At 46.7% G+C, this 72,089-nt stretch overlaps 1 protein-coding gene across 1 annotated transcript; it reads right to left on the reverse strand.

Annotated features, from left to right (window-relative positions):
• Nucleotides 1-34,314: 34,314 nt before the first annotated feature.
• LOC124706612 (ABC transporter G family member 48-like) lies at nt 34,315-40,196 on the reverse strand. Its single transcript, XM_047238291.1, has 18 exons — nt 40,129-40,196; nt 39,774-39,858; nt 39,384-39,674; nt 39,217-39,307; nt 38,204-39,104; nt 37,946-38,106; nt 37,730-37,833; nt 37,441-37,606; nt 37,260-37,349; nt 37,022-37,137; nt 36,528-36,887; nt 36,156-36,446; nt 35,961-36,044; nt 35,670-35,803; nt 35,286-35,513; nt 35,012-35,183; nt 34,664-34,918; nt 34,315-34,584 (listed from the first exon to the last, which is right to left on the reverse strand). Exons 2-18 carry the CDS (start codon nt 39,855-39,857, stop codon nt 34,315-34,317), a joined length of 3,798 nt encoding a protein of 1,265 aa, XP_047094247.1. The 5' UTR covers nt 39,858; nt 40,129-40,196.
• Nucleotides 40,197-72,089: the final 31,893 nt, after the last annotated feature.

Here is a 72,089-nt window from a genome sequence, read left to right on the forward strand (position 1 = left end):
CACGTAATCTTAATGCAGTGGGTCAGTATCCCTACAAAAAAAGTAGTTAGTACAAATGTCCACGAATATTTGTACTTTAAGAATCTCAAACTGGTATAGGTACATGCATGTTTGAACTCATTCTTTATATATGTGAAAGTGACTGGCCAATACTGAATTTTGTTTTCATTCTCCTGATGCTCTGATGTCACTTGAGATCAATTGCTTTCTAAGGATATGTACTTATGCAATCGAAATTGGGATTCTCATTTGGGTAAAAGAATTACTATCAGTTCTTTTTCGTTTATATTCTATATTTTCTCATTGTACAGCTCAGTCATGTTTTCTCGGTTAGTTTTGTTCTGTAGTAAATTTAAGTTGATATTGTTTTATGACTTTCTAAATTGAATATTGCATAAATGGGAAAACATCTTACTTCAGCGCAACCAAGCATTGTTGATTGCTGAATTAGCAAGAGACGTTGTTCTGTGATATCTCCCTTGTTTAACTCTAGAAATGGATGGCTCTTTATTCAAGTGAGGAATATGGATGCTTCCATATTTGCTTAGAGACAATTTTGATTCGTAAAGCAATACTACCTCCGTTGCAGAGCAATAGAGGAGGCACATGTCAGAGCATCCCCACTCGTCTCCCCGACGAGGCCTCCGAGCGACGTTTTTTCCATCCGGACGGCAAAATTCGGTCCAGTCGCGCCCCCGATTCCTCGTTTTCGTCCGGATTTGGCCCTTCATCCATCCGGCGAGCCCACGCCAACCCCGGTCCCCCGGGGATCTATCGGGGAGTCCGGACGAGTGAAAAGCGGGGAAGGGCCCGCTCTGTCGGCGACTAGACACACGAATCCCACCGCCACCTCGCTCAAAAATCTCCCCACCCCTCGTATCTCTCTCGCTGCCGTCACCACCCCGCCGGCTTGTTGCCCAGATTCAGCCGCCCCTCCTTCCCCACCTGCCTCTATTCCGCCGTCTTTCGACGACGGCCTATCTGGCTGCTCCTCCGCCGGCCTGTTTTCCGACGACGGCCTACTCCTCGTCGTTTGCGGCTCGGGTTGCCTCGACCACGCCCGTCAGGTGTTCGTCCATTTGCCTCGCCGGCCATGGACTCGGACGAAGAGGAGGAGCAGATGTTCGTCGAGCTTATGCGAGAAGAGATGGCAGCCGCTGCCCAAGACGAGGAGCACATGCTGATCCTCAGTTGCTTATCAAGCCTGTACACCGGGGTGGCAACTGGTCGACGTGGTGGGTCGGCACCAGGTCGCCGGAAGTGTAAGCCGAGACAGCGAATGGAGGGCTACTACATGTTGTACGCCGAATACTTCGCCGACAATCCATTGCACGGTGAGACTGTTTTCATGCGTCGTTTCAGGATGAGCAGAAAGCTATTTCTGCAAATTGTGTATGCCATCCGAGACTTTGACCCCTACTTCAGATGCAAAGCGGATTGCACTGGCTTGGTTGAATTTTCGTCACTGCTGAAGTGCACAGTGGCTATGAGGATGCTGGCGCATGGAGCTCCCGGTGATGGTGCAGATGACTATCTTCGGATGGCGGAGTCCACCGCCCTTGATTGTTTCTGCCGGTTCTGCAGGGCCGTCATAGCAGTGTTCGGGGACTTTTACTTGAGATCACCCACTGTCGAAGACACTTAGAGGATCCTTGCAACAAATGAAGCTAGGGGTTTTCCAGGGATGCTTGGAAGAATTGACTGCATGCATTGGAAATGGAAGAACTGTCCGTTTGCGTGGCAGGGAATGTACAAGGGTCACAAAAACAGCTGCACTATGATACTTGAAGCAGTGGCTACCCATGATCTCTGGATTTGGCACTCTTTCTTTGGTATGCCTGGATCCAACAATGACATCAACATCCTAAACTGCTCCCCGATCTTTTCCAAGCTTGTTGAGGGTCATGCTCCCCGGTGAACTATGTGATCAATGGTCGGCACTACAACAAAGGATACTACCTTTATCTATCCAAAGTGGACAATATTTGTGAAGACTATCTCGAAACCTAGCACCCCCAAACTTTGCGAGTTTGTCAAGAAACAAGAAGCTTGCCGAAAAGACGTCGAGCGTGTATTTGGTGTCCTCCAGCAGAGATTTGTTGTCGTCCGGTTCCCCGCTATGACTTGGTCCAAAGATCAGATGTGGGAGGTGATGAATTGTTGTGTTTGATTACACAATATGATTATTGAAAATGAGCGAAAACATCCGGTTCCTCTGGCTGAGCAACAAGCACCATATGAGAGAGAGGGTCCTCTTGCACAGCCTAATCACCAGGTGCCGACATCATGGGCCGCCTTCATTGCTATGCGCCAGGAGATTCGAGACTCTACAATGCATCAATAGCTGCAAGATGATCTGGTGGAGCACATATGGACGCTCCGAGGCAACGCCAACGCCGACGCCAACTAGTCTGTATTAATTTGTTTCAAAACTTGTGAAATTGTGTGCTTTATTTGTTTCAGCACTTGTTAAACATTGTACTGATTATCGCCGAATTTGTTTCAGCAATTTTCAGAATCTTGCTCGCCGAACTTGTTAAATTTTATGTCGAATTTGTTCAAAATATGTCAAATGGTCGAGATTAGGGGTTTCCTGCCGGGGGGACGGCTGGAACTTCGGCGCTCCCCATGCCAAATTTTCCTCCAATCCGGACGAAAATTTCGCCGGATTTGGACGTGGGGAGCGCCAACGAGTGGAGATGCTCTCATAGATAGCGGTGGATGGGAGAGACAATAGGGAGTGCTGCGGATGCTATTTGCTGATTGCCATTGCCACGATGCCGTTACAACCCAGGAGAGGCGTTGTCTTCTGCTTGTTGCTAACGCCGAGATGAATGAGAGAGTTCCCCTCTATTGCTGTGTCATTCAGGTGCATCTGCTCATTGAGGCTGATGACAACATCACCGTTCACGTCTTCTCCCTCTCACAAAGTCGCAACGTTTCAATTTTTCTTTCCCCAGATCTGTTCATGTATTGTTAGATTTTCCCTGATTTGATTGTTCCATTCATTCATTTGAACAAGTAGTTTCAGTTGGTGATTGCATTATAGTTGTAGACCTTTAATGATTATGACTACTTATATACTGCATACTTTTGAGTCTGTTATTCACATTTTGTTGGTATAGAATTATACGTTTGATCTAAGAGCATAGAGTTAAATGTTTGTTGTCCCTGATTTATCTTTGCTCGGACTGCATAAGAAGGCTGCTAGATGGAGATGATAGAGGCCATGATATCATTGACAGTGTGACGCTATAGCTAGATTTGTATAGAACATCATTGACCTGAAAACAAGGATAGCTAATAGAGAATCGATCAGGAGCAATAAATATGCAGAATTATCCAATCGGTATGCCAGCACTCAATCTAGAACTGATATTTCACAGCATAAGCATACAGATAAATACTATTAACAATTGTAGTTAAAACTCCAAGGCATTTCAGGAGTATTTCACTGGTATTGTCTCCACTCACACACAAGAATAGATGATTAAATAAACACATAATTTATATTGCACTGGTACTAACCGCCATTGCACGGCGTTTTCAGAGATTAGCTGGTAGGTTCTTTACAAAATAATTTTCCAAACATAACTGCTAATAGTGACAATGCTGAGTGTATGTTCTGCATATGGGTTAATTGTTTTCTGTTTAATACTACTGCCTCCATGCCATAATATAGTGCATATTGGTTTCCGCGAAAGTCAAACTACACTAACTTTGACCAAGTTTATTGACAAAATTATACCTATCTACAATATCTAATCTATACCATATTTAAATATATTCATGATGAATCCGATGGTATTGATTTGAGATTCTAAATGTTGATATTTTCTGTCATAAATTCGGTCAAAGTTTATCCGGTTTGACTTCAAAAAAATCTTACAGGCACTATATTTTGGCATAGAGGGAGTACTCAATGCTGGGTGAAGATAATAGATGATGCTGGGGCTTATGATGAGTTTGCAGCCAAAATAGACGACTATGATATTACACACTCCCTTATTCCAAAAATAAGTTTCTCAACTTTTAGTTAGATATGGGTGTATCTACAACTAAGATGCATCTAGATAAAACTAAGACCATTGTTTTGGGCGGATGTAGTATTACATTTTTCCAACGATACGTTGGATAAGCCAGGAGACCTTGAACTATTTATTCTTAGCGTATATTTTGTTTTAGGCTCACACAAATTTAATTATTTGTGGCTACAATTACCGGTCATTTTTACCTCCTAAGATAAGCACTTTCTAAGATTAAGACAGCGACCTATCATGTTAGCATTCACATACACACGAACTACTTTTGCCAGGTGCTTGGATGGCACTTCAGCCAAGTGCTCCGCTTCGTCCGAAGGGCAACAATGGAAGTGCAGGCTGCCTGCATATCCGCCGATGCAGCTTCCAGGTCTCTTGATCGAGTATGTAAGTGTACATACTTGCATCCAACGTGAGGAAGAAGTTGCAGAAGATTGCTCAACCTTCTTCCTGGATACTACTTGCGGGGACTCCAGAGGAGTGTCTGTTAGAGATATATTCCGTGTACGTATAAACGGATAGTCTAGGATAGAGATAGGACTCTCATGTCTTGTCTTGCACTCCAAGATGATCCCTGTACGCCTATATATACTCGCCCATGAGGCTCAATAATACATCCAACATATTCCGCCAATCTCTTCCTCTCTATCCTTCTACATGGTATCAGAGCGGCGCCGATCCTAACCTAGCCGCCGCCCAAGCTTCGCGCCGCGCCGCCCCCGGGAGGTCGATCTCCATGATCTACTCCGGGGGCCGCGCAATCCGTATGAGGGTTCGTCCGTCGATCCGTTGATCCGATGCCCTCGAGTCTTTTTTTCCAATCCGTAGATTGGTTTTTTTGCTCGCCGGTCGCTCGACCGGCGTTTTTTGGTTTTACCGATCATAGATCGGATTGAGTCGCCCATCGCCGTCGTCCACCTGCGCCTCTACTCCAACCTCGGCGTCGACTGCACCGGCCATCTTCATCAACCGCGCGACACAGCCGCACGCGTCACAGACGGGACGCCTCACTACGGGAAAGACTGGCGTTGCCGTGCGGCACTTTGCACGGCAAAGGCCGCTATACGCACGGCAAAGGCTTTGCCGTGCGCGCACGCACGGCAAAGGCTGCCCGGCAAAACAAGCGACGGCAAAGGCAACGTTGCCGTGCGCACCGCCTATCTGCACGGCAAAGACCGTTGCCGTGCGCCCTTTTTTTTGCCGTGCGTCCGGTACTTTGCCGTGCGGCAGAACGTTGCCGTGCGTGCGTGGCTTTGCCGTGCGCGGTGACATTGTCGTGCGGCTCCTCCTTTGCCGTGCGTGGCAGCGTTGCCGTGCGCTGCTTCTGTGCCGTGAAGATATCTTTGCCGTGCGGCAGAGGGCCAGCCCGCACGGCAAAGGCCTTTGCAGCAGACCCTCCAGGATCTCCCGGCGACACAGGTGACCGCCACGTGGCCCCTTTGCCGTGCGTGTGCACACGGCAAAGAGACCAAAAGTCCTTTGCCGTGTGCACACGCACGGCAAAGGCCCCTGCATTTTTCATTTTTTTGCTGTTTTTCAATTATCCCTGCATTTCAAATATTGCATTTCACAAATATAGCATATATAACATATATATCAACATATGATCACCAAACACATCAACAACACCACAAATACATCGAGCACACATAGTTCATGCATACAATCCGTTACATGGAGTCCACATCGAGCATACATAGTTCATGCATTTTTACAATTCATAACAAGTGCGAACAATGCATTACAACGACGACGAGTGCACGAAGACCATGCCATCAACCTTGTCCTCCTCCGCTTCCGCCGGCCTCATCGTCATTGCCTTGTGACATATAATCTATAAGCATGTTGATGGAATGAACATTTGCATTTGCATATTGAACACTTGAACAAGTAGCGGGTTGGGCACAAGAGGACTCACCGCGGTTCATGCTCCGGATGATGTTCATGTTGTTGACGGTGACAGTGTCCCCGGGTCCGAGTGGGCGGTGGCGGCATCCACGGCATGGAGTAAGGTGGAGGAGCAGCAATACTCCCCGGTGGAGTAGACAGAATCGTCCGGCTCATCGCCCAGCTCATTCGTGCTCGCTGCCGCCGCATCATCCGCTCGTCTGCTGTTGCATCCGATGCATCATCTCGTATCCGTCGCCGTCGGTACCCGAATCTGCTGCTCCATGTGCGCCCTTTGCTCCCGGGCCGCCTGCTCCTTCGCTGCCATCTCCTCCTACGTTGTGTTGCCGCGATGTCATTAACATTTCAATGGAAAGCATGTAAAGGAAATGTAGAGGCTCGAGGAAGAACATACCCGTAACCGCTCGACAGCCTAGATCCGAAGCCCGTGGCCGGGGCTCTACCTTAGGCTGGCCGCTCTTACGACCACGACGGATCTGGCGGAGAGAGGGAACCTTCGCTGGGTCGACGTACCCGTCACCAAACCATAGGCGGCCATGCTTCAAGCCTTCTCCCGCAAGCACCGCGACCTCAGGGTCAAAGTCCTCGGCCTCTGGGTTGGCCTCCTCGCCGTACTTCTGCTTGAACTTGGAGACATACGACGTGCACTGGGTCTCGCATTGCGGGTTAAGCCACACGGACCCCGTCTCAGGATCAGGCGTCTTCCTTTGCTTCATCTTCTTTAGCACGACAAAGACGTTAGGCTTCGCTCCTGTCCTGAGTTCCTGCAAAAGAGAACATGTAATCAAGTGAAGTGGCACACCCTTGCGGAGTACTGTATTAGGTTCTCCAGGCAATGTCTACGTATGTAACCAGGATTTGCAGTGTTTGGGCGCATTGGAAAGCTTACACATACAAATTCCAGTTGTTTTACACATCATGATACTACAGTCTGAATTTTTGCTGATGGATACCTACTGGAGCTACATTAATTTGGAGACACAAACGCCTGGAATGGCCAGAAGCTGGACAAGTCTAAAGCTAACACACATGTGTTTATGGCTACACATATACCCTAGATAATTACATTATATTTACAACACAAAAATACACACTCTCCAAAAGCCAACATCTATAGCATTACCAACGTCCAATGGCAAGACTCTCTAGTTAAAATATCATGTATCAGTTGTTCTCTATCCATAGAGCTATCATCACCGTGCAAGCCAATAGCTCAATTCCTGAAAACATTGGGATATCATTAGACACAATAGAGTTCTCATAGAAACATGTAAATCTATCAAGTGGGTATCATAGGGAAACAAATATCCTGCTTTCCTTTTAGTCGGCACTGTAGAAGGATAGAGAGGAAGAGATTGGCGGAATATGTTGGATGTATTATTGAGCCTCATGGGCGAGTATATATAGGCGTACAGGGATCATCTTGGAGTGCAAGACAAGACATGAGAGTCCTATCTCTATCCTAGACTATCCGTTTATACGTACACGGAATATATCTCTAACACTCCCCCGCAGTCGTAGCGGGAGCGTCGTGAACAACATGAACGACATGGACGGTCAGACTGGAGATAAACCGAAGTGGATCCCAGAAGGCTGACACTCCCCCGCAGTCGTAGCGGGAGCGTCGTGGACGGTGTCACGTCGCGGATGCTTGGACTGTAGAAGAAGCTGAGGTGCTCATGCGAGGTGATAGCCCTTTGTGCCGATGTTGAGGTAGCCGAGAGCGTGGGTGCTGCAACCTTGGTCGGGGTAGCCGTGCGAGGGGATGCCGTGGTCGATGTCGTGGTCGGGTGCCGGTGTCGAGGTAGCCGCACATGAAGCCGCAAGCGCATAGTGCGCGAGGAGAGTGACGGAGACGCGTCGAGGCAGTCGTGGAGGTTGTCGATGCCGAAGTCGATGCAGTCCGAGCCGTTGAGGACGAGGTGCTGCCCTAGTTTTGTCAGAACTAGGCGCACGTCGGGGACGAAGGCATACTCCGGTTTCGCCAGAACCGAGTACGCAAAGACGAAGTCGGCGACGCGGTCGAGGCAGTCGTAGAAGAGTCGATGCCGATAAAGACGTTGTCGAAGCCGATGAAGACGAGGCGCTGGCCCGAGCTTGCCAGGCTCGGGGACGCGTCGGGGACGAAGGCACGCGTCGGTGTTGCCAATACCGGGCGTGCGGGGGAAGGGACCATCATGGACCATGCGCCAGTGTCAGGAGGACCAGCAGAGGAGGCCTCCGGAGTAGTGGCGAGACGCAGAGCGGCGAAGCGGGAGAGGTGCCGATGCAGTTCGCGGTTGTCGATGACGCTAGCGACGAGGTCGTGGTGGACGGAGACGTAGAAGGCGGCGGTCGCAGCAGCGGCCTGGAGTGGTCATGCTTGACGCCTAGATGGGCGTGGAGGTGGTCGGCAGGACCCGCAACGGCCAGCAGTGGCCATGCAGGTTACCCGTGGGGCGCGGCAGCGGTACTCGAAGTAGGCGAGGAAGAACCCGGCGGTGTGACGAAGACCATGCGCGGACGGAGGCGACCCGCGCCGAAGGGGTGGCGCTGTGGTGGCCTCGGACGTCGGTGCGCGGGGGACGGCGAAGGTGACTGCGTGCGGCGACGCCACGGCCCGAGGGGGCGGCGTAGCTGTAGAGCGCGAGTCGGTGCAGCGGCGGGACACCACTAGCGACGTACACGCCTCGGAAGGCGCGTCGTTGGCTAGCGGCGTGGACCAAAGGCGGCGGCGCTGCGGCCCGAAGGGGCGACGCAGCGGCAACCCGTAGCTCGATCGATGGTAGGCGCATGCTCGGAGACGTGCTTGGCGGAGATGTGCGCGCGGTCGGTTGATCAGACCGACGGCGGTGCTGTACGCGCCATGACGTGGACGACGTGCCGCTGATTGGAGTCGTTGGCGACGTTGTCGGTGATGTCCCGGGCGTTGACGGCGAAGACGGACCAGCGATGGAGACCGCGCGGGCGAGACAGCCTGCTGCGTCGCATGTAGGCGTCCCGTCTGTGACGCGTGCGGCTGTGTCGCGCGGTTGATGAAGATGGCCGGTGCAGTCGACGCCGAGGTTGGAGTAGAGGCGCAGGTGGACGACGGCGATGGGCGACTCAATCCGATCTATGATCGGTAAAACCAAAAAAGAAAACGCCGGTCGAGCGACCGGCGAGCAAAAAGAAAACCAATCTACAGATTGGAAAAAAAAGACTCGAGGGCATCGGATCAACGGATCGACGGACGAACCCTCATACGGATTGCGCGGCCCCCGGAGTAGATCATGGAGATCGACCTCCCCGGGGGCGGCGCGACGCGGAAGCTTGGGCGGCGGCTAGGTTAGGATCGGCGCCGCTCTGATACCATGTAGAAGGATAGAGAGGAAGAGATTGGCGGAATATGTTGGATGTATTATTGAGCCTCATGGGCGAGTATATATAGGCGTACAGGGATCATCTTGGAGTGCAAGACAAGACATGAGAGTCCTATCTCTATCCTAGACTATCCGTTTATACGTACACGGAATATATCTCTAACATGTAGAAGCAATGGTAACTGGCGAAGCGCGCACATCAATTTTAGATCTGGGATGCAAGAAGTACTATACTTTATGATTGACATAGTGCTACCTGTGTGCATGCCATATAAGGAAACCTGAGTACCAGAGAATCTTGACATTTACTACAACTTCTCGGTGCGAATCTTTGAAGGTATTCTGCTCATTATCGATCAAACTTTTCTTGCTTTGATTATTGAATGGAAAACATCAAAATAAATTGTACATAGTTATCAATTTTCTACAGACCCCCAGAAAATAGTTAGCATCAAAGAATGACCAACACATAGGACTCCTCAATCGAGGAGTTTTCTTGGTATGGTTGGTTATTACAGAAGATTTTTCACTAATTATAGGATCAATTCTAGGCCACTTCATGACTATCTAAAGAAAAAATGATTCCAGTTATCAGATGCTCAAATTGAGTCTTTCACAACATAGAAGAATTGTCTGCTCGCTGCTCCTGTTATGGCTTTGCCTGATTTTGCCCTACCATTCACAGTTGAAACAAATGTATCATACGGTTACTTAACTAAACAGCATGTGCTCAAGTTGTGTACTCTGTGATAGGAGAGCATGGATGAAAAGAACCTACATTGACCTGCGAGAATTAGAAACCAAGATGGAAAGCTAACGACAAAGAGGAGGAAAGGAGCATATGAAGGACCAAAAGTTGCATAAGGCCAAGACAAACATTCTCAACGCTCTCCACGGTACACATAAATTGAGACATAGATTTTATTACATCAATATATTCATAGCTTTAAAATTTATTTGTATTTTTGTAACATACTGTTATCACCAGATTTTGGCCAAATCAGGAGATGGGCCGTAAGTGAAGATGGACTTGAAGATATACACGTGGAGCGTCTTTGAAGCGGCCTTGCACGAAGAGTTTGGGCTAGATTGCCCGTGTATCTGTAATATAGTAGATCGCATCTTAGTTTAGAATTAAAAGATAGAGTTCAACCCGTGCACGGTTAGGTGCACGCCCGAATTAGAAAGTCCCTTGGACTATAAATATGTATCTAGGGTTATCGAAAAAGGAGGACAATCACGTTCACAACAAACACAAATCAGGCGCATTGCCACCCCTACTTTCTAGGGTTATCGAAAAAAGAGGACAAACACAAATCTAGGCAGTACGCGTTTATTCGTTATCTTGTGTTGCTCGTGCTGAAGCGTTGTTGATGGCGAGTAACACTATTTATCATAGATGTTTTGGGGCTGGCATGGATGCTTTTCTTATACATGCTTGCTTAGCTATGCTGCCCCACGATATCTAGCTGCCCTTACACCTACCTAGGTGTAAGGGCAGCACCTTGCTTGTTCGTTATTTAGTAGATCCAATCTGTTATAGTTGCTCCTTGATTCTTCAAGGATTGGTTTAATATCTGTATGATTAGGCCTTGCAAACGGGTTGAACGATCCGGTAGCACGTAAGGTATGGTTTGTTAATCCTAAGAGGGATGTTCCGGGAATTGGCTTAATGTTGGTTTTTAGGCCTCTTCTAGGGTTAGTTTTCCATTATCTTTCGTGTCTATTAGGCTCAACTACGCGCAGGATGTTCCGATCATGCGGTGAAAACCCTAAACTGTCGTAGATTGGTATAGCCTTATATTGATCAGCAGGAGCCCCATGTCATCGTTAACCCGACGTAAGCCATGGGGCGATCGGCTCTTTGAGCCGATCCACGAGCAACCCGAGAGCCGATAGGGCTCGTATTTAATGTTTACGTGTCTCGCCATGCGAGAAACTAATCGAAGCAATTCAACACCTTCCCGACCAGGTATAGGTCGGTGGCACGCCCTTGCAACCGCTAGGACGTGTGCCGGAACATTTGCGGGACGACGTCGAGGGACCAGGGCCCCCGCAGTCTTGGAAGCCTCCCGGCTCTTCGTGTTGCTTAACCACGGCTCGCCGGTGGGTTTTGGCAGGCAACACATTCTGGCACGCCCGGTGGGACAATCTTCCGCAACATCCACGTCAACATCCGAGATGGCGGAAGAACCGGTCAAGTACGAAGATCTGCCTGCTGAGCACAAGAAGAAATATGATGATCTCAAGGCCATCTTCGAAGCCGATCTCATCAGCTCTTTCGAGAAGACCCGTTCGCACGGGATCAAGTTCAAAGGGTTCCAACCCGAAGGCGCGTTGGAGGGACTAGATCTATCTCTCCCTTCGGATGAACGTACCATAGCCCTGCGGCAGAAAATTAACTATGCCGTCGCTCATTCTCTACATCGGCATTCTGAGAGCCTGGTGAACACTTTGGAACGTGTTGCGCTTCACGTGGTGCAAGAAATCATGAAGCATCAGTATTCTCCTTCAGGACCTGCGCTAGGAACTCATCAGGGAGAGATACCGTTCTACACCAGGCCACCACTGCCGTACACGATGGCAGCTCCACAGCAACAAGGTTCGCCGGCGTACGTTGTCTACAAGGTTGGAGGTGATCCTGGCGATTACCAATTCCTGTATGAGCCGCCCAAGGAGATTCCACATGGATACGTGTGCACATACGTGCCGGACTGCAACAATTGGATGAGCCAGGTTACAGCAGGAGGGACTGCCACGGTAGGAAGGGTCGCCGGAACAGGAGTAGTTGCTGGAGCAGGAAACAGTTCTGGAGCAGATGCTGAGAAACAGGCGTGGCTAACTAAATATGCCACCGGAACAAGTCATGAACGCTCAACTTCTGCAGCTCCTACGGTGGATGAGATCACCGCAATCATGAGAGATCAGTTCGGCATCCTGCCGAAGAAGAGAATGATCGGCTATTCCAAGCCGTATCCCAACGAGTATGACCTAATCCCACTACCGCCTAAGTATCGGCTCCCTGACTTCACAAAATTCAGTGGATCAGAAGGAACCAGCTCAATTGAGCACGTGAGCCGATATTTGGCATAGTTGGGCATGGTCTCAGCTTCAGACGAGCTGCGTGTGAGGTTCTTCTCACAATCTCTCACGGGTCCGGCCTTTGGGTGGTACACCTCGTTGCCACCGCATTCGGTTCGGACGTGGAAGCAGCTGGAGGAACAATTCCACATACAATACCATTTAGAAGCTACTGAAGCTGGCATTGCCGATCCGACCCAGGTTCGGCAGAGGCGAGGAGAGACGGTGTCTGAATACATCCAGCGCTTCAGGACCGTCAGGAACCGATGTTATTCGGTTCGTTTATCTGAGAAGGAAGCAGTCGAGCTGGCGATAGCAGGCCTGTCAGCGCCGCTCAAAGACGTGACCTTCCAAGCGGACTACAATTCACTGGCGCATATGGTTCAGAAATTGACATCGTATGAACAGCGCCACCCGGAATTGTACCAGGACAAGTTCAAGCGCGTCGCCCTGATCGAGATGGGAGAAGATGAAGATTCTGTAGGAGATCAGGAAGTCGCTGTAGCTGAATGGACTCGAGGGGCAAAGCCCGTGTCTTGCAAGTGGGTGAAACAACCAGGGCCTGCAAAAGGGTTTGACTTTGATTTAAGCAAAACGGAGCAAATTTTTGATTTGTTGCTGAAGGAAAAACAACTGAAGTTACCCGAAGGCCACAAAATCCCCACGGTACAAGAGATAAACGGCAGGCCATACTGCAAATGGCATCACACGTTCACCCATGCCACCAATGACTGCAAAGTCTTGCGCGGACAGATTCAAATGGCGATAGAACAAGGCCGATTACTCTTCGGTCAGTTTGCCATGAGAGTTGATACGAATCCGTTTCCCGACGTCAACATGGTGGATCTCAGTCACTGCATACGCGAGCCAGGTTTCTCTTTTGATATCAACATGGCAGGGCTTGCAGATCGCCATAGCAAGGATAAGCCAGAGAGCAGTCACTCTCGTGGCAAAGATAAAGAGGAGGCCGATCCACGCGACCGGCCCCAGCATGATGACAGACGGTACTTGACTGAGGAAGAGGTGAGAAGCGTGCGGTATCAACGGCCACTTTCCGCGCACCTCCTCAACAAATATGAGCAGCAGTACGACCGACGTCGGCGCTACGACGTAGATGATGATAGATATCGTCGGTCTGATGCAGACGACAGGAAATACCGTCGATACGAAGGGTATGAGCGTCACGCTAGAGGGAGATCAAGAGAGCAAGAGGACATGGATAGGCATTGGAACTGTCCTTTCTTCAAACACTGCTGGGACTCAGGAATGAGCCGATTGCCTACAATCGAGAACTGCCCAGAATGTAAACAGAAGAGGAAGGGAACAAATGAAGTTTCAGTGTTCAAACGTCTAGTACCTCTCCCACCTCAGAAAAAACGAGCTGAGTCATCTCAAGATGAAGACTTCGAGGAGTCAGAGGAAGAAGATAGATATCACCGGCCAAGGTGGTGCCCTGATGGACTCAGCCACTCCCAAAAGCGCAGAGTGCAACGGCTACGTAACTTGGAGGAAGCCGAGGCGCAGTATCTGTACACGTTGAGGAAAGCACGGCCCGATCTGGCCGTGAAAATTCAGCAAACATTGGAGACCGAGGCACGGCCACAGAAGAAAGTGTAGCGACGCAAGCAGACAAAAGCCAATGTAGAGGCATCGGCTGATACAAACATGGTGTTCATCCTTCCGTCGGAGTTTTGTGCTCCAAGAGACGAGGAAGTGTCGGTGGCACAGTTTGATTGCGGCCCGCGGCCAGTCATCTTTGAGAAGCCACGAGAGAAGAGCTACAGGCATCTGAAAGCCCTATACCTGAAAGGTTATATCAATGGGCAACCTATCAGCAAGATGCTGGTTGACACGGGAGCAGCCGTCAACATAATGCCGTACTCCATGTTACGACGTCTGGGACGTTCCAATGAAGATCTGATCAAAACCAACGTCACGCTAAGCGATTTCAATGGCCAAGCGTCAGAAGCCAAGGGTGTTCTGAACGTGGACTTAACTGTCGGCCGAAAGACCATCCCTACGTCCTTCTTCATCGTCGACAGCAAGAGCACTTACGCTGTCCTGCTAGGAAGGGATTGGATCCACGCTAACTGTTGCATTCCATCCACAATGCATCAGTGCGTCATACAATGGGATGGAGATGAAGTGGAGGTTGTTCATGCAGACGATTCGGTCAAAATCTCTTTGGCCGCCATGAACATCTGGGAAGCAAACGACCAAGAGCCGCTCTCTGGAATCAATCTGGACGGCTGTGAGCGCATCGAAGCTTCAAAAAACGGGGTGAGGCTGGTCTTATCCACCGGCCTAACAGAGTAACAAGTTCCGAGTCTATGGACGTACGTGGCAAGGCCGATCCCTGCGATCGGCCCCAAAAATTAAAAGCAAGGATCTCACCTCAAGCATGTCACGTAGCCATAGCGGAGAACCAAAAAGTTGTGAACCCTCAGTAAACATTGCAATGAAAAAGGAGGCCGATTCTAGCAATCGGCCAAAATTAGCCTCAACATGCCTTCTGCCTGTGTTCAGCATTGATTTAGCAGGCGATGGGAAGCTGGGGAATGGGTTTACAGCATCTGATGGACATGAAGAGTAGAGACCTTTACTTAGCGATACAACTGCAAGGGAGGCCGATTCCAGCAATCGGCCAAAACACATTCTCACCACATTTGCTAGTCGCTGTGCTATTTAGCATGGTGAGTGATGTGAAAGGCTTATAGTTGGCTGAAAAGCCGATATCTTCAATCACTTGAAGGATTCGGCTCGGGGGGCATACACACGGAGAAGATACAAGACCACGAAGTATGTGTTCGATGCATTTTTGGCGTTGTTGGCAAGCTCTGAATTCCTGAATATAAGTTGAACAAGTGCCAACAAAAAAGCTGCGTACATGCATGCATGAAGATGATCATTTACTTGATCATTTCTACGTGCACATACATGAAGCCAGTGCCCATGAGTTCACGTTAGGCAGCTAACATGTGCGCACACGCGGCCAAGCAGGCTAAGTGCCGTCGATTGAAGAACTAAATCAGGGTATTTGGCAGCTGTACACGTACAAGCTGTGCGTACGTACACGCTGGCTGGTCTGCAGATGCAGCGTTTTAGGAACGCGCACACGGCACGATCAGTTGATCGGCGAGAGCTCACTGCTAACAAATTTTTTGCCTGGTTGGTATTTATCCATCTACAGCTATCAGATAAGCATCACGCGAGACGGGCTCAACGAATGGCGATATTCTCGGAAGATCAGATGGCCGCCCGGCAGCGACGAATATCACGCCTACGTCGTTATCTTCCGTCCTCCTTACTGCCTATAAAAGCTACACACCTATACGGAGGTGAAAAGGAGGAAAAGGAGAGACTCACGCAGAAGAGGAAGACGGAGGAGAGAAAAGAAGGCCATCGTACCTGACCAGACGCAGTAGCCGGAGAAACGACGGGCGACTGCGGAGGCAGCTCTCGTACCTGGAGATCAAGACGCAGGCGCAGCTCACACCTACAGCTCTCATCACCAACACTCATCCATCCATCGATATGATACCCCATAAATCCCACGCACGCACACAGCTAGCCGAGAGATCAATCAGGAGTAAGAAGGCCATGGAGGTGAAGATGACGATGACGACTCCTAATGGTGAGAATGGTTAAAATCTCTCTCAACTCTTTTCCCTGCTCTGCCCTCTCCCATACACATGCATATTACACGGCGACACTCGGAGGTGGTGCGCGACCTGCCGGGAAAAGACACGTCTCTCGAACTGCCGGTGTGCAGCCCGGCAACCTCTACAACTCCATCAACACCATGGCACCCGCGAGGCGCGACGACGACATCCGCGAGGCGAAGAGGCTGCCGGCGTGCAGCACGGCGCCATCTTCACCAGTCGTGAGGCGCGACGACGACGTCCGTGATGGGATTGCCAGCGTGCAGTGCGGCGCCATCTTCATCACCCGTGAGGCGCGACGACGACGCCCGCGACGGGGCTGCTGGCGTGCATCACAGCGCCCTCCACACCATACCCGCATGATGCAATGACGAAGCTCACGACGGGGCTGCCGGCGTGCTGCCGGATGCCATCTTCACCACCTACGAGGTGTAACGACGGCAACGTCCGTGCCAGGCTGCCGGCGTGCCGAGCGGCGCCATCTCCACCACCGCCAAGGCGCAGCGATGACATCCTCGACAAGGCTGCCATTGTGCAGCAGCGGCGCCATCTTCACCACCGGCGAGGCGCAGCGATGCATCCGTGACGAGGTTGCCGGCGGGCAGCGCGGCGCCATCTCCACGGCGCCCACGAGCTCGACGACGATGACCTTGACGAGGCTGTCGGCGTGCGGCGCGGCGCCACCTCCATGGCACCCGCGAGGAGCGACAACGCCGACCTTGACAAGGCCAACGGCGTGCGGTGCGACGCTATCTCTACGACGTCCGCGAGGATGCCGCCGGCGTGCAGCGCGACACCATCAACACCACACCCGCGTGGCGCGACGACGACGTCCGCGACGAGGCTGCCGGCGCGTAGCATGGCGCCATCGACACCACACCGGTGAGGCGCGACGACGACGTTCGCGACGAGCCTGCCGGCGCGTAGCATGGCGCCATCAACACCACACCCGCGAGGCGCGGCAACGACGTCTGCGACGAGGCTGTCGAAGTGTAGCGCGGCGCCATCAACTCCATGTCACACGCGAGGCGCGACGACGACGTCCGCGACGAGGCTCCCGGCGCGTAGCATGGCGCCATCGACACCACACCCGCGAGGCGCGACGACGACGTCCGCGACGAGGCTGCCAGCGTGTAACATGGCGCCATCAACACCACATCCGTGAAGCGCGGCGACGATGTCCGTGCCGAAGCTGCCGGCGTGTAGCGCGACGCCATCACCACCACACTTATGGGGCGTGACGACAACGCCCGGGTTTGTCGGCGTGCAGCGCGACGCCATCTTCAACTCCACACAATGCCACCGACGATGACGTCGGGGCTGCCGGCGTACAGCCCGGCGACATCCGCCATGGCGAGGACGACGACGTCCGCGACGAGGCTGCCGGCGTGCAGCGTGGCGCCATCAACACCACACTTGCGAGGCGAGGCGAGACGACACCTTCGACGCCCCTCCCCCACTAGTCCGTGCGACGGCATCCTTGTCTATGACGACATGCATTAACTTGGCGTTGGTCCAAGACGAGGCGCCGACCACATTGGCTACACCGACTGGCGTGTGCGTCGGTTTTCACACCGACGCCAATCTCCAATGACAAGTTACTCCCGCGAGACATATACCCCTTGCGCACCCCGACGAGGCTGCTGGTCGTCGAGAAGTCCCAGCTGAGAGGACCCATGCTACTCCAACCCAACCTACACCAACATCGTCAAGACCGACGAGGCACGACGACGAGGGCGGGCGTGACCGGTGCAAAGGCCACGGCACATGCGGCGCGTGTACCGACAAGGACACAGGCTCTGCCGCCGCCCACACACACCACCACATCATGCATGGAGAACGCGAAGCGAAGACGACGAAGACGACCACACGGCTTAATCGGAGGTGTCTCGCGGTGTAACCCGCGGGAGTAATTAACCGGGTGCCTTCCGAGGCCCTAGGAACCAGGTGATCGCAATCGCCATAGTCAGGCTGGCCGCGCAAGCAGGCCACGGAGCGCTTTGTATTCGGGGACTTGTACTTTGTTTCTCCAAGAGAGATTAATGAAATGCATGCTTCCCTATTTTTTCTTGTGTACTACGGTACACTGGCACGCCCGCACTTCTTTATTTTACCCCGGCGCATGAGAGAAACACGCTACCATCCTCCCCCTCAACGTAGCGCATCTGTCTTTCGCAGACGTTTTTCTCGTGTCAAACAAATTGGCACGCCCGGTGGGACCTGGTTCTCCTCCCATCTTTGCTTTAATGTGGTCGTCAAAGTCGTCTTTGCCAGTTCATCCAATCCACACATCATCCTGCATGAGAAGCCATCAGCGTGGAGCTCCGCTGATCAAGAATCCTCTTCATGCAAGGGCCAACGGCTCGGAGCCTTGGGTGATCCACTTTGGAGCCATGATGCCATCCATGGTCGTCATAACGCATGTCGCCAAGACGTACATGCACCAGGCGCGGAGCCGGCGCAGTTCCAAACTTTGCCATCCAAGAAGGCACAAAGGTGGGCATCCGCCAGGGCACAGAAGGAGCACCGCGAGCTAATGCTCGAGGCACGCGCCCTGTTGAAGGAGTCAACGAGGGCCGGCATCAACGGCAACGCGGACGCCTCCCAACGCCTCCAAGCTAAGGCCGCAAGCAAGAAGGTGGGTGCGGCGTGACTTCACGCCCCTACGACGACATGGCACACCGAAGTGGAGATCCTCAAAGGCCTGGAGGATGCTTCGCAGGATTTGCGGAGGCTTGTGACGAACGCAGTTCGTCTGATAGCCCGCATCCACTAAGCAACTATAGGAGGAAGTACCGCAAGGTACGACGACTCCACCAACGAATGAGTTCTTACATCGCTGGGAGCGTGGTGCAGGAGGAGGATTGGTCCTTTGGCGCTAAGGACCTCGCGAACAAGGTGTTCACATGTGACTTGCTCCCTGGCGATGGGGCGAGTGAGTCATCAAGAGCGAAGGAGGCGGTGAGACGAGCCGTCATGAAGGAGTTCTGGAAACGGCGCTCCCGCCAAGAGCCTGTTCTGGTAGGATATACGGTCTCCACCAGCTCCGAAGATGCTCGGAGAGGCATGTGCATGCTTCCACACTTCGGAGGTAGGCAGACGTTCCATCCGCAATGACAACAGGTTCGCCGTTCTTCGGAGCGAGGCGCCTGCGCCACGCGGAGAGGACCTGCGGCAGGAGTTCCGTCGGCTACAGGAGCATATGGACCATATCCAAAGGCGGCTCCATGAGCAAGGAGCGCCAAGTTCTTCATCAGCGGAAGCTAGGGGAAGGAACAGGCGCCATACCCCTAGCCATCGTCCTCAACATGAACGCCAAACTTTAGGTCCTCGGCGACAAGCTTCACCCACCCGATACATTCAATGGGGGCATCCTAACATGCCCCCACGTTGGAACCAGTCGTCACGTCACCAAGAGGACGGGAGGAACCCTCGTCCCACTCTACGTGGAGACCCCGGGATCCTCCACGAGCTCCACTTCTTCCTCGACCTTCATCACCTGCTAGGCGTGGGGACCAACTTCAGGTGCAACCTTTGAGGGAAGCACCCACCTCATCCATGAGGCGAACTGCACCGCCGCATCCACCTACGGCCTTGGTGCCTCCAAGAACCCATGGGGCTCCCACGCGCCGAAGAAACCGCTAAGTTCTATACAAAGAACTTGAGTACTTGGTGCTTTTGGAGCCGCAGGAACCCCGGGCATAGAAGCTCGTCCTCGACTACGCAGGAATATTACAAGCCATCCTTCCCGGTGGGGATTGGGAATTCTGCTCCAGTCTTGCTGGGGGCATGTTCTTCTACACCTACCCCGATAGCCCCATTGCTTTTGAAGGCGAGGTTCCCACCATCGATGCCAATAACGCTGAGGTGTCCCGGAAAGTCTGAAGACGTTGATCGGCAGCAGTAATGCGCCATCAACCACCATGCTACGGGTGCGCAACGCTCCAAAGGAGGAATGTGTACCCGTACAAGGTGGCGTGGTTAGAAGAAGAATCAAGGAGATAGAATATGCCGCAAGGGGAGCTCGAGACATGCAACCCCCATCCCTCTACGTATTTGTGGCTTCTCCATTGGAGAAGAGGCTTCGTCAACAATGAAGGCCGAGCCCAAGATGGCTTGCCTGCTAGAGAAGGCTGGGTTTACCCTTCGGCGAAACAACAGGATCCCTCCGCCCCCCCCCCCGCAGTGTGCGAGGCGTGGTGGAGGCAATCCGAGGATCTCATCAAGAAGAGGCACAAGGCTCGGCCCAAGTTCGGGCTCGGTTACATCGACCTTGGCGGCTCCGACGATGAAGAAGAGGGGCCATCCTACGTCCCACGAGCTACGTGCCATGCTACGTCTGTCTCTTCAGGAGATGACACCGAACCTTCACGTCGCGATCTTCATCGACGAAACTACAACGACAACGACCTAACCAAGGTGGGGGATCTTGACTCGACATCAGCCCCGCGAGAGCTAGAAGACGGTGGGCAGCCCACAATCGACGAGCTCGTGGAGGTCAACCTTGGGACAGAGGATGATCCACGCCCCACTTTCGTTAGCGCCACGCTGACGGAAGAGGAGCGCGAAGGCTATCGAAGCTTCTTGATGGAGTATTGAGATTGCTTTGCCTAGAACTACAAGGAGATGCCGGGGCTGGACCCTCGTGTGGCCACTCACAAGCTGGCGATTGATCCACATCACCGCCCGGTCAAGCAGCCTCCACGACGCTTACGACCTGAATTTGAAGACCAAGTCATCGCCGAGGTAGATAAACTTATCCTTGCAGGTTTCATCCGGGAGGCCAAATACACTCGGTGGCTCGCAAACATCGTGCCCGTAGAGAAGAAGAACGGCCAGGTGCGGGTCTGCCAGGACTTTCGCGACCTAAACCGAGCATGCCCCAAGGATGACTTTCCCTTGCCCATCACGGAGATGGTCGTCGACTCCACCACGGGTCATGGCGCACTGTCCTTCATGGATGGTTCGTCCGGCTACAACCAAATCAAGATGGACCCAGATGACGCCATCGACACCGCCTTCAGGACCCCGAAGGGCAACTTCTACTGCACCGTCATGCCGTTCGGCTTGAAGAATGCTGGTGCAACGTACCAACGGGCCATGACGTACATACTCGGAGACCTCATCCATCATTCGGTGGAATGCTACGTCGACGACATGGTGTTCAAGACCAAAGAACGCCAAGATCACAAGGAGGACCTGCGGGTTGTCTTTGAGCGGCTACGTCAACACCAGCTCAAGATGAACCCGTTGAAATGTGCCTTCGCCGTTCAATCAGGGCTCTTCCTCGGCTTTGCCGTGCACCACCGAGGCATAGAGATCGAGCCCAAGAAGATCAAGGTCATCCTCAACATGCCACCACCCTGCAATCTCAAGGAGTTGCGGGACTTGCAGGGGAAGCTAACATACATTCGCCGTTTCATCTCCAACCTCTCAGGACGCATTCAGCCCTTCTCAAGCCTTATGAAGAAAGGAGCTCCGTTCGTATGGGATGAAGCTTGTCAAAGAGGCTTCGACGACATCAAGAGGTACTTGCTTAGTCCACCCGTCTTGGCAGCTCCTGTAAAAGGGCGCCCCCTTATTCTGTACATTGCAGCGCAGCCTGCTTCGATAGGCGCTCTACTCGCTCAACACAATGATGAAGGGAAGTAGGTGGCTTGCTACTACCTAAGCCGCACCATGGTGGGTGCTGAGCGGAACTACTCTCCAATAGAGAAGTTATGCTTGGCGCTAATTTTATCTTTGAAGAAGTTGAGACACTACATGCTAGCGCTACAAATCTAGCTCGTTGCAAGAGCGGACCCTATAAGGTACGTACTAAGTCAGCCTGCGTTGATGGGGAGACTAGGAAAATGGGCACTCCTCATGATGGAGTTTGACCTGACCTTTGTCCCCCAGAAAGCGATCAAGGGGCAAGCCTTGGCAGATTTCCTTGCAGCGCACCCCATCCCCGAGGACTCTCCACTCATCACCAACCTCCCCGATGAGGAGGTGTTCACCGCTGAGCTCGAAGGTCCATGGGAGCTCTACTTCGATGGTGCTTCCCGCACGGAGGTCGACCCCAATGGAACTCCTAGGCGGAGAGCGGGGGCAGGACTGGTGTTCAAGACACCACAAGGAGGGGTGATGTACCACTCATTCTCCCTCCTCAAGGAAGAGTGCTCCAACAACAAGGCGGAGTACGAGGCGCTCATCTTCGGCCTTCTCCTAGCGCTCTCCATGGAAGTCCGTTCCTTACGGGCCTATGGAGATTCTCAACTCCTCGTTCGGCAAGTCAACGACATCTACGAGGTACGCAAGCCTGAACTGGTGCCGTACTACAACGCGGCCCGGAAGCTCATGGAGAAATTTCAACAAGTCGAAGTGCTCCATGTTCCGCGAAGCAGGAATGCACCTGCCGATGCGTTGGCGAAACTGGCATCGGCGCTGGTTCTCCCAAGTGACAAATCCACGCATGTGACGGTTGAAGAACGGTGGCTTCTTCCCGCTGTCTTGGAGCTCGTCCTGGAGAAAGGCGAAGTCAATACCATCACGACAAACGCCGTGGAGGAGGACGAGTGGCTGCAACCCTTCCTCGACTACTTCAAGCACGGCAGCCTCCCCGACGACCCCGTCAAGAGGCGCCAACTGCAACGACGACTCCCATCCTATGTCTATAAGGCCGGCGTCTTGTACAGACGGTCTCATGGGCAGGAGATTTTACTTCGGTGTGTCAACCGAGGTGAAGCTGAGAAGATCCTGCAGGAGATGCACCACGGAGTCTGCGGTGGCCACCAAGGCGGGGCCAAAATGTACCATGGCATACGCCTAGCTGGGTACTATTGGCCCGGCATCATGACCGACGAGTCTCCGGGTGGCCAAGTCATGCCACGGTTGCCAAATCCATGGCGACTTCAAGCATCAGCCGCCGGCGCCTCTACACCCCACCATTCCCGCATGGCCATTCGATGCTTGGGGCATCGACGTCATCGGCCCTATTGACCCACCATCTTCCGGGGAACATCGCTTCATCCTTGCGGCGACCGACTACTTCTCCAAGTGGGCGGAGGCTGTCCCGCTGCGGGAGGTGAAGAGCGACAACGTCATCAACTTCCTAGAGCGAAATATCATATATCGCTTTGGGATTCCACACCGCATCACCTCCGACAACGCCAAGGCCTTCAAATCCAGCAAGATGCATAGGTTCATGGCGAAGTACAAGATCAAGTGGAACTACTCCACTGGCTACTACCCTCAAGCCAATGGGGCGATTGAAGCCTTCAACAAGACTCTTGGCAAGATACTCAAGAAGACGGTGACAAGGCACCGAAGGCCCGATCGTCTCTTCGAGTCCTTATGGGCGTACCGTGTTACAGTCCGTACCCCAACTCAGGCTACACCATATTCCCTTGTCTACGGGAGTGAGGCCGTGCTTCCACTAGAAGTCCAGCTACCCTCTCTACGGGTGGCTATCCAAGACGAACTCACCAAAGACGAACAGGTACACCTGCGGTTTCAGGAGCTCGACGCCCTGGAAGAGGAGCGTCTTCATGCCCTACAAAATCTGGAGCTTTATCGCCAGAACATGGTGAGAGCTTATGACAAGCTCGTCAAGCGGCGCGTCTTCCGGAAAGGCGAGCTGGTCCTTGTGCTCAGGCGCCCCATCGTCGTCACACACAAGACGAGGGGGAAGTTCGAGCCGAAGTGGGAAGGACCATATGCCATCGAGAAAGTCTACGACGGGGGTGCATACCAGCTGGTCGATCCTCAGGGAGCCCGGCCCATGCCTCCAATCAATGGAAGGTTCCTCAAAAAATATTTTTGCTAAACATTTGCCTCTTCCATTGCCTTTTTTTTAATAATGGGGAATCCTCTGTCGGCTCGATCTATGGTGCATTCTTATATGCATAGCGTGGATATTTATTTTTCCCCATTTTAAAATGGACCATGTCCAACAACAAAAAAACTGGCTTTCCCCAACACACCACGCTTGTGATTGAAGATTTGGCTACCCTGGAGCTTATCGGAGGGTGGCACAATGTGTCAAGCTGCAAGTTGAGCGGCTCTTATACCCATAAAGCACGACACGTACCAAGTGTATGCTTCCGGAGGCAGTGGAGAAGATTACTTGGGCACTTCATCGTACCGAGGCTCCACGCCCCGTGCTTCCCGGCGTGCCACTCTCACACAGAGGCTCACGCTCCGGGGAAGACCTTAGGAGAAAGATCATGAAAGGCCTGCCCAACCCAGCACAAGTTGGACTAGGTGTGGAGCCACGTGACAACCCTGGGGCGTGCCACCATAAGCTCCAGATAAAGTGCCAGAGGGTTTCGTAGTCCACCAAAGTGAACGGTTGCCTTCCAAGTTCTCAAGATGGGTCCCCAAGCAAGCGAAGAAGAGTCCCAAAAGTTCAAGCAAAGAGAAATTACAAAGAAGCTCAAGCAAACAAAAACTCCAAAAGAAGTACAAGCAATCTCATGAAGTCTATGGTCATTCAAATGGCCCGTACAAGCAGCCCTCACAAGACGGCAAACATCCAAAAAATCCAAAAATCAAGTATAAAGGTCCCAAAGATCGAGGGAACCCATTGGAAAGAAGGCGGAAGGTAGCTGTTCACCACCCCTCAAGAAGGCATGGAAACTCCCAAGCCATTGTCCCAAAGCCATTCAGCCCCGTCCTACCATGCCCAAGCCTCTGGGTCCGTGGGGCATCATGCTGTGGGCATGCTGAGCTGTGGGGTTCCTCGGTACCATAATGGGCTAGGGTATGGCTCTCTACTGCCTCCCGGAAGCATCTCCAAATACGGCGCCTCCACACACACACTTACACGCAAGGACAAGATATAATCGTCATGGTCTTTCGATGGTTCCCAATGACAAGTCCTTCGGTGGTCTTCTCGGATATCACACATATAGCTTGTGTATGACGGGAAAGCCAACATTTTAGAAAAAATCCCAAACCAAACCCGTTCTTTTTGTTGCTCTCTACCTTGCTTCGTGTTTCCTTGCTCTTGTTTCCTCGAATCCGAGAAAGTATAGGGACACACTTTCAGAAGTTGAGTTGCGACTTGGCGCCCATGATGATGGACTCGCCATGACCTTCAAATGTCTACACCGACCTACTTCGGCAATACCGGGACGGTGTTGACGCCGATGACTTTCCGGCGGTACATCTACATCAAACATGAAGATACGGGAGCAGTGCAGCGCGCCAGTGCGGCTAGCGCGAATCTGTGAAACTCTTCAATCTAGCTGGCTGGCACCATGATGGCTACATGGTCCCGGTTGGATTGATAAGATTTCTCCACGACACGGCATGTTATTTCGCCGTGCAACGAAGATGAAGGAAGACTAGCCGGTTGGTGGGCATCGCACACGATCCCAACCGGTCTTCTTCAAAACGCGTATGCGGACGTACCTTCCCGCACAAATCTACATCAATGCTCGGCACTCGCGACACAGCCTCTACATCAACACTTGGCACTCGCGACTCTGCCTCTACATCAACACCTGGCAGCCGCGACACTTCCTCTACGTCAACGCTCGGTTCTCGTGACTCTGCCTCTACATCAACACATGGCGGCCGCAGCACTTCCTCTACGTCAACGCTCGGGACTCTTAACATTGCCTCTACATCAACGCCCGGCGCTCGCAACATTGCCTCTACATCAACACTCTACAACCACGACAATTCCTCTACATCAACTCTCGGGCCTCCGACAAGTCGCTCCAACTCGAAACATCATCTACATCATCCTAGGGTGCCTCCCAAGACGCGAAGGCACATGCTGCACATGTACTGGTTGCGCGGGTAATTTCGCCAAGCCAAGGCCGACTTGCTTCGCGCGCGACCTCGCCTTGACGAGGGGCATTTGTTCGACGCATTTTTGGCGTTGTTGGCAAGCTCTGAATTCCTGAATATAAGTTGAACAAGTGCCAACAAAAAAGCTGCGTACATGCATGCATGAAGATGATCATTTACTTGATCATTTCTACGTGCACATACATGAAGCCAGTGCCCATGAGTTCACGTTAGGCAGCTAACATGTGCGCACACGCGGCCAAGCAGGCTAAGTGCCGTCGATTGAAGAACTAAATCAGGGTATTTGGCAGCTGTACACGTACAAGCTGTGCGTACGTACACGCTGGCTGGTCTGCAGATGCAGCGTTTTAGGAACGCGCACACGGCACGATCAGTTGATCGGCGAGAGCTCACTGCTAACAAATTTTTTGCCTGGTTGGTATTTATCCATCTACAGCTATCAGATAAGCATCACGCGAGACGGGCTCAACGAATGGCGATATTCTCGGAAGATCAGATGGCCGCCCGGCAGCGACGAATATCACGCCTACGTCGTTATCTTCCGTCCTCCTTACTGCCTATAAAAGCTACACACCTATACGGAGGTGAAAAGGAGGAAAAGGAGAGACTCACGCAGAAGAGGAAGACGGAGGAGAGAAAAGAAGGCCATCGTACCTGACCAGACGCAGTAGCCGGAGAAACGACGGGCGACTGCGGAGGCAGCTCTCGTACCTGGAGATCAAGACGCAGGCGCAGCTCACACCTACAGCTCTCATCACCAACACTCATCCATCCATCGATATGATACCCCATAAATCCCACGCACGCACACAGCTAGCCGAGAGATCAATCAGGAGTAAGAAGGCCATGGAGGTGAAGATGACGATGACGACTCCTAATGGTGAGAATGGTTAAAATCTCTCTCAACTCTTTTCCCTGCTCTGCCCTCTCCCATACACATGCATATTACACGGCGACACTCGGAGGTGGTGCGCGACCTGCCGGGAAAAGACACGTCTCTCGAACTGCCGGTGTGCAGCCCGGCAACCTCTACAACTCCATCAACACCATGGCACCCGCGAGGCGCGACGACGACATCCGCGAGGCGAAGAGGCTGCCGGCGTGCAGCACGGCGCCATCTTCACCAGTCGTGAGGCGCGACGACGACGTCCGTGATGGGATTGCCAGCGTGCAGTGCGGCGCCATCTTCATCACCCGTGAGGCGCGACGACGACGCCCGCGACGGGGCTGCTGGCGTGCATCACAGCGCCCTCCACACCATACCCGCATGATGCAATGACGAAGCTCACGACGGGGCTGCCGGCGTGCTGCCGGATGCCATCTTCACCACCTACGAGGTGTAACGACGGCAACGTCCGTGCCAGGCTGCCGGCGTGCAGAGCGGCGCCATCTCCACCACCGCCAAGGCGCAGCGATGACATCCTCGACAAGGCTGCCATTGTGCAGCAGCGGCGCCATCTTCACCACCGGCGAGGCGCAGCGATGCATCCGTGACGAGGTTGCCGGCGGGCAGCGCGGCGCCATCTCCACGGCGCCCACGAGCTCGACGACGATGACCTTGACGAGGCTGTCGGCGTGCGGCGCGGCGCCACCTCCATGGCACCCGCGAGGAGCGACAACGCCGACCTTGACAAGGCCAACGGCGTGCGGTGCGACGCTATCTCTACGACGTCCGCGAGGATGCCGCCGGCGTGCAGCGCGACACCATCAACACCACACCCACGAGGCGCGACGACGACGTCCGCGACGAGGCTGCCGGCGCGTAGCATGGCGCCATCGACACCACACCGGTGAGGCGCGACGACGACGTTCGCGACGAGGCTGCCGGCGCGTAGCATGGCGCCATCAACACCACACCCGCGAGGCGCGACAACGACGTCTGCGACGAGGCTGTCGAAGTGTAGCGCGGCGCCATCAACTCCATGTCACACGCGAGGCGCGACGACGACGTCCGCGACGAGGCTCCCGGCGCGTAGCATGGCGCCATCGACACCACACCCGCGAGGCGCGACGACGACGTCCGCGACGAGGCTGCCAGCGTGTAACATGGCGCCATCAACACCACATCCGTGAAGCGCGGCGACGATGTCCGTGCCGAAGCTGCCGGCGTGTAGCGCGACGCCATCACCACCACACTTATGGGGCGTGACGACAACGCCCGGGTTTGTCGGCGTGCAGCGCGACGCCATCTTCAACTCCACACAATGCCACCGACGATGACGTCGGGGCTGCCGGCGTACAGCCCGGCGACATCCGCCATGGCGAGGACGACGACGTCCGCGACGAGGCTGCCGGCGTGCAGCGTGGCGCCATCAACACCACACTTGCGAGGCGAGGCGAGACGACACCTTCGACGCCCCCCCCCACTAGTCCGTGCGACGGCATCCTTGTCTATGACGACATGCATTAACTTGGCGTTGGTCCAAGACGAGGCGCCGACCACATTGGCTACACCGACTGGCGTGTGCGTCGGTTTTCACACCGATGCCAATCTCCAATGACAACTTACTCCCGCGAGACATATACCCCTTGCGCACCCCGACGAGGCTGCTGGTCGTCGAGAAGTCCCAGCTGAGAGGACCCATGCTACTCCAACCCAACCTACACCAACATCGTCAAGACCGACGAGGCACGACGACGAGGGCGGGCGTGACCGGTGCAAAGGTCACGCCACATGCGGCGCGTGTACCGACAAGGACACAGGCTCTGCCGCCGCCCACACACACCACCACATCATGCATGGAGAACGCGAAGCGAAGACGACGAAGACGACCACACGGCTTAATCGGAGGTGTCTCGCGGTGTAACCCGCGGGAGTAATTAACCGGGTGCCTTCCGAGGCCCTAGGAACCAGGAGATCGCAATCGCCATAGTCAGGCCGGCCGCGCAAGCAGGCCACGGAGCGCTTTGTATTCGGGGACTTGTACTTTGTTTCTCCAAGAGAGATTAATGAAATGCATGCTTCCCTATTTTTTCTTGTGTACTACGGTACACTGGCACGCCCGCACTTCTTTATTTTACCCCGGCGCATGAGAGAAACACGCTACCATGCTCCCCCTCAACGTAGCGCATCTGTCTTTCGCAGACGTTTTTCTCGTGTCAAACAGTATGTACCCAGGAGGAGCCGATTCATGAAATCGATCGGCTAATAAAAAATCGAAAATAGAAAAATTTTAAGCACAGCCGATGCTCGGACATCGACTCTAGAATTGCAGAGCTTCAACTGCCATTTTGATGAGCCAACTGCACCCTTGACCTGAAGGCATACAACGTCACGACTGGCCGGAGCTTCAACTGCAGCGTCATTGGAACGTGGGGCTGGATTTCTTCAAGGATGTTCTTCACCTCCTTAGAGTTTTCGACCGATGTCTCAATGGGGGAAGAAAGCAGAGCGTTGGGGCGTTGGAGTTGGGACTTGGTTCATCACATGCTGTGGAGGGGCCGAGCCCAACAAAGGAAGCATACCTCACCTAGGACCATGGGAACAGCCGACTATGATACAATCGGCTATGGCATTTTTGCCTGGAGTTTGGCCAAGGTAGCGACTTAGTCGATGTCACCTTTAGAGATGGTTGCGTCCAGAGGTGTGGAGGGCATCAGAACTTTATCCGTTCCCACTGGAAGTTTCATCAGTCCACGAAAAAGATGGTGAGCCGATCTGAGCAGCAAAGCACAAGAATTGAGCTAGGAGGGGTTGGCATTTGAAGCTTCTTGGTTTAAGGGAGGGGTTTGTTGTTCCTTTTGAACCCTCCTGGTACAACGACTCTGTGTGCGTGCTCATACCAACTGGGAGGAAAGCAGGGACGGATCATGATGGAATATAACTGCCGAGTGCGGTCGTCCTCGGCAAAGCTGTCTAAACCTGAAGGGGACCGGATTTTTAAAATTTTCAGACTCCTGATAAGGAAAGAGGAGAGGGTCATCCAGGCCCTGGTAAAAATTTCTGAACCGTTCGGATGCTTCCTTGGGGTTCAGTCTGATGCCTGGGAGACTATACAAGGCCTTGCCCTAGTGATTTGGAGCGGTTAAGAATCACCTTCAGGCCAAAGACCGTGACATTGGCGCTGGACGATTTCGCCATTGGGCTCGCTGCGGAGATTTTGCGTGTCTAAGATCTAGGGTTCGCACAGCTGCAAGTTGTTCGATTGAAACTGACGCGTTGCCATCGGCTCATTGAGCATTGACCAAGTTGACAAACGGCAAAATTAGCATAAAGGAAATCGGCAAAATCAAAGGGAGTTCTTCATTAATCATATGATTTCTTACAAAGAGAAGCCGATTGCTCGACAAAAGGGGAACAGATTTCTACTGCTAATCCTATGCTAGTAGTCCCTATTCTAAGGGTTGTTGCTGCCGTCGCTAGGGAAGCTGCCGTCACTGCTGCTGTCGACGAGTTCCTCGTCGCTGCTACTGTAACCTTCAGCAGGAGCTCCTTCCTCTTCATCATCATCGTCTTCATCTGACCAAGCCCAGCCACGGATGCGCTTTGGCGGTGGTTCGTCGGAGGAGACGTCGTCCTCTTTTTCCTCCTTCATGTCGGGGGAGATATCTTCATCTTCATCATCCGATTCTTCTTCTTTGGTGGAGGAGGTGAATTTACCCCGGAAGGAGAGGTCATCGTCGCTCTCCACCTCCAGTTCTCCGTCAATCAGGAAACGGAGGTCGTCTTCCCCGTCAGTCAGAGGCATGTCGCCAACTGACCAGACGAGGTCCTCGGGTCGGCCATCTGGCACGAAATCAAAGTCCCACTCCTGCTCATCCCAATGCTCGGGAGCGCGCCTATTGTACGCTTCCATCTGGTTGTGCTCTGGAATCGGCTCGCTCGAGGAAGAGGATTGGAGAGAAACGGAAGAGGAGGAGGAGGAAGACGTGGCCATAGGAAGAGGGTTTTTTGGACTGATGGTTGGTACAGAGCAGAGGATGGAGAAGCGAACTGCAAGAGGTGGCTAAATAAAAGGGGATATAGCGGAAGATTTAATGCTCAAGCAGTTTTCGAGGATGTGGTGCCACAACTGTCAAATCGTGCAGAGAAGTTGAGAAGGCAAGGCATCATGATGAAGAATACTGCGACGGTTCTGCTCTGCCACGACATGACCCTTCGAAGAAAAAAACAGAGTGGTTTTGAAATTATCATTGCCAAAACCAGGGGGGCATGTGTTATCACCAGATTTTGACCAAATCAGGAGATGGGCCGTAAGTGAAGATGGGCTTGAAGATATACACGTGGAGCGTCTTTGAAGCGGCCTTGCACGAAGAGTTTGGGCTAGATTGCCCGTGTATCTGTAATATAGTAGATCGCATCTTAGTTTAGAATTAAAAGATAGAGTTTAACCCGTGCACGGTTAGGTGCACGCTCGAATTAGAAAGTCCCTTGGACTATAAATATGTATCTAGGGTTATCGAAAAAGGAGGACAATCACGTTTACAACAAACACAAATCAGGCGCATCGCCACCCCTACTTTCGAGGGTTTCTTCCGGGTAAGCATCATGCTGCCTAGATCTTGCGATCTAGGCAGTACGTGTTTATTCGTTATCTTGTGTTGCTCGTGCTGAAGCGTTGTTGATGGCGAGTAACACTATTTATCATAGATGTTTTGGGGCTGGCATGGATGCTTTTCTTATGCATGCTTGCTTAGCTATGCTGCCCCACGATATCTAGCTGCCCTTACACCTACCTAGGTGTAAGGGCAGCACCTTGCTTGTTCGTTATTTAGTAGATCCAATCTGTTATAGTTGCTCCTTGATTCTTCAAGGATTGGTTTAATATCTGTATGATTAGGCCTTGCAAACGTGTTGAACGATCCGGTAGCACGTAAGGTATGGTTTGTTAATCCTAAAAGGGATGTTCGGGAATTGGCTTAATGTTGGTTTTTAGGCCTCTTCTAGGGTTAGTTTTCCATTATCTTTCGTGTCTATTAGGCTCAACTACGCGCAGGATGTTCCGATCATGCGGTGAAAACCCTAAACTGTCGTAGATTGGTATAGCTTTATATTGATCAAGCAGGAGCCCCATGTCATCGTTAACCCGACGTAAGCCATGGGGCGATCGGCTCTTTGAGCCGATCCACAGGGCAACCTGAGAGCCGATAGGGCTCGTATTTAATGTTTACGTGTCTGCCATGCAGGAAACTAATCGAAGCAATTCAACACCTTCCTGACCAGGTATAGGTCAGGTGGCACGCCCTTGCAACCGCTAGGACGTGTGCCGGAACATTTGCGGGACGACGTCGAGGGACCAGGGCCCCCTGCAGTCTTGGAAGCCTCCCGGCTCTTCGTGTTGCTTAACCACTGCTCGCCGGTGGGTTTTGGCAGGCAACACATACTCCATTTCTGAGCTTTTACAATAGTGGCAAATGGATCAATCATGGTATTAAACTATTTAACCAGTTATTAGGAGTTGATTACATTGAAATAATAGATAAAAGAAGATGTAACTGATAGATCATTGCAGCAATTTCTGGCATGCCACAAAAGATATTATTTTAATTAACTAGCTAATTAAACAAAAGGAAAAAAAATACTAAGCCTGTTACGGCAAACAACAGTGTGACCGAACACATATGCACGTCCACCACACACGCCACGGAATGTACTAACGTTTTCTAGGCGGCGCGGCGAAGCGCGCTTGACCATCTAGTAACCGTTTACGTCAGTTCACTTTCTCTAATTTATTGTCACCATTCAGCAAGGAGACTCCTCCACTTCGTATTCTAGTACTACATCCCACGCAGGCCATGATCATCTCTCCCTGTGCAGGCATGTCTCATCCCGCTCCTTACCAGCATCTTCCACACGAGGCCTGCAATGAAGTAGGCGACGAGCAGCACGCCATGACTCGAGCAGGAAGTTCACAATCGCGGCACATACCTATGATTTAGCTCCTTTAGAGAATAAATATTGGCCGGTGGCAACCATCTCCCGTTCCCCCTCGGGCAAGTCCCATGTTGCTTTGGTGGGTGGATTTGTTCGCACCATTGAGTGCTACTGAGTGTAAGCAGTGGTGGAGATAGAGCACAACAAACCAGGGTGCCAGGGGATGCCAAAGCTACCAAAATGCTTGTTCCTTAGGGTAGCACATATGGTGAAAATCAGCAATTTTACAAAGGAAGAACAATCTATCCGGTATCCAGTGCACCCTCCTAGCTATGATTGCATCCGCCACTGAGTGTAAATGTTTTTTGCAGTCAAACATGTCCACGTGTGGATACCACGTATATGATAAAATGTCTAATTCCACTCCCACAATTCCAGGTCCTCCTTCAGAGATTGAGTATTCCTCCAAATGGTTATTCCAACCAGGTGTCTCCTTTCAGTACTTCATACCTCTGATTTATTAGAGTATTTGTTCTGTTTAATGCCTTTGTTCTTGCAATCGATCGGCTAACCAGGTTACTTTTTCAAATTTTGACCTAATGCTTTAGGCTGAGGGAGACGCTAAGAAACATTAAATTGCACACAGGTCCAGCATTTGAAATCCCCATATTGTATCTCCTTGGTATTAGTTTCTGTCATGCTCTCCTTGATACTACTAATTCTTCTTAATAACCACCCCAAATCTTTTGATTGATTGTACACTAACTCTGTTGCATGTTTATATGTTCTCGATAGCCTATTCATGCTTTTGCTGCCTTGCTGGATTAATACTCTATTTTGGTTGTGTGCAGGCAATGAGAGATATAAGTAAGACCTCAAAAATTGATGTAAGTTTATTTTCAACCATTGTGTTTCTAGAAGCAGAAACAGTGAGACGAAAAGACAAGATATAGAGACTGGTTTATCATCACTTTTTGTGAACTTGGTCTCTTCCATCATACTTCTACATTCATACCGAATTATGTCTTTTCTGCATATTGTTGCTGGAAATCTTTTTGGCAGAACTTGCACCAGGCACTGGACTTGCACAAGGAATAACATCTTATTTACATGCACTTGGGCGGGGCTATATCTTGATCATATCTTTTCAGTTCACTTGTTGATTCAATCTTACCGTGGGAATTTGATATTTCATTTTGGTGTTATATGTTAACATTCGTCTCTCAGTGTGCAGGTTAGTAGACAACGTATTAGTTACATGCTTCATGAAATGGAAAACATGGTGGCAAGATAAAATACTCCCAAAATAAACATAGCTTTTGTGCAAAATTGTTTGATTCCTACAAATTTCCGCAACAATGTGCAGAGTATCTTCTAGTATGTACCAATTTCACACTCCAGGTCATGAATATCCCTCTGTATACGTAGAACACAAACTGAGATTCTGGCAATAAATAATAGTTAACGGACAAAAGGTCAAAAATGGACTTTTCCCATATTATACTAGTGGTAAACAAGGCCGGTGTATCTCTCGTAAATCTCGTTTGCACAATAGTAGCAGAGGAATTTCTCCGCATCCTACTACTTGTAATATACACACGCTCACGCACACATGCATTAGACTGCTTCGTAGGCGTGCACTAGATAGCTTCGTAGCAACACACTGCCTAACGTTTCTGGAAGTTCAAGGCCTTGATGGAATAGCCGAACACGAAGAAGAAGGCGACGATGTAGGCGAAGTGGCCTAGCACAATGTAGCCGAGGAAATCGTGTCGTATTCCCAGATAGTCGTCCAGAAATTGCTTCACCAAAACCGGTTCCCCACCGGGGACCTTAAGAGTACCCCCGTTCTCGCCAAACTGTGATGCGACGACGCCGTAGATGGTCCAGGACACCGGGTTGAGCCAATAGTACCACCTCCACCAGATTGGTATCATCTACAACAATTCATCACAACAATCGTTAATCGATGAAGTTGGACACGCAACCTGGTTAATCTAAGGTTAATTTGTTTACCGTCCTGACGACAAGGAATCCAGCAAACAGGTTCCAAAGAGGTAACGCAAAGGATACCAGTATGCTTGCGAGCATCGCGGATGGGGTAAGTGCCACCAACATCATGCCAAACAATGTGAAGTAGTTGAAGCTTGAGATAATGAAGAACAGGAAGTAGAAGAACTTGCCAGCTTTCCAATCATATCCAATCATCGGATAGATGACGAGTGTGTATAGACATCCCTGAGCGATGTTGTGGATGATCTCCACGCTTGTCTGCACAAATCACACAACGCTGAGAATGGATTTTCCCATATCTAAAATGATTAGCAAACCACCGCATTAAAACTACACAAGCAAAATGTTTACCTGAGCTAATGCATAGGATAATGGAGAATACATGCCCGCCGCATTTTCACGGTAGAAAACAGTTCGCTCAATTGCCACAACAGGTTGAACCGTGAAGCAATTAGCAGCCCCAAGAAAGAAGAGAGCAGCATAAGTGGCTCCAAGTAGATTGAACAAATCTTGCTGTGAATCTCTGCCCACACACACACAAAAATATTAGTGCCCCCATATAAGAGCTAATGTATCATCTTTGAACAACATTGCTCTCAACTATAGCAAGAAAATGGGATCATACAGTTTTGTTCCTTTTTGCCAGAACACCGTGCCAAATACAAGACCATAGAGCAAAGTCATAAGATAGCGCATGGCGTTGTGGGGTGGATTCTTCCAGTAAGAGTTGTATTGCTTCCAGAAGTTTGCAACACACTGGTTGTAGAAGTTCTGAGAATATTTTGTAGGAAATGAGAGATCCTCATAGCCTGGCGGGGGAATGCTTAATTCCTTAATAAGTTCTTGGTTTTTCCTGGACAAATTTAAGAAACAGGAACTTAGAGTAGAGAGTATAAGTGAAAACAATTGCATTTTTTGCGCTTGTTTCAGATCAATATGTATTTGTTTAATGGAAATGTAGCAGCTGCTTAAAAATGTCAGAGTTACTTTCAGTAACTTAGGTACTCACCTATAAAGAGCGGAATTAGCATAAATTTCAGCAAAATTTACTTCCAAGCGAGCCTCGGCTAGAGGGGAGCTAACTTCCAACATCCATGTTGCAGGATTATATCCTTCTGTGATCTTTTCAATACCTGGAATTGCCTGCAATGCAATGTCAGACCCATCGGAGTTTAAGACATGTTTGATCTTTGATGGATTTTCTGAGCCCAGTGATCATATTTTGTAAGCATGTGTTCAACTCAGAATAAGTGAAACCCTGGCTACCCCCAAATCGAAACATGTAAGCAAAGTAACTCACCTCAAAATATTCAACCAGCTTATGAGAGTGGCGACCAAGATCGCCAGCATAAATAACCTGCCCTCCTCTTTTCAAAAGTAGAAGCTACAAAAGGAGCCAGTTGTGAGTTATTCACATTTCTAGAACTAAAGTAGTTATAACAAAATAATATATGGAGATAAAGAGAGACAAATAGAAATAGAGAGAGGAGAGTACCTCATCAAAAGACTCGAATATATCGATGCTGGGTTGATGGATTGTGCAAACCACAGTACGCCCAGTGTTGACTGTATTTCGCACCACCCTCATGACAATCGCTGCTGCCCTAGCATCAAGACCAGAAGTTGGCTCATCCATGAATATGATTGAAGGATTTGATACCAGCTCCACAGCAATTGTCAATCTCTTCCTTTGTTCAGTCGATAACCCGTCAACTCCAGGGAGACCAACCATAGCATTACGCAACACATCAAGCTCTACAAGGGCCATGACTTCCTCCACAAACATCTGTGTGGGTGCAGATTTATTTCTTTAATCAGAAACAATTACAGATTGAACCTTCAAAAATATATAGCACTGTATCTTTACTAGTCTGAAGATGGCTTGAATAAATACCTTTCTCGTTTTGTCATCGACATCTGATGAAAGACGCAGCCAGGCTGAGAAGAGAATGGACTCATATACAGTAACGTTTGGTGAATGGATATCATTCTGTTCACAATAGCCACTAATGCGGGCAAAAGTTTCTTGTTTTTTAGGGTGACCAGAGAGGGTGATACTTCCTTCAATAGACCCGCTAGTTTTCCTTCCTGCCAGGACATCCATTAGAGTGGTCTTTCCAGCTCCACTCATGCCAACTAATGCTGTCAGAACACCTGGCCTGAAAGCACCACTGATATCAGTGAGCAACTGGAGACGACTTTCCGCAAATCCTTGCTCCTTCATTTCCTGAAACACAAGATGACAAATCTTATTACTAGACCTAAAATAAAAATTACCACATCGGCACATAAGTTTATCATACAAGTGAAAAACTTATGTCCTGACACAATATGTGTGATGAGGAAAGTAGGTAGGCTTACCGCAGGCATGTCCACATAATAGTTTACATGGTTGAAAGAAAGTGAAAGAGGCTGGAAAGGCAAGACAAATCCTGACTGAGTTGGCCTATTTGTGGATCCGTTAGTACCTACAGAAACTTCAAGTGCAAACAATGGCTGATTATTCTTATTAAGGCATCAATCGGCTTGATATGACATGAACTTAAGAATATTATGAATGCTGCAATAGTCTAACATAGATACTTAAAGAAGATCTAACCCATGGGTACTGAAGATGCCATAGTAGATGATGCATTGGCCTCTGACTCGTTCTCTTTGTCTGAAACTAGTGTGTTTGAGTTGCCACTTGCTGGAAGAGAAAATATTATATGTAGTGTAAGTACCTCGCTTTTGATGCCATCAGATGATAATGTCAGCAAAAATAAAATAATGGTACTCACGACTCAAGTACGTAAGGGCTAAAATGTATAAGATGTTGAACAAGATTGTGAATGCTATAATGGCTCCTATGGAGAGCCAGAAGCCCCCGTCAGTAGTAAAAAGTCCTTTCGATTTAAGAAGAGCCTTGCCTACTGTTGGTGCATCAATAGAAGTGTCGGTGTTTGGCTGTAATGACATTGAAAGACTTACATTAGAAGACATTGTCAACTTTACAACACTAGGATATAATGGTGTCTAAGTTCAGAGAAACTAAAACAAGAAAATACACTGTCCTTAGAAAAAACTTACAGTGGCCCACCTACTGGCAAGGAATTCATTGACAGATATTGCATTTTGACTGTACAACAGAGGAGATGACCAGTAAGCCCATATCCACCATGGTCTGATGTCACCTGTCCATATTAAATTTAGGGAGGGAGAAGGTTAGCAAATGAGGTGCAGATAACCGATTTATCATGCCTAGCTAGCTAGATATAAATGATTTTTTCATGATAGAATGCTTACCTCTAGGGATAAGAAATCCTCCAAATATGAAAATAACAAGGATCACAAACAACCCGAAAGTATTGGCCACAACCATTGATTTCAAAACAGCACCCAGAAATCGGAACAAAGCCATTGCCATTTGGTGAGTAGCGAAGAAAGCTAAAAGCTGACGAAAGAACCTACAATGAGCAGGTATATTAATACTGGTTTTATCAATTTGAAATATTAAAAATGCAAACGGCTAAGTGGGCACAAGGATTATACGCGGACGCTTACCTTCCTGCCGCAGGCGCAAAGCCCATCACATAGTATGTGAGGGCGACCCATACCCCAGCCTCCATAAGCGAAACAGGAATTTTTAAGATGATATTTGCCAGTCCCCAGGTCCATGCAGGGAAGAACAAGAGATCCCTTTGTTTGTAGAATGTAGGAAGCATTTTTATGGTTAGCTGTAGCTCAGCAAACCCATTGAACAAGATGGTGATTAAGTTGAAAGTCAGGGCTCCAAAGAATTTGGTACCGTCAGAAAACTGCCCACTGGGCATCTTTATTCTAAGGAACACAGTCATGGCCATGAGCCCAAGGATGATCAACTGGGAGACTTTGAAGATGTAGATGAACGAGTTGCGCTTCATCAACAACAGCTCTCTCGAAATCACTGCCTTGAGTGACTCCTTGCTGGATAGGCCATACTTCTTGGTGGTCAACGCGGCAGGATGGGTTTTAGACTTTTCGAAAGGGATTTGCATCTCCTTGAGCATCTCCTGGCCTACATGGAATGACTTAAAAAGCTCAGCAAACTCCGGGACTGACACAGGACGATATTGTTCCTGTTCACGGTACCAGTATTGTTGTTGGTCTTTTTTGGAAGTGACCTCTTGAAGGAAGTCAGCGACTCCTTTCCTGGCAGGGCACCGAAAACCAGAAGCCTCAAAGAATTCCAAGATGCTCTCACGTGGCCCATGGTACACTATGTATCCATCTGATAGAAGAATAATATCATCAAACAAGTTGTATGTCTCAGGTGGTGGCTGTAGGAGGGAGATCATCACGGTCTCATTCATCACATGGACCAATTGCTTCACGTACTTTACAATCTGAAACGTGCTAGAGCTATCCAAACCAGTAGAGATTTCATCCATGAACAAAGCCCTTGCGGGTCCTGTTAACATTTCCCCTGGCATAAAAAGTAAAAAAAACAGATAAGCATAACAAATACAAATTCCTTTTTCCACAATGAATTGAGCGGTCGAGTTTATTTTGTATAGTTGTGTCATGTGTGTGCATACCAGTTGTGACACGTTTCTTTTGCCCACCAGAAATCCCTCTGATCATATCATCACCGATCAAGGTGTCAGCACAAATATCAAGCCCAAGGACCTGAAAGCGAGGGTGTTGTTAGACTCTTGTTTTGTTACAGATTTATGTGTAATGAATAGAACAGTTAAAATCTCACCTTGAGAGTAAGATCTGTTACAATATTGCTCTCATGCCCCTGCACAGCAGTAACTTTCATGTATGCGTCGATGTCAGGGTCCGGCATTATGCCCGCGTTGCGCTCCCTCTTAGCGAGCTCTGTGAGCATGTTGTATCTGGCACCGACGCCCAAGCAGCGCCTGGAAAAATCCAGTGTCTCTCGCACGGTCATCTCCGCATTGTGCAGGTCGTACTGACTGACGTACGCGCTGGTCCTCTCGGGGTAGAACTCCGAGAACATGTGGCCACAATACGTAATGTTGCCAGATACCTGCGACATGAAAGAGATAGTGATCATTTTTATGCATGCTTCCATAAAGAAAAGCAGGAAAAAGAATAATAAGCATTAAAAAAACAGACGAGATAAAACCTTGAGGCTTTTATCAAGCTTGCCGGTAAGCGCTCTCATAAGGGTGCTCTTTCCTGAAGAAGGAGGTCCAAGAAGAAGAGTCATCCTGAAAAATAACATGCATGTCGAATACTTACTTTTTCAGGTTTTTATACATTTCTAGCAAATTGATAACAAAAGTAACGAGTTAATTTCCTTGCATGAATGTTTAGATACTGGAAAAAGGTTTTGGGGCACCCCTGGACTATGCAAAAACACTTGGAACAAACTGATACTGGTTGATGATGCATGAGAGGCATGTGACAGAGATAACATGCCTGCTGGCTGCTGCCACCAGCTGCAGAATAATCGTAAAGAATGAAGCATTAGTAGTTACCTGGATGGTTTGAGGATGCCGTTGACGTTCTGGAGTATGTTGATGGTTTTCTTGTTGGATGAGGCAAGCCGCCCAATAAGACTCTGCATTGCGGTCATGAGACGCACTGTGTTAGCAACTCGTAATATTCAGCGCAACCCTGATTATACTTCTATACCCACAAGTAATGCAGATCGGTGCAGCACATAAAAAATGTGCATCAATAGTAGGAACAAACAAAGAAGATGCAGCACGGTACTAGTTGGTGATCAAAGTGAGAAGCGCCTCTGCTATGTTTGGGCTGGCGCTTACGCTGTTTGTTTGGCCTGGCCTCTTAGAGACGTTTCATCCAACACGTCCAAGGCAAGAAGGTGCCGTCGTGCCGTTTGACGCAGGAAATAAAGCTGGCCTGCTCTGCCGTGGAGGACCGATTTGTCTTCCAGCCGCTGAACATCTATCCCTTGTTCTCCCCTCTTCAGGCGACGCACAAAACTTGCTCAACTCCGTAGGAAGTCCTCCTCCACCGAGGGCCTCTGCGTTTTGGTGGAATCATCTCACGCGTGAAGCAAGCCTTGCAGACGCAAGCACACGCTTTTGTATCTTAAGAGGCATTTCGTCAAACACCTACAAGGTGGAATCATCTCACGTTGCTTGGAGTGGGCGAACTGATGTGGGATCCAGACATGCTGTTCTCCCGTGAACTGATGGACCAATGTCACGGCTTGTGTTCGCCCGCTTGTTATCCGCCCCCTCCCTGCCTGTGGCTGCCACCGCCACCGCCGGGGAGGAACCTGAGCAGACCAAAACGTGGCCGTTGGCAGCTTCATCCCGTAGGAAATTCTCCTCCGCTGATCGGCCGGTGATGGGAAGGAGTCGCGCATGGTGTGGTATGCGTTGGTCTCGGCAGAAGTTGGGAGGAGGAAGAGGAAGCAGAGCTGCTTTGGTATCCCCGACACGGAAAAGAAAAGAAAGGAAAACAAGCCCTACTCCTGAATAATAAAGGTGACCAGGTAAAGTACACGTGAGATGAAAAAAAGTGTTTCAGAAATTTAGTTAAAATCAACAAGGGCAACTCTAGGCGTCCCTCGTCTAATATGGCAGCCAAAAAAACAGTCATCCTCCATGCTGTCCTATCAAGATCCCGCGTTCAGAACAAACCACAACGTGAATTTTGTGTTTCCCCTCCACTTTTTGAAAACTCATTCCTACCGTAACCAATTAAACCAAAAGAGCATATCATTTTCATGTCAAAAAAAGAGCATATCCTTTTGGACCTCAGCTTCTCAATATTTACAACAAAAATACCATCCTACTACAGAATCAAGTCATACCAAGCAGTGGTGGAGCTTTAAAGAAAACGATGGGCGGGCCACCCTAAAAGGAGAGCACATTTTATTATTCTTAATCATACCACTTCACAAGAAATTAATTATTACTCAATTTTTTCTGCTCTTATTGGTTACAAAATCAGCAGATAAGGACATATACTCCAAGATAAATCACCAGTATCTATCAAATTGCTAACTAGGATATTGGGGAAACAAAGAAAACTAATTGGACATGGAGATTAGAGATGATGAGGGGCTCAATTCGGTGGCTGGCTGCAGTTCCTAGCGCAACACTACCTGGCTGCTGGACCTCCGGTCGGTGCCTCGTGTCCGTGTCTACAGTGAGTGAGTGCCCCTGCTCCCATGACTATGGAGGTGCTGCTGCTTGCTAGGCCACTGCCCTTCCCGATCACCCTATTCTTGTGCCTAAATCTAAATGCAGAGTCCTATCGAGCGCCGCTCCATGGCTCTGCGAATAGACGCGGAATGAATGTGGGAGACGGACGAATCGTGGGAGATAAATGAATCGTGTTGCCATGGGAATAATTGCTAGTGGGCTGGGCCATTCCTACATATCCATTTTTTCTGAAAATTCCTAGGCGGGCCACGTCCCAGTTTGGCCCTAACGTAGCTCCGCTAGTGATACCAAGTATCCTATATAACTAAGAAGTTCATCTCCACTAACCTATTTCTCTCAACATGCAGCTATGCCACCTCATCAACATGCCACATCAGCAAAGACATGCAAGCCTCCCACATGCACCATATAGTTTTGCTTATCTTCTGAAAAAAACCTCAAAGCTCTGGTTACACAACATATGACACTTCATTTTCTTATCTGGAAGAGTCTAAAATTCACCAGCGGACGTATCCTCTCCTCTACAGACTGCTCCATTACATTCTCAACCATTCATTTCCATCTCCTCTAGCATGGCACTAACGACAGCGGATGTAAAATTCATTGATGGACTCAATCTTTTCTCTTCATCTCCTGCTGTCCTGCATGCAAGACTAACCGATGGAGACATTATATCGGCTACTCTGGCCTTTATAGTGAGGCTGCTCGACTCCCGTCCTGACCATAGTTGGGTGGCCACTCCTATATAAATCTCTCCTACCCTGGTCCCTGGCGATCTATCTGATTCTTCTTTCCTACAGTTTGTTTAAAATCTCAGTCTCCACGATGAGCTAATTTTGATTCATCAGCTTTGGCCTCAGGAAGCTAACATCCTAGAGATCAGTCCGTGTCAGTTTCTGCTCGACACCTCTCACGGCTCATTGGTGGCGCAAGCCCATGTGGTCTTGGGGAGCGCTGCCGGCGGATCAGAGTGCATGTTCATGAATATGCTTCTTGGGCATGTAGACGCTGAGTTGCAGTTCTTCCTTGCTGGGAGAGTCTGAGCATGGAGCGGACTCTGCCGCAGTGCTATAGTCGTCACTTTTTTTTTGAAGCTGATCAGTGGGTTTCCCTACTGTGTTTATTTATTAAATTTTCAAAGTGTATAGCAGTTACAACAAAAGAAGTTGCTAGAGATTAGCAACAAAAGCTATCTACAGGCCCTAGCCAATCGTCACTTTATTCCCATGCGTGGCCGTGGTTTCTCTTGATGAGTTCTAATCAGAGATGTACCATGGTAGTTATTGTGTGCAATTGAAGCTATTCCTTGCCACTATCGCCTGATAATGTTGTGATACTCAGTATACAACAGTGTAGATATTTTGAGCATATTGAGACTGTCCACTCTATGATTAATCCTGTTGTATTTCAGATGTTAGCAGTGTGGAGATGAATGTCAAAGATCCGTTGCTTCCTTGATTTATCCAAACGAATCTTCTATTTGAAAAGAGGTAAGATTCTTACACTTTTGTTAGTTCCTAGATTCATAGGCAGCTGTAAGGTTTACACTTGGTTCTTCATTATATAGTATTGTTTTCTTGCTTACTGAATTATCCTAATCACTACACTACAACAATACCATGAGCATTTCTTATGGATTGTTTTGAATATATGAAGTTATGAACAGGTGCACAAGTTGACATTTTTTTCCTTCAGTTTCAGTCTACAATCACCGAGATTACATTGGTTGCTATGAGGCTCATACTTCATACTAGACTAGCGGTTGTTTCAGTTGGGGACCAAGAACGGATTCTACATAAAATATTAAGAATGTAGTACCGGACTAATCTTGGCATGTTCATACTTCCATACTATCAAAACATCAAAGGTTCAGAAATTTTCAATCTTAAACTAGACTCTGATAATTATGGATTATTTCGCTTCCTTTGACTGACCTTCCAAGGGAAAGAGGAACAAAAAAAAAAAGATACGTATTGTGGGCTAACATTTGTATATTTGCAGGGAGCTAATATGCGGATTGGTGTTGAATACAGAAGCTGCCTTATTTGGCCAAATATTGGTATGCCTCATTGGTCATTGACCATTCCGATAGTCCAACATTTTACACTTATTTTGAGAGATAAAAATGGTATTGTTTCATATTGCAGTCAGTTTTCAGTTTTTGCAAACTGGTGACTAATTAAAATGATATTACTTGAATACTTTCTTTTTCATAGCGTTTTATATAAATATGTGCAGTGAAGATCATCTCAAGTACTATACAATTGTTTCTTTTTTGTTTAATGCATGTATTCTTATTAATTAATTTATTTATTTTTTCCTGCAGCAACGCGCGGGGTATCATCTAGTTGCAATAAAATCTATCACCCCATTTACCAAAAAATATATACTACTACAACAGAATCTTCACCACAAAACTTTAAGAAATAATGTTATACAAATGTTGTTAAACACCAACTGTTTTGCTAAAAGTTGGTTTACAACAAAAAAAATGACAACAAGTACAACAAAAATCCACATATATACAACAGAAAAATTGTTTGTGGCTATGAAAAATCAGTTAAGCAATGACAAATTTGCTACATATGTAGTTACAATAAAAATCACCAACTATTTAAGAATATAGACAATTACTACAAAAAAACACAAATTTATAGGAAACACCAAGTAACATTAGAACATATTTGATGTTCTTTCACTACAAAATTTATATGTAATTGTTACAAAATTAACGAAAGTATACAGCATCGCTGGCGAGATGTGGAGAAGCTAGATTTAGCTAGACATACCAAGACAAGCTAGTGTAATTTGTACCCTAAATGTAATATATTTTTAATATTAAAAAACAGAGCTAAATTAAGCTAGCTAGCTATCTAACAAACACAGATAGATGGAAGGCCCATGTAAGAGATGACCCATCCTACAACAGAGCATGCATATGTGAGTTCGTGTACCAAACAAAAAAACAAAGGCGGATCCTATATACTGACCAGGTCAGCGCGTACCGCGCACTGCACACCCATGCGCGGTTTTTTCAAAAAAAAATTGTTTCTTTCTTTGTCATCTTTCTCTTTTTTCTATTTCTTTTTCTAAGATTTATAAAACTAAAATTCTAAAATTTAGAAAATGTGAAGATTTTTAAAAATGTTCAAATTTATTTAAAAAATCATACTTTTGGAAAATATGCAGATTTACAAATGTTAAAATAAAAAACTAAAATTTTAAAATAAATCTTCAAAATTCTTCAAGTTAGAAAAATGTTCAAACCCAAAAAAATTATTCAAATAAAAAATGTTCAAATATAAAAATTATTCAAATTTGAAATTTGTTCAAATCCAAAAAAATGTTCAAATTCAAAAAATTGTGCAAATTCAAAAACTTCTCAAATTTGAAAATGTTCTAGTTCGAAAATTATTCAGATTCAAAAAGTGTTCAAATTCGTAATTATTCAAATTTAAAAAATAACAGAGGATAAATGGTAAAAAAAGGAAGAAAAAAGAGAAGCTGGGTCGGCCCACTATACAGCCGCCAGGTCGGGGGGGGGGGTGCGGCACCCGTAGGAACCGACCCGGTCGGTGTATAGGAGCACCTAGAAACAAATGGGTCCAACTAGCGCGGCGTCACGGACGACCACCCATCGTTCGAAATGGTATAAGCGTTTTCCAATCAACAAAGTTATGAACATTCGTTGAGTTGAAAGTCGTATATGTCATTCAATATACCACATGAATAATAGTTCCATGTGACTATGCGTCGTACCCCTTTGTCTCAAGAGATAAAGGCGATATCTCCCTCCCCATATCTCCTCTGGCGCGAGTATCGGACCCCTCTCCCTCCGCTTGCCGCTATGGCGACCGGAGAGAGGGAGACCTCGTTCCTGCATTCTAGTTTAGTTTTTAGGGTTAAGATTTATCCGTTGTGGTATGCCGTTGGGGTGGTGGGACAGTCGGGCGAATAAAATCTGCCTCAATTCTACTCCCACATCGATGTCAGCCTTCACGACGACGTCTCGGAGTTGATGGTATGGTGTGCTTGTCGGTCCTTCAGATCGACAACTTGGTCTTCTCCCCATTCTTCAGATTGGCGAGATCAGTTTCTCGGCGTGTCGTCGGTGTTTATCGTTATCCACGACGGTGCTAGGGACCAGGGCGAGGTGGATGTCACGCTGGATGCGAGCCAACTCGGTCCAGCTCGAGCCGAGCCTGCAAAAAACTCGAGATGGAACTGGCAAGCCCGAGCCAGCTCGAAATTGCAGACGACCCATAGAGTGGCACTCGCCTCGAGCATGCCGTTAGCTCGGTCCAAAACGAGACGGCTCGCGAGCCAAACGTAGCAGGTCGCTGCCAGATGGGTCCCGCCGCGGAGCCTAGACCTCCATGACGCATCAGTGAGAAGAAGTAGTGGGAGTTGGATGGCGTGGGAGAACAGCTCAACAGCATGCGTGAGCTCCTGCATGGCCACCTATTGTTCTGGCTCCTTCCGGCACAACTGCACATCACGACCTCGGCCAGGGGCGCAGAGCATCGGCGGCCTCGCTAGCTAACTGCGTTGAAGAGAGGGCGGAACGTGGCCATGGCGTAGCTTGGGGAACCGGGGAAGATAGGAGATGGCGGGGGCGGTTGACCTAAAGCTAGATGTGTTGCGTTTTTTTCCCCTTTTTTAGCAAAATGATGTCTACGGATTGGGGGATGTCGACCTCTGTGTAGTTTCTATTCTGGAACGCCAAACAAGCCAACAGGCAGCCACCGAGGCCCTTTATACTCTCTCTCTCTCTGTTAGTAAAAAAAGTTAGCGGTCCAAACGAGCTGGCTTGGCTCCGCCCGAGCTTGCTACGGTCTAGGAAACTGAGCTCGGCTCGGTCAGGTCATGTTGCGGGCCGAGCCAGGCCAAACTAGGGCCGAGTCAGAAAGCTCGAGCTGAGCGTCCAGCGTGAGGTGGATGTTCTGAAGCCAGGATGTTGGTTCGAAGGTGGCGGATCTATCATCATTTCCCGATTTCGCCGATGGGTTGCGGTAGATCTTGGTCCTAAGACAGCACGCGGTGATGTCCCCGGCGAACATGACGAGCAAAACATGGTAAGCAGAGCAAGCATGGAGGTCGCAACGTACCTGGAGAAAATTCACGGTAACATTCCAGAGCGTGGGCAAGGCACTACTCCCCACGAACGCATCCACCTCAATGCTGAGCCCTTCGTACCTGACCTCAATACTCGGCAGCTCAATGTCCACACGATCCACCCGGTCCCTCAAACTCCGCAGAAACCGCTCGCTGTCATCCTGGAACACCCGCTCCAGCAGCGCGCGGCCGCCGTCCCCGCTCGCTAGGTGCTCGATCGCCACCAGCCCGTTGCTATCACCGGCGGCGAAATCGTGGTTGACGAGGGGGATGGCCCGGCGCATGCGGTCGTAGGTGGGGAGCTTCTCCAGGGCGGCCCAGCGGAGGTTCTCCTCATCGTCGTCGTGGCGGCGGGAGGAGGAGACGGAGCCGCGGCGGAACGGGTCATCTGTGTCGAGCTGCAGGCCGATGGTTTGGTGGCGAATGGAGCTGGAGATGTTGCTGCCCCAGCTCCGGCTGCTCCGGGGGCTGCGTGAGAGAGCCGCGCCCGGCATGCCTAAGCCCGCGGTTGGCTCCATGGCTGGGTTTGCTAACTTGGTCTGTTGCTTAGCTTATGCTGTTGGGAGGAGTATATATAACTAGTCGGCAGTTTTGTGCAGGAGGACAAGCAGCGGCTGAGAATGAACATGGAGAATGATCCTCTCAATGAGCATAGGTGCCCGGGAAATCCAATCACGATCGATCTCCTCATTATCCTGTACTATAGATTTGAATATGTATTTCGACTCCGGGTGCCCGGCTGCTTGCATTATGATACTATTTCTTTCTAGATGGATGATGAAGTATGTATATACAGTGGCGTTGCATGAGGTCTGCTTTCGTGTTCCCTCGCCACTTAAGCTGAAGGAATAAGTTAGTGCACGAAGAAGCAGGATCAAAGTTTGGAGAGGGGACACCGAAGCAAAAGCCGTGTTCCATATGCATGTGGTGTATGTGTAGGAAAAAATACTTTCGAGCACAGGAATATCTGGTTTCGGAAAAACCAAAAATAGAAGAGTAAATACCACCCAAAATTCACCAAAAATTCATAACTTTATTCAATTTTTTCAAAGTTTTTAAAATTTGAGCAAATAATGTAAAGAGGGAAATTTTGTCTGGTTTTAAAATTCTTGTGGTAACCCGGTTTTCGGCGAGATTTAAAAGAAAAATGGCCAAAAAAAACCTATTATCACCAAGCATATTTAGGTCTGCCAACCTTGGTGAATCCATGTATGTTGCTGCAAATAGTCAACCACGCCCCACCCCGTGCTATGGTACGACCAAATGATAAGGATGTGTAAGTGGATAAGTGGGATCCGAACCTAAAATGATTTTTCGATAAAACTATGAAGCACATGTAGTTCAAATTTGCTCCCCTTCAGCAGAATCGGTCACTATTTACCTTTTCGGCAAGAGGTACCCAGAAATCTTTTGAGATACAATAATTTGGTGATTTGTACACACAATTTGGTATATTATTTTTGAAATTTAGGGTGGTCCAATTTTTGAATGGTTTCTAGGTGCTTCACAAAAAAAAACCATTTTGGGAACTTAGAAAATAAAAAATAGATTTTATGTGCAAAGAAAATTAAAAACCCCGGCATCAACATTGCTGACATCCCAAGATGCACACATCTGCATAATATGGGGTCATTTGAACAAACTATGCCATGATTTTAGTCATGTCCGATCCCATTTTTTGGCTTGAAAGCCATGAAACTTTGTACATGGTAGGTCATTTCTGAGAAGACTTTTCTAGAATATATGTGATACTCCAAGTTTATTATTTTTACTAGCAACTAGGTCACATAAGAATACAAAGTGCAAAGGTTTTACAACGAACATTGTTACCAAGGGGTATAATCTTGCAAAAAAATTGTGTATCTATGATGAAATAGATAGTTGGAACCTAAATTTTATTTATTTTTTTGAAAAAAAAAACAAATCATTTGCAAACTCTAAAGCACTAGTTCAAATGTGTTCCCCTTTCAATTGAATCGAGCACTATTTGTTTTTTGGTGAGAGGTACCTAGAAATCTTTTGAGATACAACAAGATAGTGATTTGTACACACAATATGGTCTAGTAGTGTTTAAAATTTGGATTTGTACAATTTTGAATTTTTTGGTAGGTTCTTCAAAAAAATCATTTTTGACAGTTCCAAAATTAAAAATGGATTTTGTTGAAAATAAAATAAAATAAAAACCCAACTTCAACATTGCTTGAAATCCCAAGATGCACATATATGCATAATATGGGGTCATTTGAACAAACTATGCCATGATTTTAGTCATGACATAGCTCATTTGGCTTGAAGCCATGAAACTTCATACATGGAAGGTCATTTTTTAGAAGACTTTTCTACAATATATGCGATACTCAAAGCTTGTTATTTATACTAGCAACTAGGTCACATAAGAATAGAAAGTGTGAACGTTTTACATTTTTTTGATTTTTTTGACTTACTTATGATTTATTTAAAATGTAACCAAAACGGTGGGCATGAGGTGTTACCTAGGGGTATAATCTTGCAAAAGAAATTGTGTATGTGTGATGAATGGATAGTTGGGAACCTAAAAATGATTTTTTTGGAAAAATCATGAGCAAACTATCAAGCGGATGTAGTTAAATTTGCTCCCCTTTGAGCTGAATCGACCACAATTTGTCGATCTATTTGGTGAGGGCCACCGAAAAACATTTTGAGCTGCAACCAGATAGTGATTTGAACACACAATGTGGTCTAGTAGGTTTAAAAATTTGATTATGGTCAAAATTTTAAATTGTGTTTTGGTAGGTGCTTCACAAAAAAAATCATTTTTAACACTTAGAAAATAAAAAATGGTTCTTCTGTGCATAGAAAATTATAAGCCCCAACATCAACATTTCTTGACATCCCAAGATGCACACAAACACATAATATGGGGTCATTTGAACAAACTATGCCATGATTTTAGTCATGACCGATCTCATTTGGCTTGAAATTAAGCCATGAAATTTTGTGCATGGCAGGTCATTTCTGAGAAGACTTTTCTAGAATATCTGTGATACCCCAAGTTTGTTATTTTTACTAGCAGCTAGGTCACATAATAATACAAAGTGCAAAAAAAATTATTTTTTTAATTACTTGTGGTTGATTTAAAATGTGGCCAAAATGTTGGGCAAGAACATTGTTACCAAGGGGTATAATCTTGCAAAACAAATTGTGTATCTTTGATTAAATAGGTAGTTGTAACATTTAAATGATATTTTGAAAAAATCATGAGAAAACTATCAAACACTTGTAGTTTAAAACTTGCTCCCCTTTCAACTGGATCGACCACTATTTGTTTTTGGGTGAGAGGTGCCTACGGATCTTTTGAGATACAACCAGATAGTGATTTGTACACACAATATAGTCTACTAGTATTGAAAATTTGGATGGTCCAATGTTGATTGTTTCTTTGTTAGGTGCTTCAAAAAAACCATTTTTAACACTTAGAAAATAAAAAATGGATTTTTTTTGGAAAGAAAGTTAAAAACCACAATATCAACATTGCCCGACATCCGAAGATGCACACATAAGTATAATATGGGATCATTTGAACAAACTATGCCATAATTTTAAGAGAGTGGACAAATGTAGCCCAAGCTACATATAACCCTTTATTTTAAAAAAAAATTAAAAAAATATTTTAAATTTCAAAAAATTCTGAAGTAATCCTGGATGTATCCAATGATGAAGTATACAAATATGCAAAATCTCAATGTGAAACTGTTTGTGTTTTAGGCTACTCAAAAATGACAAATGTGTGGATCTGAGTATAGTGAATCGTGCACATTTCAAGAATATAAAACTTGTCAGGTTTTCTCATTTTTATGTAGCCTAGAATATAAATTCCAATTGAGATTTTACATGTTTGTATCATACATCATTGGCAACGTTCATGATTTTATTTCAGATATTTTTTCAACTTAAAAATATGATTTTTGATTTTTAAAAAATAAAGGGTTAATTGTACCTCGTACTCCATTTGCAGTTTTCGATGATTTTAGACATGACCTAGCTCGTTTGGCTTTAAAGCCATTAAACTTCATACATGGTAGGTCATTTCTAAGGAAAAATTTCTAGAATATCTAAGATACTCCAAGTTTGTTATTTTTACTAGAAACTAGGTCACATAAGAAAACAAAGTGCGAAGGTTTTACATTTTTTATTTTTTTAATTACTTATGCTTGATTTAAAATGTGGCCAAAATGGGTGGCACGAACATTGTTACCTAGAGGTAAAAAAAATGTGTATCTATGATGAAATAAATAGTTCGAACCTAAAAATGATTTTTTGATAAAAAAATCATGAGTAACTATCAAGTAGTTCAAATTTGCCCCCTTTCAGTTGAATTGGCCACTATTTATCTTTTTGGTTAGAGGTACCTAGAAAACTTTTGGGATGCAACGTGAATGATCCAATTTTGAGATTTGTTTTTTGAGGTGCTTCAAAAAAATCAATTTTAACACTTAGAAGATAAAAATTGGATTTTCCGTGCAAAGAAAATTAAAAACCCCAACATCAACATTGTTTGACATATCAAGATGCAAACATATGCTTAATATGGGGTCATTTCAACAAACTATGCATATCATTTTATGTGAGGATATATACATAAGATTTTTTTATAAAAACCTATATAATACTATAAACAAAATTATCATGCAAAAAAATTAAATACAAACATAACTAAAGGATACATAGGGAATAAAAGCATTAATGCAGAAAAACGTAAAGGAGCTTGCTGTCGGCATAGCCCTAGACCGTCAAGTGTCCGCCACCAGGTGATCACAAACGCCATGTATCTACGATCTATGCCTGCTTCCTAGGTATGCCGACGGTTTCGTGCCAACCGTCGCCATCTAGAGCCTACAGCGATGGCTCCGATAAATAGCCATCAGCATTCCTGAAGTGGTTATCATTAAAGTTCTAGTATACACCTTATTTCGTACGGTGTGCAACATTAGTGGGAGACAAAAGTGTAAGATGTGGAAATGGGACAAATAGGATCTCCTTTTCCATTTCTATTATAAACTCTATATTTTCTTTATTTTTGTTGAATCCGAATTTTATTAAACTAATACTTTATAGTCTAAACTAGAGGTGTGTAAGTGAGTTTTCACTTATCCCACATGTTCGACAAAAAAAACATATCGTAAGTTTATCTAAGTTTTGATGTATTTACATACTTTTTAGTTTATAAGATATGTCTGAATTTAGATAAATCTTCAACACCCTTTTATAAACGGGGAGTGTACTTACGTATCATTAGACAAAAGTTTATGTGTTTACAGGAGAGGATGATATGCCCTCATTGTAGTACTTCCTAGAAATAAGTGTCTCACTTTTTCTATATATACACGAATGTATCTATATAAGTAAGATGTGTCTAGAAAATCTATACCCAAACATAACTAAAACACTTATTTTTAGATTTGGATGGAGGTAGTACTATTTCATTTCGTCTGATTCTATTTTACATGTGCCAGCTGAAAGGTCAGCCAACTTAGCTAATCAATTAGGCGAGCGAGCAGGTACGATGACGCTAGAAGAATTGGCCTGGCTCCATGGAAGTATCTACGTGCAACGGATCGAGAGGGACGTGCCGGCTGCTAAGCTACTACCCCATCATCATCTATTTCCTAATTACCTTTATCCTCGCTACGAGTCAAGCAGCTCCCAAACATCGGCAAAAAAAATATGCCGACGGTTAAGTGGTGCCGACGGTGACCCTCGGCATAGGTGGAGCTATGCCGGTGAAGTTATGCCGACGGTGCTTTGACAGCCCTCGGCATCCGTGGACTACGCCGACGGCCCCGACCTTTGGCCGTCGGCACAGTGCCATTTTCCTGTAGTGGGCGTAATTGTTGGGTGGTTTCTTTCAGTATGCTACGTCTACGGATAGTTTCTACAAAAAAAATCTTACGGACTCACACCACTACAGGAATGGCGACGTACGCCGAGGGCCGTGGCATACGCCGACGGCCAAATGTCGGGGCCGTCGGCGTATGGCCCGGCACGGCCAGCCAGCGAGTCTCACCCTCGGTGTATCGTTGCCGTCGGCGTAGCGAAGTCTACGCCGAGGGCAGCCCTCGGCATATGTTTGGCCCTAGGCGTAGACGGGGCTACGCCGACGGCCACCCTCGGCGTAGACTATTTGTCAAATTTGTCTAATTTTGTAAAAATCATAACTAATTCATATGATGTCAGAAAAATGCGTATAAGGTATCAAAATGTTCAGAAAAACATCCTCTATCCGTTTATGTCAAAATCATGCATATTTGAATCATGTATATCATGTTAATATAGTAACAATTCAAACACTTTCTTATATGTCATCGGGTTCCCATTTTGGCCAGATGGCGATTTAAACGAAGTCAGAAAATCCCGCGGAGCCGTATGGCGTTATTTTATGTGTCCAAGTAACCACTCCAAAAGACGGAATTGGGATACGACACTTATTTTGGAACACCCTTCACAAACAGGGCTATCAAGTCCGGAGTTCTATGACTTTTAGTGGAAATGAGTAGGAAACGGTCCGTGACACCGCATAGTTTGTCGGAACGAGGCCATATTTGGCACGTGCGTGGTCCCTGGGATGGGAAGCAATGCCCCGGAAGCGGATTTCCAATCCGACCCATGGCCGATGGTTTTTTCATTTTCAGGGTGCCAAACGGGTTTTTTTGTGAAGCAACTACATGTGGCGTATTTTTGTATTGCACGAGACCTCCGCGTAGTAGTAGCACACCGCCTCCGCACCACATATCACATGCCATATGTGCGTGCTAGCTATCTGGAAATCCCAGCGGCTTCCTGCTGTGTCCCGTTGAATCCGCTGGAAAGTGACCGGATTTGAACTAGGGGTACACTTTCTGTCGCTCAATAAATTCCGGGAAAAAATTTTTTAGGTCTACAACTCATCACTTTATGTGCTAAATTTTTTCCGTTTAGCGCGATGGTGAACGGGTGCACCAGCGCGCCGGTACGGCCATACCGCATCTCTGTGGGGGTCCGTTTTGGCCGGATGGCAATTTAAACTAAGTTAGAAAATCCCTTGGAGCCGCATGGCGTCATTTTATGTGTCCTAGTAACCACTCCAAAAATTGGAATTAGGATACAATAATTATTTTGGAAAACCCTTGACAAACAGAGGCTATCACGTCCGGAGTTCTATGGCTTTTAGGGCAAATGAGTAGGAAACGACTCGTGACACCGCATAGTTTGTCGGACCGAGGCCATATTTGGCACATTTGTGGTACCTGGGATGGGAAGCAAGGCCCCGGGAGCGGATTTCCAATCCGACCCATGGGCGATGGTTTTTCATTTTCGGGGTGCCAAAACGGTTTTTTTTATGAAGTAACTACATGGGGCGTATTTTTGTATTGCGCGAGACCTCCGCGTACTAGTAGGACACCGCCTCCGCACCACATATCACATGCCATATGTGCGTGCTAGCTATCTGGGAATCACTGCGGCTTCCTGCTGTGTCCCGCCGAATCCGCTGGAAAGTGACCGGATTTGAACTAGGGGTACACTTTCCGTCGCTCAATAAATTTCGGGAAAAATGTTTTTAGGTCTACAACACATCACTTTATGTGCTAATTTTTTTTTGTTTAGCGCGATGGTGAACGGGTGCAGCAGCGCGCCCGGTACGGCCATACCGCATCTCTGTGGGGGTCCGTTTTGGCCGGATGGCAATTTAAACTAAGTTAGAAAATCCCTTGGAGCCGCATGGCGTCATTTTATATGTCCTAGTAACCACTCCAAAAATTGGAATTAGGATACAACAATTATTTTGGAAAACCCTTGACAAACAGAGCTATCACGTCCGGAGTTCTATGGCTTTTAGGGCAAATGAGTAGGAAACGGCCTGTGACACCGCATAGTTTGTCGGAACGAGGCCATATTTGCCACGTGCATGGTCCCTGGGAAGGAAGGCATGGCCCCTGGAGCGGATTTCCAATCCGACCCATGGGCGATGGTTTTTCATTTTCGGGGTGCCAAAACGAGTTTTTTTTGTGAAGCGGCAACACGAGGCGTATTTTAGTATTGCGCGAGACATCCGCGTAGTGGTAGGACACCGCCTCCGCACCACATATCACATGCCATATGTGCATGCTAGCTATCTGGAAATCACTATTGCTTCCTGCGGTGTCTCGCCGAATCCGCTGGAAACTGACCGGATTTGAACTAGGGGTACACTTTCCGTCTCTCAATAAATTCCGCGAAAAATGTTTTTAGGTCTATAACACATCACTTTATGTGCTAATTTTTTCCGTTTAGCATGTTGGCGAACGGTGCACCAGCGCGTCCGGTACGGCCATTTCGCATCTCCCGAGGGGCCATTTTGGCCAGATGGGACGTCATATTTGGATTACTCTAATTTTTAGGTTCAAATGATGATATGGATGTTATATTTAGATTCCTCTCATTTTTCTGATCGATTTAGACATATTATTTGTGGAATTTCGATTTTTCGATTTAAAGATATCAATTATTCCATATTAAATAGAAAAAAACAAAAAATAAAATCATTTTATTGTTATTTGAATTCAATATTATTATTTACTATTACTTATATATTCATTGTTGTTTACTTATGTAATTGTTTGGAATTCAAAAATAAAGAGTTGTGACATCACGATCCAAGGGTTAATAGGGTTGATAGGCTATTATTATCAGTAAGGTGTCAATTCTTTAAGGGAAGCTCATCCAAATGGAACCAAGAAGTTAAGCGTGCTGAGGTTGGAGTAGTGTGAGGATGGGTGACCGGCCGGGAAGTTTAACCATGATTGTAATTTGACCTAGGATTAAGTGTACTTAGAGTTAAAAGTGTATGGGTGAAAGATTAAAAAGAAAAAAAATAGTGAAAAAAATTAAAATTTGAAAAAATTTAAAACTCTACGCCGACGGCAAAGCCCTCGGCATATAAAAAAAATTATTTTTTTTCGAATTTTTTTTATTTATTTTTTTGGAAAAAAAAATTCAAATTTTTCAAATTTGTATGCCGACGGTTTTGCCGTCGGCGTAGCTTGCTACGCCGAGGGCCGGGCTACGCCGACGGCAATGTTGTCTATGCCGAGGGACCTAAACGCCGACGCCATACGCCGAGGGCTGCCGTCGGCGTAGCCTACGCCGAGGGCCAGACGTGGCTACGCCGAGGGCAGCTGGCCGTCGGCGTATGCGTCCATTCCTGTAGTGCACTCTTTGTAATGATTTGTGTTGATTAATAAAGTGTTGTTTTCGCTATAAAAAAAAACACTACAGGCAGTTGGACCTGGTCCGATATTTACGAAAGGAACAGAAACTCCGCCAATCAGCTCACTCGAGCTCATCTCGTAGGATTTCCAATGCTGCCAGCGAACTCCACATCACAATTTTTGTACTAAAGTAGCAAAACAGCGAAACAATTGTAGCAAAAAAAAATACTATTGTAGCATTGCATTATTTGTGCTATTATGATATAAAAAAATCGACCTTGTCGGAGACATCACCGGAGACCTCGTAGGAAAATAGTGATACTAAAGTAGCAAAACCATAGAGAAATTGAAGCAAAAATTATACTGTTGTAGCATCATTGTCGTACTTCGTACTTTGCAGCAACGAAGCCCGCCGCTGGTAGCATCGCCGACGTACAATTGCATCAATGTCACCCACCGTTGGTAGCACCACCTTCCTTCCCTAGTAGAACCACCGCCCTTCGTTAGGAGCACAGTCAATCACCGAATGTAGCAATATTTCCCAATGCTCGTAGCACCCGCGGCCTTCCTTGGCAGCATTGGAAACCACAACACGTAGCACCGGCGCACTGCAATTGTCATCCTTGCAAAACTGATGACCGCTGCACGAAGCAATGACGACCAGTTCTCGTGGCACTGACGACGAACACATGTAGCAGCGCCGACTTCTTCTTCTAGCTCCGAAGAATACCTTTCGTAGAACAAACGATGAACTTTTGGCAGCACCTCCGACTGTAAGGGTATTTTGCCCCTATGATTGTTTTTGGTAATAGACAACAATTTCTATGAACTAATGTTTTCATTGAGTTCTATTTTAAGGAATTTCCACAGGTTTTCCTTGAAGGCCATATGTTGGATTAATTTTTTGACGCTAAAGGTTGTACTATATGCAGAAAGATTAGGTGTTGCTGCTCTAAAATCTGTAGCTGATATGTTAAAAAATAGCACAGAGGATTCAATCAAGACGATAGCCAAATACTAGCGTGTTATTGATGAAGCTAACAGGACCCCTCCATAATTATGTGCAAAAAATAATTATTTTGGCACACGAATTGCCTTGTAATATTGCTTATTCGTTTATTTGTAAAACTATTTAATTTAGTTTATTATCTAAAATGATGTTTAAATGAATTGGACACGATGCTACAACGTGAAACACTAAGTGGCTATTAAATGTATGTAATTGCGATTTTCCCGTGCTAGATTATTAAACATGGTATTTGTGGGACATCAACTTTTAACTGTATTGGGCTTTCCCAATTTGTGTAGCAGGCCGCAGCTTAGCCGAACCATGAACTTGCTGAACAAACTTGTAATTCTAACTGGGACGGCCCAGACAGTCAATTGACCGATCTTACATTTGTGGGCCGACCCACTTACTAAATGGGCCAACCCAGTCAATAAGTTGACTGGTAAATAAATGGGCCATCCAAGTTTACCAGTTGGCCCGTCAAACAAAGAAAGTTGACCCAGCCCGCGATCTAAATGGGCCGGCTAATTATATTGGTGACTGTCAAACCAAGACATTTGGCCTGACTCGTGTACATAATGAGCCGGCCTATCTAGATGATTGACCGGTCAAACCAACTATGCTGGGTCGGCCCACGAACTAAATGGGCTGGCCCGTTTAGTGTTTGACTAGTCAAACTGAGAAATTAAGCCCGGCCCATGTACTGAATGGACTGGCCCAGTTATTTAACTAACCGGGGAAACCAAAACAACTAGCTCGGCCCGCAACATAAATGGGCCAGTCTAGTCTTCCTTATTGGGCCGGCCTGTTTAAGACGCAAGAGGCCTTGTCTGCGCATGTCATCTACCACGGACACATACCTCAGTTAACGGCGTTACCGGATAGTTAATGGCGTCTGCGAAGTGTCAGTTAGCATGACGTCGGCAGTCAATGGCCTCCCGAAAATCTTTTGCAACGGTCCGATTTTTCGTGACCAGAGGGCGCCCAACCGCAACGAACCGTAAAATCCGTGGTGCATCCTTAGGTGATGCGATATGCACCACAGATCCCAAATCGTTGGCTTACTCATTAGCGACGAAAAACACCCCTTAGCCGACAAAAATTTGATGCTGTAGATAAGTCTACAAAGATTTCTTGTAGTGTCTTTGGGAGCAAATGCAAAAGCTTGGTATTACGAGATCTGATCTCGTTAAGGTTTTGGATCTACGAGGGTTAGTTCTCATCTATCTCTTTGCTCCGATCTCATAGATTAGATCTTGGCTTTTCCATAGATTGGATCTTGGATTTATTCATCTTTGCGATAGAAATTTTTTGTTTTCCATGCATCGAACCCATCAGTGGTATCAGAGCCGTGCCTATGCATGGATCTGTTGCACGAGTAGAAAACAATGGATTTGTGGGTGTTGATGCTTTTGTTGTTTTTAGTTACTGTATTTTGCATCTTGCGGGATGGTGGATGAAGCGGCCCGGGCTAACTTTACATGACCGCGTCTCATGAGACTTGCTCCATGCTTGACATGCAACTTGTATTGCATAAGTGGCTTTGCGGGTGTCTGTCTCTCTCACCATAGTTAAGATTAAATTTACTCTTTCTATTTACAACATTAGTACGACCGTTGTGGTTCATGTTCGTAGGTAGATTGGATCTTACTCAAAAACCCTAAACCACGTAAAATATGCAAACCAAATTAGAGGCGTCTAACTTGTTTTTGCAGAGTTTGGTGATGTGATATGACCATGATGTGATGATGATTATATTTGATGTATGAGATGTTCATTATTGTATTATGGCAACCGGCAGGAGCCTAATGGTTGTCTTTAAATTTGTTAAGACATGCGTGTCTATTCATCATGTAATAGTTTTATTTCAAGTAGTTGTTATAGTGGCTATAAGTGATGGACAACCATGAAGCGGCGCCATAGACCTTGGTGCAATGCTGGTGATGATGGAGATCATGCTCGTATACTTTGGAGATGGAGATCAAAAGCACAAGAAGAAAGGCCATATCATATCACATAGGGATTTCTATTTTCGTGCCCTCGGGTCCTTAGTTGTGCTCAGTTTTCCCCAGCTCCTTAGTTTTTCCTCAGTTTTACCCAAACGTTTGTCTGAAACCATCACACGTGATGTAACGGCCGGTTGCCCGACGGTTGACCGTTATCTTCCGACTAGTGGGGCCATGTAGAGCTCGCAAAGACACGTCGGACCATGCATCTTTGTTTGACCGTAAGCATCGCTTGTATCCACGACCAAAACGCGAACGAGTGGGGCTTCGGTATATCAAATGACAAGTGGGGCCATGACGCTGATACAAGGGGCAATACACGGGTAGGATTAGATTTTTAAACGGAGCTCTACAGCGATGGCACGGAGGAGGTGGCATGCGGGGTGCCGAGTGATGACCCACAAGTATAGGGGGTGTATCGTAGTACTTTCGATAAATAAGAGTGTCGAACCCAACGAGGAGCAGAAGGTGTTGACAAGCAGTTTCGATGAAGGATTCACTGTAAATGCTCACAGACAAGTATTCAGGGGGTTTTGATATTGCAGATAAATAAAGTACGAGTAAGTAAAATGTGAGAGAAATAATTGCAGCGAGTGGCCCAATCCTTTTTAGCACAAAGGACAAGCCGGTTTGTTTACTTATAATGACCAAACGTTCCTGAGGACACACGGGGATTTTAGTCTAGTGCTTTCGCTACATACAGCTGATTAATCTTCATTGTTTTGATAAGTGTTGTGTGGGTGAACCTATGCTAATGCACCGCCCTTCCTAGGACTAATACATACTTGTGATTATACCCCTTGCAAGCATCCGCAACTACAAGAAAGTAATTAAGATAAATCTAACCACGACCTTAAACTGCGAGATCCTGCGATCCCTCCTGCATCGATATACCAACGGGGCTTAGGTTTCGTCACTCCGGCAACCCCGCAATTAGCAACCGAATACAAGATGCACTCCCTAGGCCCATAAATGGTGAAGTGTCGTGTAGTCGACGTTCACACGACACCACTAGAAGAATGACACCACAACTTAAATATCATAACATTGAATATTACTCAACCATAATTCACTACTAGCATTTAGACTTCACCCATGTCCTCAAGAACTAAACGAACTACTCACGAGACATCATATGGAATACAATCAGAGGTGATATGATGATGAATAACAATCTGAACATAAACCTTGGTTCAATGGTTTCACTCAATAGCATCTACAACAAGTATAGAATAACACCGGGAGAGTTTCCCCTATCAAACAATCAAGATTTAACCCGAATTGCTACAGCGATGACGAGGTGCAGCGGTGGTGATGGCGGTGTAGATGGTGGAGATGATGATGATGATGATGGAGATGATGTCCCGCTCGATGACGATGGCGATGGCGTCGATTTCCCCCTCCGGGAGGAATTTCCCGGCGGATTCCTGCCCGCCGGAGAGCTCTTTTCTCTGCGGTGTTCTCCGCCCCGCGAGGTGGCTGTAACCCTTCGTGAGGATCCTCTCGTGGCTTAGGTTTTCGGGACGAAGGAGTACGCGAAGAAAAGGAGGCGAAAGGGCTGTGGGGCCCCTGGAGCATAGGGTGGCGCGGCCGAGGCCATGGGCCGCGCCGCCCATGGTCCAGGCCCACGATGGCTCCTCTCTTCTTCCCCTTCCGGCTCCCTCCGTCATCCGGAAAAATAGGAATTTTCGTGAAATTCCCTTCCACGATTGATCTTCCGAAATATTGCGTTCGACGGTGCTTTTTCCAGCAGAATCTCGGCTCCGGTGCTTGGTCCTCCAATAATGATGAAACATGCAAAATAGATGAAATAACATAAGTATTGTGTCCCAATATGAAATATATCAATGAATAACAGCAAATTATGATACAAAATAGTGATGCAAATTGGACGTATCACCGAGATGAGATCGACGTCCACAAAGAACTGCATGAGGCGAGACCAGACGCATTAGATAGATATGAACTAGACGCGTTTAACCATGCAAAGAAGAGAAGAAATGGTCGACGACATCGACGACCACCTCAAAACTTTGACTGACCGTGTCGGACACGAACGCGAGCAATGTAGAGAAAACTAGTGTCTCTCCTTTCTGGCGTGTATAGGTGGGTGCTAGGAGAGTGTGGTGGCGAAGGGAAAGACCTCGCGGCGGTCTGTGGCGTCCGAGCATAGCGGGTCGGCGTGGCCGTGCCCACGGCGGCGTGCATGCATGTTCGGCATTGGCATCGGCATGTACGTTCGGCATTGGCCTCGGCGGTATCTCCGGTGTGTCGGTGATCGAATGAGGGGACGGGATTGAGGGTGCATCCCGACATTGACCTAGCAGATGGCGGCGAGCATAGCCATTCGACCATGCCGATATCGGCATCGGCATCGTTTGGAGGCCGTGGTGCTCGAATCAAGTTGGGATTTGTTTCTTGTAGGCCAAAATGAATTTGAAACAAGTTTCATGTTGAAGGTTAGGTAACGAAAGTTTGTAACTATCCCAAAATTATACTAGCGCCATGGTGAGGTTCTTTTTGATAGAGCTATACGGTTGGGCAAACTTTTTTGACACTTTTTAGATAGGGTTCCTTGTTGTTACACGTATGGCATCATGTATGGAAAATTTGGGGTCATTTGGAGATGTTCGAAAAAATCACTTTGCTTAAGCGCATGCCGTTTCGTCTCGCTGAAACCAGCTTTTCTAACAAGGTGATTTTTTCTACCTTCTCTAAATAACCTCAAATTTCATACAACTGATCTTCTATACATAGATAGATAGATTGTTTCGTTTTTACATTTTTCGAACATTTTATTTCCCTTTATAATACCCAATTGATTTTCGGGTCAAAACCTCGAAAAACAGCATCATGTATGGCATCATTTTCACCCTAAATTTCAAATTTTCCGAAACTTTCCCTTTTAGATATTCCTTGTTGTTATAGGTATGCCATCATGTATGCCAAACTTGGTTAGGTCTCATCGAAACCAGCTTTTGTAACAAATTAGGTTTTTTCTCGCCTTCTCTAAATGACCTCAAAAATCATACGTGATAGGTTTATCATTCTATACAAAGATAGATGGTTTATCATTTTTTGCGTGAAAAGTAATGGCTACAACAAATTGTTGATGGTTTATCATTTTTTTGCGTGAAAAGTAATGGCAACAACAAATCGGTGATGCATGGTTTATCATATTTTTTGCGTGAAAAGTAATGGCAACAACAAATTGTTGATGGTTTATCATTTTTTGCGTGAAAAGTAATGGCTACAACAAATTGTTGATGGTTTATCATTTTTTGCGTGAAAAGTAATGGCAACAACAAATCGGTGATGGTTTACTTCAGTATCACTTATTTTTTCATGCGTCAAAAGTAATGGCTACAACAAATTGTTGATGGTTTATCATTTTTTTGCGTGAAAAGTAATGGCTACAACAAATTGTTGATGGTTTATCATTTTTTTGCGTGAAAAGTAATGGCAACAACAAATCGGTGATGGTTTATCATTTTTTTTGCGTGAAAAGTAATGGTAACAACAAATCGGTGATGGTTTATCATTTTTTGCGTGAAAAATAACGCCAACAGAGAGACAGAGAGGGGTTATCCTGGCCGTTCCCTATATCATACGATCAACGGTCAGCGGGCACGATCCGCGTGACATGGGCTAGACCAATCAAGGCGATGATGCACGTCTGCGAGAATTTGTGAAGAGAGAGGGCAAAACTGAGTACTATCAAGAAACCAAGGGCACCTGAGTAGTAAATAGACTAAGGGATTCAAATATGAGATTTAAAAAATGGAAAATGCTTGTTTTGTACAATGAAACCCATCTTGGCCTACCTCAAACTATTTGCAATACCAATATACATCAGTGTGAGAATTGTGGCCTCATTTAGACAAAGTATGATTTGGGGGAAGCTCGTTTTGGGAAGGGCTTATTGTGGAAAACCATGCACCTTCATAGCTACTAGGTGATTTGAGAAGTGGCAATTTGTGGTAAAACTTGATTTATCTATGATTTGAGAAGTGGCAATTTGTGGTAAAGACTCCATGAGTAAGTGCCACTCTTTTTAGGATTTTTTTGCACATTAAATGACTCATTTAACTAGTTAATCCCATTTGTTGACTCTCTCGTTGACCAGCCACTTGAGGGTAAAACTGAGTATATTGCACTAGCTAGTATTAGCACTCGAGGGGAAAATTGAGCACACAAAAAATGCTAGTATAAGACTCGAGGGTATACCTGAGTATATCTAAATTTCCAGGGTTAGACTCGAGGACACGTGCAATTGTTGACGCGTAGACGCGGGTCGCGGTGGAGAAGTCGAGACGTGCAATCGTGGACGCGTGTCGCGTTGCGAAGTCCAAGACGTGCGTACGTGCACCTGTGCACGCGTAGGACGCGGGTCGCATTAACCACCCCTCGCCTTTATAGACGCCTCCTCGCACTCTCTCTGTCACTCTCACTCGCTCACGCATCGCCAACTCTCACGTCCCATCATCTTCTCCAAAGCAAAAAAACCCTCTCCCTCTCCCTCTTCCTCTTCCTCCGCCGGAGAGATGGACAAGGAGAATGCCAATCCCATCGTCGAGGTTGGCTCAAAGCGCGACGCCTCCATCTTCGGCGCCGTCCCTCTACGGACGACGACGCCGCCGCCGCCGCCGTCGCCGGTGCATCGGAGGCTGCTGCCGCCGGTGGCGGTCGGATCCCGGCGGGATGGGACCCCTACGACCCCGCGCCGTACGTCCCGCCCCCGAACCCCTACGACACCTCCCTGGAGGACCCATGGAACGAGGTAACTACGGTTTGCTTCCTTTTTGTTCCCCATTCCTTTTTGAACCCTATTTTTGCTGGTGTAGATGGATCTCGTAGATGGATGAGTATTGGGCTAATATTTGCGCCGATTTTATTCCATTTTGTTTTGATCACTTCTTGATTTCGTTTAAGATTTGGGGTTCGGCTGTTCGGTTAATTTATGCAAGTAATATTGGATCTCAATCAGCTTAATTTATGCAAGTAATCATGGGATCTCAATCAGTTATTTTATGTACTAATCAAAAGATATCAACCGTTTAATTTTGCAAATAATCTCGAATGTGTTCAAGTTTAGATCTAGTTCAGATCTAGAATCGTTTCTTTGCCTATGATGAATGGTTGGGCACAAATTTTTACAGGAGGGTTCAGCGAACCATTGCCGTGTACAAATCTGTTGTGCATGAGCTTTAGTTCGCTAACACCTTCCCCGTAGATATATAATCATGTCCACTCTAACCGAGGCTGACTCGTTTTTCTTAACTTTGTTATCATGTACGTTAGTCATCGTTGCAACTCATTCACTAGTTTCTGTTTGATATGGATCGGATGTTCGGCAGCGACGTCGGCAGCCGACGAAGAGGAGGAGGACGTCAAGACTCGCCAGGTCCTGCGGAGGCGCTGCAGGTCGGCCAGCACATCTCCTACTTCGCCAAGGAGGTGTACAGGTGCCCCTTCCGCACCAGGAGACTCGGCGCCACGGACTTCAAGCTCGCGCTCGGTCACGCAACCTTCCCCAACGTCGGCACGACGGTGAACGTCCACTCCTTCCGCGCCAAGCACGGGGCGCTCGGCATGCACCTCCGCGAGCTTGCAGCCGGGTGGAGATCTCCGTCGGGCGCATGCCTCCGCTCAAGCCCAAGGCTCCCAAGGGGAGCAAGAGCAACAAGTGGAGGCAGAGCCGGATGGGGTAGGCGGAGTCCCGGACGTGTGCTTTGCTGCCGCTCGCTCGCCTCCTAGTTTGTTGTTGGGATCCCTTTGTTGTTAGCTAGGGATCCCTTGTTGTTATGTTAGTATGATGGTGCTCGTGAAGAACTCCGTTACTATGTTGGCTGCTGTGTATGCAGCCTATTATCTATCCATATTATCTAGGGATTATCTATCCCTAGTCTACTATATTTTGTTGGCCGTACTTAGTTTTCTTGATTTACTATGACCGTGAATTTATCGTACATTATCCCGGAGATTTGCTTCTAGATTTAACTACATACATATGGACCAGAGGGAGTACTAGATTTGCTGCCATATTGGGCAAACAACGAGGGCCAAAAGGCACAAATAATTGAAGAAAGTCAGAAATGCAAGCTTCTCTAGATTTTATAATAATTTGGTGAAAAGGACAGAGAGAAAGAGGGGAAAAAGGTGCACTTAATAATGCCAATTTGGGGCCGAGAGAGACAGAACCCAGCTCCTGCTCACGTGCAACCAAACGCTTCTCATCCTATCCCACGCGGTCCCTTTCTACCAGCCCCACGCGACGCGGGCCCACACGACGCGGCCCCACAAGACGTGGCCCCACACGTGACAGAACGGTCAACTAAACGGGAATCCTGCCGTCTGAGCTGCTTCTGCGGGTTTCAAACAAGGGCTTGGGGAAAACTGAGGAAAAACTAAGGAGCTGGGGAAAACTGAGTACAACTAAGGACCTGAGGGCACGAAAATAGAAATCCCTATCACATATGATGAATTGCATGTGATGTTAATCCTTTATGCATCTTATCTTGCTTAGATCGCGACGGTAGCATTATAAGATGATCCCTCACATTGATATCAAGATAATAAAGTGTTCTCCCCTCGTATGCACTGTTGCTAAAGTTCGTCGTTTTGAAGCATCTCGTGATGATCAGATGTGATAGATTCTATGTTCACATACAACGGGTGTAAGCCATGTTGCACACGCGGAAATACTTGGGTTTGCTTGACGAGCCTAGCATGTACAGACATGGCCTCGAACACAGAAACCGAAAGGTTGAACACGAGTCATATGGATGATATGAACAACATGTTGATGTTCACCATTAAAGCTACATCATCTCACGTGATGATCGGATTTGGTGTAGTGACGATGGATCGTGTGCCACTAAACAACTGTGAGGGATGTTGTATTTAGTGGGAATTCATTATTAATTAGATTAAAACTTTAACTAATTATCATCAACATAGTCTAAATAGTATTTTGAATTAAATTTGTAGAATTGGCATCTGTTATCTACTATGCGCTAGTCTTGTAATTGAGATAGAAACACTGCTAAATCTGACAAGTAACTTTACGGACTGGTACCGTACTGTTAAAGAATCAAGAAATGATTAAGTCTTATTGCGAACTTTTGGTAAACCTCACATTGTTGATTCAAAAGATCAATGGTTTCAATTAGTACCTAAAATCATCTTGTCTCCATAAAACTTGAAGTTCAAATCCGTTTGAAAAGTAAGGAGCTGAAAAGTTAGTTTTCAGAAATAAGCAAGGTGTGAGATATATGTGATATCTAAGACCTTAGTGCAAGATGATAGAATATAATTTAGTGAGACTACATAAACTCATAAGTTTTATGGGAATGTACGAAGGTTGAAGACGCTACGCGTCCCGATCCTCCAACTAGTTGGACACTAATGATATTCGCATATCCATGAAGTGGTCGTCCTTAGTATGCACCGTTGCTAAGACTCGTCGTTTCGAAGCATCACGTGATGATCGGGTGTTATAGATTCTATGTGTGCATACGACGGGTGCAAGCCAGGTTTGCACATGCGAATACTGAGGTTAAACTTTACGAGCCTAGCATGTATAGACATGGTCTCAGAAAGTCGTCATGATTTGATGGATAAAATTATGAGTGAAATTGTTCATCACATTAAAAAGTTACTAATAGTGAAATCTGGAACACTTGTCATGTGATGATCAACTTGAAAGTAAGAACCTCAAGGTTATTGGTATTTGACCAACAAACCTAGAAGTTATTGATGTTCAAGTGTTTTTTGAAAATGAGGAAAGCTAAAAGAGAAACTACAAAAGATTTTGGCAGAAAGAAAGAAAAGACTAGAAAGTCTAGCTCAGGTGTATATAGATGATATACATGTTATGAATGTATTCCTTGTTTGGTCACACAATGAAGTTCTTAGGTATTTGTACCATATTGGTTAGTATGAGGTGTTATAAAAAACAACGCAATACAAGAATACAATGGCCTAAGTGACTGACAAGGAATATGGTAGGAATGCACGTCTGGAACAAAATAAAGTGTTATTGTGTTCGTCGTTGGCATTCTACCTAGCCCTTCAGATTTATAATAAAGAACTTTATAATTGTTATTTTGTTCTGGTCAAATGAAAACAATGAGTTGTTCAAATTATGACAGAATTCCATGTACGATGAATAAGTTATTATAAATCTTTATGGTGAAGCACACATGCATAACACTAACGCTAAAATGCCATAAGGCAAATGATGTAAATTTCACTTATTAGTGGAACCACCATTTAGGTCATGTTAGAAAGAAACGCATGAAAGAACTCCATGCAAATGGATTTTTGGAGTCATTTGGTTTTTGAATCGTTTGGCGCTTTTAAATCTCTTCTAAAGAGAATGACTGAAATACCGTTCATAGGCCAAGAGTTGAATAGGCAACTAACTTAGTGGAAACATACATGATGATGTATGTGGTTCATTGGGCATAGTTGTGTGCGGGAGATTCTTCTACTTCATGAAAACTTCCAACAATGAATTGAGTGTATATATAAGGATATATTTATTCGATAAGGAAGAAGTTTGAAACATTTGAGTAGATTCAAAAAAAATAGCATGAAGTGAAAATCATCGTAATAGAAAAGTCAAATATCTATGATTGGATCATGGTGGAAATATTTGAATTACGAGTTTTAGCGAACATCTAAGAGAGTTTTGAAATTGTTCTACAACTCACGTTTCTTGGAGTATCATAGTACGTGATGATGGAGTATCCGAGAGACGTATCCAAACCTTGTTGGGTTAATGATGAAATAAAATAAAATAACGCCATTATATTTTTGTGGATTATGCTTTAGAGACTGTCGCTTTTACACTAAATAGAGCGTCATCATAATCCGTTGAAATGACACCATATGAATTATGGCATGGGTATAAACCTTAATAGTCCTTTCTTAAATTTTTGTATGTGTAGCACAAGTACATAAGTTTACAACCAAAATCGGATGAATGTCTTTGTTGGTTATCCCAGAGAATTGATTGGGAATTATTTCCACTATGAAGTCAAAGACAAAAGTGTTTGTCGATGTTTCTTACTTATTTCCAAGAAATTGTTTCTAGCGAAGTATTTGACTGGGAGGACAATGGAACTTGATAAGTTTTATGAACCTGAGTATGATGATCAGAGTAGCGCATCATCGGAAATGGTTCCGGAAGCGGCCACGATGATCATAGCTCCCATGTCTACAAAGAGTTATAGTCGTGGAGATCGAAGTACCCATTGAACCTTGTAGGTATGGTTTACTTTGTGATCAAATAAATGATTTATGGATAAAGCATTGATTTTGAACAATAATGAACCAACTACATACAAAGAAGTTAAAATGGCTAAGTGCCATGAAATCCAAGATAGGTGAATACTTTTTGAAAGTAAAAAGATCTATAAAATTGATGGACTTGGATGCAATATCCTTGAAGAAGCTCGACTTGTCGAAAACTTTTTTACGACAAAGTTCAAAGAGTTGACTACGATAAGATTAGATCTTCCGTAGCAATGCTTATAGTCTATATGGATTATTCTAGTAGTCACTACATATTTCTTTTATGTGATATGTTAGTAGGATGGCAGGAATACATTCCTTCCAGAAGTGTGTATTAAGGATGTATACAATACTAAGAGTTTTGCTGGTCCGTGGAATACTAGATAGGTATACAAACTTCAATTGGATAAAGTGAGTATTGCGGAGTTGGAATCTTTACCGGATGAAATAGTCAAAGAGTTTTTGATTTCATCAGAAACGATGAAGATGCTTGCATTTGCAAGAAATTGAGTAGGAGCGTTGAGACATAGTTATAATATTATATGTGGATGACATATCATTGATTATAAATAATGTAATTATGTACTTGATGTGAATAAAAGGTTTCATTGAGTATTAACTTTAATGAAAGGATATGGACTAAAACATAATTAGCATTAAGATCTATGAAGATAGATTGAATCGCATAATAAGTTTAAGTCAAAGTACATAGAATGAATATTGAAACAGTTCAATACGCAAACGTTAAGAAGGTATTCTTTTCCATGTGAAGGTTTAACAAGACTTGAGTGTATTTGACACTCAATGAGTAAAAACGCATGAGTGATTTTAGATCACGAATAATCTGTACAAAATCAGATGTCCTGTGCTCTAAAGTGTTACGAGCATATACCATAATGATTCATGTAATGATCATTGGACAACAGTAAGAATATCCCTGAGTGTTTTAGATGAACCAAGGATATATATAGTTTTGAATGGGGTAATGACAAACAAATCGCTGCCAGGTGTTGCACCGATATTAGTTTGGTCACATATAAAAATAAATTTCAATCTCAATTAGGCTAAGTGTTGATTAAAAGGTAGCACAATGAGCTAGAAGAAGTCTAGTCCATACCTAGTTCAACCTCGTTTCCGACAAGTACTTGTCGGAAACGAGGTTGAACTAGGTATGGAGATACCGATGATCGAATCTCGGACAAGTAAAGAATCGTGTGACAAAGGGAATCGGTATCGTATGTTAATGGTTCAATTCTCACTGAGTTATCATTGAATGTGTGGGAGCCTGATACGCGTAGATGCACACGTCCGTTGGGAACCCCAAGTGGAAGGTATGATGCGTATAGAAGCAAGTTTCCCTCAGTATGAAACCAAGGTTATCGAACCAGTAGGAGCCAAGAACCACGTGAAGGTTGTGGTGGAGGAATGTAGTGCGGCGCAACACCAGTGAAACCGGCGCCAACGTGGAACCTGCACAACACAATCAAAGTACTTTGCCCCAACGTAACAGTGAGGTTGTCAATCTCACCCGCTTGCTGAAAACAAAGGATTAAGCGTATCGAGTGGAAGATGGTGTTTGTTTGCAAAGAACAGTAAAAGCAGTAGAATGTATTCAGATATAAAGAATGGACAGGGGTCCATAGTTCACTAGTGGTGTCTCTCCAATAAGATAACTAACATGCTGGGTGAACAAATTACAGGTGAGCAATTGACAAATAAAGATTCAATACATATCAACGATGATTACTATGTGATTTAATCAGGGCATTACGACAAAGTACATAGACCGCTATCCAAGCATGCATCTATGCCTAAATAATCCACCTTCAGGTTATCATCCGAACCCCTTCCAGTATTAAGTTGCGAACAACAGATAATTGCATTAAGTATGGTGTGTAATGTAATCAACACAAATATCCTTAGACAAAGCATCAATGTTTTATCCCTAGTAGCAACAGCACATCCACAACCTTAGAACCTACTGTCACGATCCCAGCATTTAATGGAGGCATGAACCCACTATCGAGCATAATTACTCCCTCTTGGAGTTACAAGTATCAACTTGGCCGAGCCTCTACTAGCAACGGAGAGCATGCAAGAACATAAACAACACATATATGATAGATTGATAATCAACTTAACGTAATATTCTATATTCATCGGATCTCACCAAACACAACATGTAGCATTACAAAATAGATGATCTTGATCATGTTAGGCAGCTCACAAGATCTATAACAATGAAAGCACAAGCGGAGAAGACAACCATCTAGCTACTGCTATGGACCCATAGTCCAAAGATGAACTACTCACGCATCAATCCGGAGGCGGGCATGATGATGTAGAGCCCCTCCGGTGATGATTCCCCTCTCCGGCAGGGTGCCGGAGGCGATCTCCTGAATCCCCCGAGATGGGATTCGCGGCGGCGGCCTCTCGCAATGTTTTCCGTATCGTGGCTCTCGGCACAGGGGTTTCGCGACGGAGGCTTTAAGTAGGCGGAAGGGTAGGTCAAAGGGCGTCACGGGGGGCCCACACACTAGGGCCGCGCGGGCCCCCCCTTGGCCGCGCCGCCCTAGTGTGGCGGCGCCCCGTGGCCCCACTTTGCCTCCCTTTCGGTCTTCTGGAAGCTTCGTGCAAAAATAGGCCCCTGGGCATTGATTTCGTCCAATTCCGAGAATATTTCCTTACTAGGATTTCTGAAACCAAAAACAGCAGAAAAACAAGAATCGGCACTTCGGCATTTTGTTAATAGGTTAGTGCCGGAAAATGTAAAATAATGCTGTAAAGTATGTGTAAATCACTCAAGTATTGTAATAAAAGTAGCATGGAACATAAGAAATTATAGATACGTTTGAGACGTATCAAGCATCCCCAAGCTTAGTTCCTACTCGTCCTCGAGTAGGTAAACGATAACACAAATAATTTCTGAAGTGACATGCTACCAACATAGTCTTGATCAACATTATTGTAAAGCATATGAGATGAATGGAGTGATCCGAACAAAAGATTGCTAACAAAGATAATGACTAAACAAATGAATCATATAGCAAAACTTTTCATGAATAGTACTTTCAAGACAAGTATCAATAAGACTTGCATAAGAGATAACTCATAAGCAATAAGTTCAAAGTAGAATGCATTGAAGCAACACAAAGGATGATTAAGTTTCAGCGAATGCTTTCAACTTGTAACATGTATATCTCATGGATATTTGTCAACATAGAGTAATATAACAAGTGCAATAAGTAAACATGTAAGAATCAATGCACACAGCTTAACACAAGTGTTTGCTTCTAAGATAGAAGGGAATGGGTAAACTGACTCAACAATAAAGTAAAAGAATGGCCCTTCGCAGAGGGAAGCATTGATTACTATTTTTGTGCTAGAGCTTTTGTTTTGAAAACATAGAAACAATTTTGTCAACGGTAGTAATAATTCATATGTGCTATGCATAATACTTCCTACAAGTTGCATGTCTCATGCATAGAGTACTAATAGTGCTCGCACCTTATCCTACTATCTCGGAAAACACGGATTCTCATCGCATAACATATGCTTCAACCAAGTGTCACAAAGGGGTACCTCTATGCCGCATGTACAAGTGTCTAAGGAGAAAGCACGCATTGGATTTCTCGCTTTTGATTATTCTCAACTTAGACATCC

The sequence above is a fragment of the Lolium rigidum genome, chromosome 1, assembly GCF_022539505.1.
Source record: "Lolium rigidum isolate FL_2022 chromosome 1, APGP_CSIRO_Lrig_0.1, whole genome shotgun sequence".
Lineage (NCBI taxonomy): Eukaryota > Viridiplantae > Streptophyta > Magnoliopsida > Poales > Poaceae > Lolium > Lolium rigidum.

Excerpts from the sequence above, each read along its gene's own strand:
- LOC124706612 (XM_047238291.1), bottom strand. The coding sequence starts at position 39,857 with ATGACTCTTCTTCTTGGACCTCCTTCTTCAGGAAAGAGCACCCTTATG. Across the intron at positions 39,675-39,773 it reads AGCTTGATAAAAGCCTCAAG|GTATCTGGCAACATTACGTA; the intron begins GTTTTATCTCGT and ends TTCATGTCGCAG. Across the intron at positions 37,834-37,945 it reads AGGATTTCTTATCCCTAGAG|GTGACATCAGACCATGGTGG; the intron begins GTAAGCATTCTA and ends TAATATGGACAG.